Below are 72,089 nucleotides of genomic sequence, written 5' to 3' on the forward strand. Positions count from 1 at the left end.
AACATGACGTCAGATTTCACATGTTCGCTGACGACACCGAGCTCTACCTCACAACCACCTCCCTCAACCCATCCACTTTCTCTCATTTATCACATTGCTTGCCCGATGAGCAAAAATTTCCTCCAACTAAATATTGGGAAGACCGAAGCCATTGTCTTTGGTCCCCGCTGCAAACTCCATTCCCTAACCATCGACTCCATCCCTCTCCCTTGCCACTGAATGAGGCTGAACCAGACCGTTTGCAAATTTGGCGTCCTATTTGACCCTGAGATGAGTTTCCGACCACTTATCCATCCGCTCCATCACCAAGACCGCCTACTTCCACCTCCGTAACATCGCCTGTCTCTGCCCATTTCTCAGCTCATCTGCTGCTGAAACCCTCATCCATGCCTTTGTTACCTCCAATGGTCTCCTGCCTGGCCTCCCATCTTCCACCCTCCATAAACTTGAGCTCATCCAAAACACTGCTGCCCATACCCTAACTCGTACCAAGTCCTGTTCTCCCATCACCCCGTGCTCGCTGACCTACATTGGCCCCCGGTTTTCTCATCCTTGTTTTCAAATCCCTCCATGGCCTCACCCTTCCCTAAATCTGTAACCTCCTCCGGCCCTACAACCCTCCGAGATCTCTGCATTCCTCCAATTCTTGCCTTCTGCTCATCCCCGATTTTAATCGATCCATCATTGGTGGCCGTGCCTTCAGCTGCCTAGGCCCTAAGCTCTGAAATTCCCTCCCTTAACCTTTCCACCTCGCTACCTCTCTCTCCTCCTTTAAGACGCTCCTTAAAACCTACCATTTTGACCAATCTTTTGTCATCTGTCCTAATACCTCCTTATGTAGCTTGGTGTGAAATTTTGTTTGATAACGCTGCTATGAAGCGCCTTGGGACGTTTTACTACTTTAAAGGCGCTATATAAATGCAAGTTGTTGTTCTTGTGTGATATACTGTAGTTAACGCAGGAAAATAACAGTCAGTACATTAGGGATTAATGATGGGGCAGAGAAATGACATGAAAATCCCTTCAAAGGGTTCAGATGATGTCATCAGTAGCGACAGAGAGGCTTGAGCAGTTCCTTGTCATCTGAGCCCTGATATGAGATTATTTTCACGATAATTGCCTGCATCCAATCATTATTGTTTTCTAAAATTCACTCTGACCCCTTGTTGGCATGTGCTTGTTGGCGGTGGAAGGTGTTTTGTTTATTATTTTTGGCAGAAGGTGATGTCACGATGTTCTATTCAGTGAAACAAAAGTAAAACACTGCGGATGCTGGAAATCTGAAATTAAAACAGAAAACGAGCAGAGGAGGTGTGGGCTGGTGCTCGGGGTGGGGGTCACCCATTCGTACACAGCGGACTGGTGAGGGGGGGGGGGGTTCCACTCCTCTTGGAGTCTACCTGCCTTTCTTCCCCCACATTCCCAGGCAATGGGAGCTTTCTCCCCTTTTCCAGATTTTGCATGCTTCCCTCCCCCCCCTGATGATCTGCTGTAACCATTTACATCTCTGGACCCATCTTTTGTTTCTATACTTGTCTCATCACCTCCTTTTGCCTTGCACCATCATCACTTTTGACATTCAATCACTCCAGCCTATCACAGATTTTGTTCTTTCTCTGGCTCTGTATTTGCTTAAAAGCTGCTTATCTCTAACATGGGATTAAAGGGACAATGGGAGTGTGGATACAAAATTGGCTAGGGGACAGAAAGCAGAGAGTAGTGGTGAACAGTTGTTTTTCAGACTGGAGTGGTGTTCCCCAGGGGTCAATATTAGGACCACAGCTCTTTTTGACATATATTAATTAGCTGGACTTGGGTTTAGAGGGTATAATTTCAAAGTTCGCAGATGATACGAAACTCGGAAATGTAGTAAACAATGTGAAAGATAGTAACAGACTTCAGGAGGATATAGACAAACTGGTGAAATGGGCAGACACATGGCAGATGAAATTTAATGCAGAGAAGTATGAAGCGATGCATTTTGGTAGGAAGAATGAGGAGAGGCAATATAAACTAAATGGTACAATTTTAAAGTGGGTGCAGGAACAGGGAGACCTGGGGTGCCAATACACAAATCTTTGAAGGTGGCAGGACAAGTTGAGAAGGCTGTTAAAAAAGCATGTGGGATCCTGGGCTTTATTAATAGAGGCATAGAGTACAAAAGCAAGGAAGTTATACTAAACCTTTATAAAACACTGGTTAGGCCTCTCCAGGAGTTTTGTGTTCAATTCTGGGCACCACACTTTAGGAAGGATGTCAAGGCCTTAGAGAGGGTGCAGAAGAGATTTACTAGAATGGTTCCAGGGATGAGGGACTTCAGTTATGTGGAGAGACTGGAGAAGCTGGGATTGTTCTCCTTAGAGCAGAGAAGGTTAAGGGGAGACTTGATAGAGATGTTCAAAATCATGAATGGTTTTGACAGAGTAAATAAGGAGAAACTGTTTCCAGTGGTAGAAGGGTCGGTAACCAGAGGACACAGATTTAAGGTGATTGGCAAAAGAGCCAGAGGCGGCATGAGGAAACACTTCTTTACGCATTGAATTGTAATGATCTGGAACGCACTGCCTGAAAGCATGATGGAAGCAGATTCAATAGTAACTTTCAAAAGGGAATTAGATGAATACTTGAAGGGATATAAATTACAGGGGTATGGGGAAAGAGCAGGGGAATGAGACTAAATGGATAGCTCTTTCAAAGAGCCGGCATTAAGTCTGATTCACTCTCCATAGATGCTGCCTGACCTGCTGAGTGTTTCCAGCATTTTCTGTGTTCTGTTCTGTTGATGTGTGATACATCTTCACTTAAAGGATAAGGGAAGTATCAGAACAAGTACTTCCCAACATTATTAGTCATGTTGCCTTCAATAAGAACAAATATAAATATTTGCCTTATCTTTGTTTAAGGAACACCTCCCTAGGTGTCATCATTTAATCTATTGACATAGCGATGACATCTATTATGGGAATACAAGTGTGAATATTTCCTGTCTGACACTAAAGTAATTGTAAACAATTTTACAACACCAAGTTATAGTCCAGCAATTTTATTTTAAATTCACAAGCTTTCGGAGGCTACCTCCTTCCTCAGGTGAACGATGTGGAGGAAGGAGGTAGCCTCCAAAAGCTTGTGAATTTAAAATAAAATTGCTGGACTATAACTTGGTGTTGTAAAATTGTTTACAATTGTCAACCCCAGTCCATCACCGGCATCTCCACATCATGACACTAAAGTAGGCAACAGAGGCAGCTGATTTGCTGCCCAATGTGATGACAAAGTGCTTGTATATATCTACAATATCACCTTATCACTGGCAGAACTACCTGCCCACATTTATCTGTAAGGAAATCTTCGCAAGTGCTTTCAGCCTGTCTGGAGTGGCCTGGTGCTGTGCTAGTTTTCTGCCTCGTATGTGGTGGGCCTCAGATGGATTCTCCAGTGAACAAATTCACTGCAATATGAGGTTAATTGTAGACCTGGGCTACAGCAACTCATACAGGGCAGAGAATCAAGAGGCAGGTTTCAGTTCATAAGAAACTGGGTTTGTGAAAGGGAACTGTAGCTATCAACGTGAGAAGCACTTTAGGAGAAAAGTCCCAACAATCAAAATATCTCAAAGTGCTTTCACATAATGGATTAACTTTGAGAGTACAGTTGCTGTTTTTATCAAGGGAAATGTCTACACCAGCAATGTCCCACAAATAACAATGAGGTAAAGGACCAGTTCATCCAATTTTTGGTGGTATCGGACAGCAGCGGTTCAAGAAGGCGGCTCACCACCATCTTCTCAAGGGCAATTAGGGATGGGCAATAAATGCCGGCCTCGCCAGCGACGCCCACATCCCATGAACGAATAAAAAAAAATGTGGGTCACAGCACTGGGAGAACTCACTCCTTTTTTCCAATAGTATCCTAAAATCTCTAAAATCCATCTCAACAGGCACAGAATGGGGCCTCAGTTTGATGTCTCCTTCCTCCTTCCCCCCTCCACACACTATTTTCTTAAGGATTATCTTGCATCTGTAACAAAATGTGAGGCGCACTCTGATGTACCATTTGAAATATTATAAGAAAAACGTGTGTGTGCTTTGACTGTATTTTACTGCCAAGGCATCACAACGAGCGAGTTACAGCAAAATATTCTACAATGGCAGGAGGAAACCATAAGACCATTAGCAAATTCTGGTGATGTTTAACTTGGATCTTGAAAACAAAAAAAAAGGTAGCTTCTCGCCCAGTTTTAATAGTTTACCATCAAGTTACCGTGCCTTCAATATTTGTGAAAAGTAGTATTTATACGTTTTATTTTGATCATTTTTCGCAAAACTCTTGTTAATATTGACTTCCCCTGTCTATTCGTGAATTTCTATTTTATATAAAGTCCCACACAATATAGTGTCAGGCAGTTGGTGGACTGAATAAGCCTCTTCGTTTATGCAACCGCAAATTAAATATGATTTCATAGTGGGCGTGCCACAGATTCTTGGCACTTTAGATCTTGTGAAACTCTTGCGGGTTTTCTTCCAATCCGCGAGTTTCAAAGGAGATAGACTCCGATTCTTCCTCACTTACCCCCTTTTTTTGCTCGCACTGATTTAGAAGGAGTCAGCTTTGCGTGATGATGGTAGATTGACAAAAAAAAAACCAGACACAAGTCTGTTCCTATTTCAGCAGTCGCTTAAATTCAGTTTTCAGGCAAGTTTCGCCTTGAGGTGTCTGGTCAGTTTCAGGGAAGTTTCGCCTTGAGGTGTCTGGTCAGTTTCAGGGAAGTTTCGCCTTGAGGTGTCTGGTCAGTTTTCAGGGAAGTTTCGCCTCGCAGGTCTTTTTGGTTTAGTTTCAGCTGCGTGTGAACGGGAAGGGCTTTCAAACCCGGGTATGGCTTCGTGCTGGCGTTGTTTATCCCGCTGTCGCTGTTTCTGTTGTCTATCGGAGGACGAAAAAGTATCGTTTGATATCAACAAGAAAATCAACCAGGCGTTAAAGCAGCAGAAAAAGAGACGGAAGAAAGAACTCAAACTTCTACTGCTAGGTAAGTGAAGAGAGATGCAACCTCTCTGATTCAATTATTTCATCCCCAGACTTAAAACGCTTCCATCTACCCATTTATTTATTAGTAATGCTGCTTAATATTTTATAAGGACTTCTGAAATGTGTCCACTAAACGTTTTATCTAACAGGGGAAGGAGTTCGATAAAATGTCACTACATTTTAAAAAATCAAATGTAAGATGATTATTTTCAGATTTTAGAATTTCACCTTGTAGTGACAATTTTAAGGATTTTGTGGGAAATTCGGGCGCAGGATATTCTGTCCATTTATGTTAGTAGATGCTGATCCATTGATTCGGTGCCCAAAACTCCGAATATACACCCCCAATAGGCGAAACAAGAGAAAAATTGTAAGGTTATCCTTATACCGAATAAAATTGACGCTAAAAGAACTTGGATTTTTATAGCACCTTTCACGACCTCAGGATATCCCGAAGTGCTTTACAGCAGATGAAGTACTTTAGAAGTGTAACCACTGTTGTAATCATAGCAGGTACAGCACAGGAAGAGGTCATTTGGTCCTTCCTGCCTGTGCCTGCTCTTTGAAAGACTTATCCATTTAGTCCCACTCCTCTGCACTTTCCCCATAGCCCTGTAAATTTTTTCCTTTGAAGTATTTATCCAATTCCCTTTTGAAAGTTACTGTTGAATCTGCTTCCACCACACTTTCAGGCAGTGCATTTCAGATTGTTACAACTCACTGCCTAAAAAAAAAATCCTCCTGTTGCCTCTGGCTCTTTGGCCGATCACCTTAAATCTGAGTCCTTTGGTTATTGACCCTTCTGCCACTGGAAGCAGTTTCTCCTTATTTACTCTATCAAAACCTTTCATGATTTTAAACACCTTTATCAAATCTCCCCTTAACCTTCTCTGTTCTAAGGAGAACAACCCCAGTTTCTCCAGTCTCTCCACATAACTGAAGTCCCTCATCCCTGGCATCATTCTAGTAAATCTCTTCTGCACCCTCTCTAAGGCCTTGACATCCTTCCTAAAGTGTGGTGCCCAGAATTGAACACAGCTGAGGCCTAACCAGTGTTTTATAAAGGTTTAGCATAACTTCCTTGCTTTTGTACTCTGTGCCTCTATTAATAAAGCCCAGGATCCCTTATGCTTTTTTAACAGCCTTCTCAACTTGCCCTGCTACCTTCAAAGATTTGTGCATGTGCACCCCAGGTCTCTCTGTTCCTGCACCCCCTTTAAAATTGTACCATTGAGGTTCATGTTGCCTCTCCTCATTCTTCCTACTTCACACTCCTCTCTGTTAAATTTCATCTGCCATGTGTCTGCCCATTTCACCAGTCTGTCTATGTCCTCCACATTGTTTACTAGATTTCCAAGTTTCGTGTCATCTGCAAACTTTGAAATTATATCCAAGTCCAGGTCATTAATATATATCAAAAAGAGCAGTGGTCCTAACACTGACCCCTGGGGAACACCACTGTATACTTCCCTCCAGTCTGACAAACAACCGTTCACCAACCACAATGTAGGAAACACAGCAGCCAAATTTGCACACAGCAAACTCCCACAAACAGCAATGTGATAATGACCAGATAACCTGTTTAATGGTGTGGTTGAGAGATTAAATATTGGCCAGGACACCAGGGAGAACGCCCTTGCTTTTTTTTTGAAGTAGTGCCATGGGATCTTCCACGTCCACCTGAGAGGGCAGGCGGGATCTCGGTTTAACGTTTCATCTGCAAGGCGGCACCTCTGACAGTGCAGCACTCCCTCAGTACTGCACTGGAGTGTCCACCTGGATTATGTGCTCAACTCTTTGGAGTGGGACTTGGACCCACGACCTTCTGACTCAGAGGCGAGAGTGCTACCCACTGAGCCACGGCTGACACATAATTGAATGAGCGTTGATGTTAAAAGTAGCCTCGTAAACCCAATTGCCAGGTCTTGATCTGAAACCCAACCTTACTAGAATCAAACAGCGTAGATCTTCTCCTAGAGCTTGATTGATTTTGACTGCCTATACTGTAACTCTGGCCTGGCATGAAGCCATATTATAAAGATCCATTGAATAATCTGTGACCTATTAAAACATTGTATGGAATATTTTTTAATGTTTGGACCAAGTGTAGTACACCCACCCCTCTCATCTAATGTCAAAAAAATAAGTCATTGAGGAATGGAAATTCTGATCATATATTAAAGCACACATGCACATCGGTGTTGGTTAGGCTGAGGCCCATTTACCTTACAAGAAAGGCTGGCAGAAACCATTCTCAGCTGAATGGCTGCAGCTTGGTTGCAGCTTTAATTCCCCTTCTCTTTACTTCCTGGAATGTGTCAGGTTGGAACTTTGCAGTCCCTGTACGGTGGAAGCTGCTACTCCACCACCACCTGCTAGGAGGCACAAACACAGCCTGTGGGGTGCCACACAGCTGGGCACAGACACATGCCTGTGGCAGAGTGCAGTGCCACACAGCTGGGCACAGACACATGCCTGTGGCAGAGTGCAGTGCCACACAGCTGGGCACAGACACATGCCTGTGGCAGAGTGCAGTGCCACACAGCTGGGCACAGACACATGCCTGTGGCAGAGTGCAGTGCCACACAGCTGGGCACAGACACATGCCTGTGGCAGAGTGCGGTGCCACACAGCTGGGCACAGAAACATGCCTCTGGCAGAGTGCGGTGCCACACAGCTGGGTACAGACACATGCCTGTGGCAGAGTGAAGTGTCGCACAGCAGGGTACAGACACATGCCTGTGACAGAGTGAAGTGTCGCACAGCTGGGCACAGACACATGCCTGTGGCAGAGTGAGGTGCCACACAGCTGGGCACAGACACATGTCTGTGGCAGAGTTGAGGTGCCACACAGCTAGGCACAGAAACATGCCTGTGGCAGAGCGAGGTGCCACACAGCTGGGTACAGACACATACCTGTGGCAGAGTGCAGTGTCGCACAGCTGTGCACAGACACATGCCTGTGGCAGAGCGAGGTGCCACACAGCTGGGCACAGACACATGCTGTGGCAGAGTGAAGTGTCGCACAGCTGGGCACCTAAGACTGTGGTGAGGGAGCCAGTCAGTAGAGATTTTCTGCTTTCAGTGATTTTTTAGACTCTGTAGTAGACTGGAGTCCTCAATTTAACAGGCATTTTTATTTATTCATTTTGCTCCACCAATCTGTTCAGATTTAAAAAATTCTTATTTCACATCCATACAATAAACCCCTGCCTTTTTAGCCAGAACATCGCATTTACCTTTTAAAATTAACCTTTATATAACTACTAGAAAATACCTGTAACTACTGCAAAAAGACTAATTTTTAAAATTTTTTTTTTTGTGCCTTCTCCCTTCCTCCTACCAGGGCTTTTGACTCAGCCTGGGGTGTGTTTCATCGAGAGCCCTCAGGTACTTCACCCTTCATGTCTGAGTCAAGGCGGTGAATCTTGGCAGCTGTTCGACTGTAGGGAGTCACACAGCAAAGCATAAACCAGCCCTCGCCCATGTGTGTTTCCCAGCAGGGGAGGGGGGAGGGTCATAGATCGCAATGAGAAACATAAGCCTGGACCAGTTTTCTCTCTCCGCCCACCCCCATCCCTCGCCGCCGTCCTAGCTCAGCAAGCTGAAGCCATTTGGGGCACTCCAACAGCTGCTCTTGTTAGGATCAGTTGACTCAGCACAGATAGGGATGAAACCTTTCTAACATTAATAACTCAGTACACACAACGAGGGCTGCCAACCCTTCTGGATTGTCCTGAAATCTCCCAGAATAAAAGATTAATTGCGAGCAACCCGGGAGAAAAGGGTTGCTCCACTTTCTGATTATAATGTAGGCGATTGTGGCGTTTATAGCACCAGAATCACAAAAATAAATTTCACACGAACTTCAGGTCCTTCCATGTTTCCAGCCAGACGCACAACAAAGTTGAACAAACACTCCCAGGGTGCACTGCGGCCCTGGCACAGACGCAGTTTAACCGGTAAATGGATAGAGCTGTTTCTGGAGCGCAAAGGATTGTGGGTATTACAGCCACAATTAATGACTGATTGACACAAGGGTGGACGTGTTGGGCGACCAATGGCGGAAGTGTGCGGTTATGGGGTGGGGGGGTGGCAGTTGAAGGTGGGGAATCGTGTGATGAAACTTCCCGGGATATGTCCGACCAGAGTTGGCAACCCGACACACCACACCTGCATTTAAGAAAGCGTTCTGTCAGTTTTGTAGTCGAGGTGCGTGTCACAACGTGATCAGTAACAAAATATCTCCATGTTGCAAAATGCAGCTGTTCCAAAGACTTTGTTCATTTAAAAATTCAGAGCGAAAGAAAACAGACAAAGACAAGAAAAAAGATTGCTCTTCTGTATGTCTGGAATTTGCAGCAGTCTAGACTTGCTCCAGCAGCCAATGTGGCATTGTTTCAGCTGAGTCTTTACAGGAGGCTGCTCCTCAGCTGCAATCGCCTCAAGACTTTCCTATACAATGATAATGTCCTTTTAAAACTTCTCTGGCTGAGTGCTAACAAATATGTCCAAAACATTTGGTTTTAATAATCAAAAAGAAAGTAATTTATTCTGTCCAATGTTGCTGCAGTTGTTCTCTATTTGTTTAGCTGTACTGTAAAACAACCAGTAAATTGAATTTTCTTCTTAATTTTTTTTACTTTATGATGGTAGGCGCACCAGATCTCCCATTCTCAGCTGCACTCCTTAGTGAGCTACATGTCAGCCTTGGCACAAGGGTGGCTCTCTGACTCAGAAGGTTATGAATTGAAGCCTTACTCAGACTGGTATGAGACAACCTCTTGGATGAGATCTCATGCTGTTTGATTCAAGTAAGATTGGGTTTACAAGGCTACTTGGGTTTCCAAGGCTACTTTTCACATCAACAGTCATACAATTATGTGTCAGCTGTGGCTTAGTTGGTAGCACTCTCGCCCTGAATCAGAAGGTCATGGGTTCAAGCCCTGCTCTAGAGGTTTGAGCACATAATCTAGGCTGACACTTCATTGCAGTACTGAGGGAGTGCTGCAGCGTCAGAGGTGCCATCTTTCGGATGAGACGTTGAACCGAGGTCCTGTCTGCCCTTTCAGGTGGATGTAAAAGATCCTACGGCACAATTTGAAGAAGAGCAGGGGAGTTCTCCTTGGGTTCTGGCCAATGTTCAGCGTTCAACCAGCATCACTAAAACAGGTTATCTGGTCGTTTTGTCTCAATGCTGTTTGTGGAACTTTGCGGCAAATTACCTGCCACATTTTCTTACATTACAGCAGTGATTACACTTCAAAAATACTTCATTGGCAGTGAAATGCTTTGGGATGTCTTGAAAGGTGCTGTATAAATGCAAGGTCATTCTTTCTTTCTAGGTGGAAATGATTGCATCATCAGTGTCTATTAAGCTACCATTGGGCCAAGGCCAGCTGTTACTGTAAATGAAGTGTGGGAGGTGGCCCCCATGTTTACATGCCATTTAAGCAATTAGATATCCACATCACATAACAGAGTTCAGTAACATTGCAGGATGTAGCACCTGATGTGCAAAAGGTCACCCTGAAGAGAGGAGCAATTAGATAGTGTAAAAGTGCCCTTAGAAAGACACTGAGTTGGGGAGAGAGAAACTGGGCCTGTTGGAGAATGGCACTGGGAAGATTGGCAATAGAGATGGGGACACATTCAAAAACTAAAGGGAAAGACGAATAGTGAAACAGAAACTTATGGGGAAAAAAAAAGAACACGGAAAGAACTGGGAGTGCCTGAGAAGGCACAGGGGGAGATAATGCACAAGTAAAATGGTAACTTTTTTAACATTTAATAATCTAGTGGTATGCTTTATAACTGCAGCAAAGCCAATAACTTACTTTGATCTCACAAGGCACTGGGACCTTTTTCTGAACATCACCATTTTCAATCAACCAATGTGAGGAACTGATGAGGCAAAAGTTTGAATTCAATTTTAAAATACAAAATATTTCTGTATTGTATCTTTTCATTTCATTGGTAGTTGGGTCTTGACATTGGGATTTTTAAAATAAGTGATGGCTGCTGTTTCTGATAGAATTTCTTTTGCTCTTGCCCTGAGCACCTGAGGTTAGAGAGACTGCAATGCTGGATAGGGGCAGATGTGAGCTAATTGTCAATGATTGCTTTAGCTTTTAAAGGAGGTATCAGGTCACAAGTTCCATTAGACTATGTTTCAAGTCAGAACTGGTAATTGACTCATCAGTTCAATCTACTGGGCTGATAGAAATAGTTAATATTGATTACCTGCTTGTTGGGAAAGGATCTGGGGTTCTTGAAATATCTTGCTTATTGAGGAAAAGACCCTTTTGATCTGAGGTGTGATAAGCTGCCAGAACCAGATATAATTATAATGCTTTTCTCCATGTCTTTATGTCACTCAGCTAAACTAAGCAACTGTGGTGAGACAGAGTTCTATAATCATAGAGACATACATTTATGTAAAAAAAACTATTCAAAAACTCAGTTTAAAGGACTCTGAGAATTCAAAATGTTTTGTTTCAGAGACAGGTTTAAATTATCAGAGAAAGTTGTGTGTTATGTTGCTATTTTATCTGCTGATTTATTTTGCTTCTATATAAGTTTTCATTTCACAAAAAATGTTACTTGTAGTTTTAGCTTGAACAACCTCATCTGTCAGCACAGTGTTTTTCCACCAATTGAAAAAATCAGGACTGGACAACCTGTAATAATTCTGCTGTACACCCCATCAGTACAAATGTGGATTGCAAACTCTGAGGCTCACCACTCTAAGGTTTAATTTTGAGGCACAGGCTAGTAAACTGTCTTCAAGTCAGTGACCAGGCGTCATCATTGCACTAAGCATTGTGACATCATCACATCACCAATTGTGACTTCATTAAATCACCAATTATGACATCGTTATGTCTCTGATCATGAAATTTCATCACCATTTGTGACATCATTACATCACTGACTTTAAGATTATCACTGATTGTGACATAATTATGATACTGATTGTGATGTCACTATGACACTGATTGTGATGTCACTATGACACAGATTGTGACATTATGATGTCACTGTTCATGACATTACATCTATAATCATGATTGTGACATCATTATAACATTGCCATCATTATATCATCGAGCACATTCCATCTTCGATCGGAGTGTCGTTACGTCCCTGTTTGTGACGTGACATTTATCATGGTAACATTACATCACCAATGCTTCATCATAGATGGTGACAACCTCACCTCATGAATTGTGCCTGACACTAACAATAAGCTCCACTGTTAAGTCTGTGCTTCTGTAAATATAGTGGAGTAGCTTTGGGCGCAATTGGGTACAAATTGCACTGGATAGGTTACAGTTCAAGTTTCCACTAAAATATATTTGCATAATGACAAATGTATTTGCATGATCACAAGCATAAAATCTTCTGTGAACCAATGCAATTGGTCAGCGTAACAGAACATAATTGTTTATTTTTTTTCCCTTGCATTACAAAATAATCATTGATCTATTTGAGAGTGGCAACCTGGTGCAGTTTTATTAATACAGCTGAAAATGAGTTTGTCACAAAAAAATAAGCATTTTTAGTAAATGTCCAGTCCTCCACCTGTGAGTAACCTAATTTTAAATCACTGAAAATGACTTTGAAAAACTATACTGAACCATTTACTAGTTTCATTGGTGTACACTAGTCAGTTTCTTAGTAAGTTATATTTTTTTAATATGTTAAACCATGCCTACTAGTGTCTGTGCGCTTAAGAAAACGAGCTTAATTTGAAGACCCTCCTTGAACGGTCACAAACGGGCACAATCAGCAGAAACTCGCCATCCTCGTTCTTTCAATCTGGGGACATGGCCATTTTTGTGGGCAGGGCCGGCTTCGGGCGCAATGATTTTTGAACCAACGTTAAAGATCGCGGGAACTTGATTTACTCGATAAAACCAGCGCAATCTAGCAGAAACTCTACCCCAGTATCTGTTGCGAGTCAAATATGCTACGTGACTTGGGTGGCAATGACGTCGTTAGAGCAAGCTGATGCTGGCTACTCCAAGACCTGCACTGGTCTGGAAACTCCCAAGTGAATAAAGTCCCTTTGGGTTGTACAGCTGTGAGTAAATCTGGATATCAATGGAATTAAAATCACATTTTACTGGTATGACAACACAATGCCAAAGTTGCATGACAATTTAGTTTCACTTGATTTTTTTATATTTTAACCATTAGACGTTCCAAAAATTTAAGGAATCTCCTTGAGATGACTGGCTCTGTTTGTTTTCTGCTCACGTAATAAAGCAACAGGATCAGCTTCGTTGCTGTAATATTCACCCTAAACTAAAAGCTGAAAACACAGTTCCATGTGAAAAGGGTGTTAACACTTCATCTATACTTGCCCTCTCTCCAGTTCTCCCTTCTCCCTTGTTAGCTCTCTATCTTGTTTTTTCTAACTTAATGTGACTCTTTTCTACAGATTCTGTTTTTGCTATTTAAGTTTAAAATGCTTAACTTGCCTTTCTCCTGCTCTCCATCAACTCCCACTGTTCATTTTAAGAGTTGAATCGACTTTTGTTAAGAATCATTTTAATTGGCTGAAAATCAGCTTTAAAGACCAGTTTCCCTATCACTGAATTTCCTACCAAATTCAAAAGATTGGTATGGCCAAATCATAAGTCACATCCAAGGACAGAAGTAAAGACTAGACAATGTCCAGACAAGTAAACTTATCCATGGGGCTTATTTCATTTCACAAAAACACTTTTTTTTTACCTGAGAGTCCTTTTAAAGTATTTGTAAATGGGATATATTGGGTAAATTAACTGATCCTGCACTCCTAGTGGGAATTTATCATCAAAGGGAACGTGGATTGGAAATAGGGCTAAAGTGCTGCACCTTTGATTCTCTGACCCATACTCTCCTTGAGTGCAAGCTCCTTCTGGGAGTACACAGTTGGTGAAATATATAAATTTATATAAAGCCAACTTTTAGATGATGAGTATTTCTGCTCAAGAGGTCAACACAATCCACTCTTGAATTGGGCACTCATGGATTATCTGATAATCCTTTCTTTTGGAGAAAGGCTATTCCTCTAGCTTTAAAAACTAATCCTGTCATCCCACAATTGTTATTTCTTGGTTTATTTCTTCTTTAAAACTTTTTTGAATTATGGCGTTATCATGCATTATGGGCCGATGGGTTTATGCTCTTTACCTAGATTTCTTAATCTAAATAAAAAGATGGTCCTGAATTGCAATCTAAAATTGAGGTAAAAATCAAAAAAGATGGATGTAATAATATCTTCAAGTACTCAACTGTGGGATTGATGCTAGTCATTAGAGTTAAATAAAGTAAGACTTATATCTATTGCATCTCTCAGAAATGTCCGAAAGCATTTTGTATACAATGAATGACTTTGAATTTCATCCCACAAACAGCGTTAAGATGAACGACCAGTTAATCTGTTTTGGGTGATGTTGGTTGAGGGAGGAATGTTGGCCAGGATATAGGCACAACTTCCTGCTCTTCAAAGGTGTCACAAAATCTTTAATAGAATCATAGAATGGTCACAGCACAGAAGGAGGCCATTGAGGCCATGCCGGCTATTTGTAAGAGCAATCCAGTTAGTCCCATTCCCCCGCTCTTTCCCTGTAGCTCTGTAAATTTTTTCCCTCAAGTATTTATCCAATTTCTTTTTGAAAGCCACGATTGAATCTGCTTCCACCACCCTTGCAGGCAGCGCATTCCACTACTCGCTGCGTAAAAAAGTTTTTCCTCATGTCGCCTTTGATTCTTTTGCCAGTCATCTTAAATCTGTATCCTCTGGTTCTCGACCCTTCCACTATGGAAACAGTTTCTCTTTATTTACTTTATCTAAACCCGTCATGATTTTGAATACCTCTATCAAATCTCCTCTCAACCTTCTCTGCTCTAAGGAGAACAACCCCTGAATTATACAGCCAAATGAATCATTGGAACAGATTGGTGGGGCCTTGGTATAGCATCTCATCTGAAGGACAGCAGCTCTGGGAATGCATCACTTCCTCTGTACTGCACTGGAGTGTCAGCCAAGATTACACGTGTTCAAGTCCTGGTAGGAGGCTTGAATTGAACAATCTTCTGATTGTGAGTCAAGAGGGCTACCAACTGAGCCAAGTTGACACTTGATGTACATGAAACATACAGCAAAATGTTTTTTTTGAGGCCACAGGTTAGTTAGCATTTAGCCCCGCTATTTTAAACACTTACCAGTTCCTGTTACTTTCAGTGCTACGAGGCAATGTTGATCTGATGTGCAGGCTCCTCCAAATTTTCCCACACTTTTCCTCTGTCATTGATGGGAAAGATGTCTGTTGTGTAAATCACACTGTAAGGGATACTAAAGCATTATCATTACTATACAGTGGTATTTTGTACAATGTAGACAGTCCCCAGGAATCAAACACCAGCAGGGTCTGAGAACTGATGGACAACAGAAATGACAATGGAGCTGGATGAATTTTAAGAGGAAGATATTCAATTTTAGGTTCGGAATGAAAAGTATCCATCATATGTATGTATTGGAGCCATACTTCAGGGTTGTTATTCTGAAGTGAAAATGCTGAACTTTGGAGGAATGACGTGAATATGTTATAACACTTTACCCTCACCACTGAGAGTTGGCCAATACCTTTTGTAGTAGGTAAGAGTAGCGCAGTCAAAACGTAAAATGATTACACAAAACCCAACCAAAATAAAATACACTTCCCTGGTGGGTTTCTGAAATTCTACAACAGAAGATGAAACTTGGACTTTGATTTCGCAGCACTATAAACTCTGGCTGTCAAAGTGAAAACCAGCAGCCAAAACAACAGTCAATATCACTAGTCTGCCTGCCTCAAGGCTTCCTACCCTTATATATGCTGCTGTTGAAGCAACTTTAACAGCACTGTGCTATCTAACAGCACAAATTAAAACTTTTTAACAATTCTGCACTTGTATTGGAATGCTGCATGAAGTAGTAGGCACCTGTGGAGTATATCAAACTTCTTAAAACATATTTTTCACTCAGTTACTTTTATACATTAGATAAAGGAACTTTGTTTCACTGACGTCAATTTGGCTGAGTTTGTAATACTTTTTCTTCAGACTTTGAAGGTTGTAGGTTCAAATCCCACTTCAGACCTTCTGGTTTAAGTGCATTCTCCAAGGGACTGTCCTTTGGATGAGATGTTAAACCGAGGCTGACTCTGCTTGTTCGGGTAGATGTCAAAGCTCGCTTGTTCTTATCTCTAGTTGTGCAATGAGCAGATGCTCAGGAAAGCAATCAGATACCCATATTTGTGGCTGCCACTTTAATCTTGAAGAAGAACAAAAATATGTCCTGGTCAAAAGTAAATTAACCTGTCATTCATCTCGTTGCTGTTTGTGGGACCTTGGTGTGTTCCAAATGGCTGTCATTTCCCCAGACATAAAAACAATCACTGCACTTCAAAGCAAAATAATTCACTGTCTGTGAAGTACTTTGGAATGTTTTTGGAATGTGATAAATGTTATACAAATGCAAGTTCTTATCTCTAGTTGTGCAATGAGCAGATGGTCAGGAAAGCAATCAGATACCCATATTTCTTGATGAAGACCACCACATCCAGTATAACAGGATGGTTTTTTTAAGCTCATTGAATCATACAGAATGAGGTCATTCAATCCATCATGCCTGTGCCAGCTCTTTGAAAGAGCTAACCAATTGGTCCCATTCTCCTGCTCTTTACCCATAGCCCTGCAAATTTTTCCTTGTCAAGTCTATTGATAACTGTCCTGTGAACTGCCTTGGGACATTTTACTACTTTAAAGGCACTATATAAAATGCAAGTTGTTATATCCAATTCCCTGGGCTTGAGGCTGAGATTGGTGAGTTAATTCATCTGTTAATGAAAAATGGGAAGAAGACTATTCTCCACAATTAATGTATTGCATTTTCAGAAATTGCATGTTTCGAAGCAGCATGTTTGCATGATTTCATCATGGACTGTTAATTATAGAGAAAAATAAGCATTCTTCCTTTATGATTCAGGGAGGAATTTCACCCTTTTTTATTTCAAATGACATTTCCAAATGTTTACGTGCCTTTGTGTACTTTGATTGCACTGATGGCTTTATCAGCAGAAAGGTGAAACTGCTGAACTGTATTAAAGCAAAATGTTAGATGAATCATTTTCAAGATACCAGAACTTTTTAATTAACAAAATAGATGTGCTCCTTCAAGCAACAGCATGCCTGTTCCAGTTTGCCAGTGCTATGAGTCTGTAACCAAAGTGAAAAACCGTTTTATAACAATGGCCCAGATTTTGCTGGAGCAGGGCATCTTGCGTCGCGCCCGTCAGTTAGACTTTTTCCCTCACCCTTTCAGCTCGAAAAATATTTGCCCTGCAAGTTGCTGGAAGTGCGAGCTGATAACAGATCAGGGACCTTAATGAGCAATGGGACCAACAGTCTAGCTCCTTAACTAATGGGATTTAAGAATTGAGAAAGAAACAGAGGAAGGATGGAGAAAGAAATAGAGTGAAGAAAGACTACATTAAGAGAGAGAGAAAAAAAAGAGACAAAGGAAAAGTGAGAAAAAAATGTAAAAATGAAAAATTAAAGTTTTTTATAATCTCTAACAATTTACAACCTGTAGGAATGAGACTCCACAGTTTCAATTGTTCCCTTTCTGGGCCGAAGTGGTTGAGTGGCATTGCAGGAACATAAATCTCGTCATTAAAAAGGTACTTACGCTGTTAAGTACCAGCCTGAACTTTCTGTGGCGAGTTTAATAGGCAATTAAAGTGCAAATGTAGCAATTTCTTGAAACTCACGGGGAGGTTGAGAGTGAGCTGCTGTTTTCGCAAGGCTAACGGCACGAATCATCCAGCAACTTGTGGCGATTCGCAATTTACGGGGCATTTCATTCTCGCCACAAGTTGCTGGATGATTTACACATTAATAACGCCGAGGGCCATTAATCTCGCCGTTATTTTAGCAGCAAAATCTGGCCCATTGTTTTTTTTTTGCTTTCGTAAAATCAGGTACTAGTACAGAAAATGTTTTTGCAGTAGCCCAAAAGATTCAAAATTGGACCCTAAGGGACTGAATTTCACTGCCTCCGCCAGATAGGAACAAGGCGTTAGCACTCTGAAAATCGCAGGACTGAACTTGCCTCACTGTTCCTGCTCCCAATCCGCCCACTACCATTTCCAACCATTCTGGGAAATTGGCAGCCTGAGCAGCTGCCTGATGTACATAGGACCATGGTGCAATTTTCAGGACCAGTAAGTGGAGTGTGCACCCTGCACACTCCACCCATTGGTATTAGGCAGAGAGCAGCCTAACCAGCTGTCCTTAAAGGGACCGCTGCAGACTGCTCTGGAAACAACACAGCTATGTTTTCAGAATGATTTTTGTAGTGCTCTTCCCACCCCACAGCAATCCTCTAGCCCACTGTCGGTCCTTTCATTCACCACTCTTTTCCCCCGCCTCCCCCCTCCCTTAAGTCTTTTGCTTTTTAGTATACACTGTTTCCACATTATCATTTTAGTAAACATTATGTTTCCTCATTCTTGATTTAGTATACAGCATCTGCTTCTCATTTCAGTACAGAGTTGTCTCTGATCCTTGTCATTTTAATGATTTCTATCTTTTCAAATTGTTTCTGCTTTCTTTTTATAATTGTGCTTTATGGTTTAACCAGCCTGCTCTTTATTTCTCTCTTTTTATCACAAAATTAGAATACAAGAATTTTTAGAAACAGGGCAAAGGTCACTTAGCCTAACTAACTCCATCACTTTGATTAACACCAACTTCACCTAACCATCTTTTCACCGTATCTCTCAACCCATTCTCTCCACAAAACTATCTGGTTGACTCTTGAGCCCATTAATACAACCTCTTCAATTACCTTTCTTTAACTTATTCCATAAGTCTATTATTGTTTGGGTAAAATCAGGCACTGTCTGACTTACGTTTTCACTCCTAACTTTCTAATTTTTAACTATAGTCCCTATTATTTGAACCCTTCACCAAAGTGAACGATTTCCCTGAATTGGCTTTGTCAATCCCAATTGTAATTTTGAAAACGTCAATTGGATCACCTCAAAGTTTTCTCTTTCCAAAAGAGTACCAACCCAACTTCCTTACTTTCAATTCATGACAGTATCTTGGTTGCTTCTCCTCTGTAACCTCCCGAGGGCAATAAAATCCTTCCTGTGATTAGGTGACCAGACTGTACACATGTACTCATACCATTCCTTGACTGAGAAGAAAAGCAGATAGCCCCACTCTATCCATGTTGCGCTTGAACTGTCTGCTGAGAGATTAGCAACAGCAGGCTAGGCAGTCTTGCTCGCTGATTTTCCTTCCATTTCTCGCTGTAGGAAAGTTTCTAGCTTCTGCATATCATGTGACTTGGCTGAATTCAGGAGCTGACCATGTGGGGAATTGCTAGCACAGACTGGCAACATAACACCCTGTGGCACAGCATGTTGGATCATCAGTACATAACACTACCTGAATGCCATCCTAACCTGCTTAACTAGAAATTGTACTGCATAATTGGGAATATTAAGAGGGCTTTGCAGTTCAAATTAAGTATTGAGCCAATGAATTACAAAATAGAACCTATTGTGAACATAGTAGGAAAGTAGTTAATGGAATGAGTGAACCAGTGGGTTGCTTCAATTAAAATAAAACTGACTCCAATCCATCAAACTTAGAATCATAACCAAAAACAATCAATATACACAGAGAAACTTCCAGTGTTAATGGTATCAAAAGGCTTTTAGAAGTTTAAAGGCTTTGTTGCTAATGTCACTGCTACCCTAGAATAAACCAAGAATCTAGCTCACACTATCAACCTTAACATAAATGACCATCTCCACTTCACCTAATGATAATCTGTTAAAGACCTTTGGTTCAGTATTTGATTCACAATCCGTGCAGCAGACTCCAATTTCGATGATTTACTCAACCAGGCCACTTCTTAGATTCCTTTCTTCTCCAGCAAACTATTTGGACCAAATTTTCTCCTCAGCGGCACCCTCAATAAGGCCTTCTTCCTGATGTTTCTTACCCTGAGAGCATCCCTTGAATGGTCATCTGTTAAACTATATCTTGCAAGGCTGCCTACCTGGGCTGTAAATCTGTGAATGTGAACAAAGCAATTGAGATCAATGCATCATTGACTTTGTCTGGGCTCATAGGTTTAGAGCATTAATAAAAATCAATATACCCAAGAAAGAAAGGAAATTCATTGCAAAAGGTTTCGCTATAGGAGATCTAAGCATCCATTGCATAGGAACCTAACCTAATGCAAAGCTACCCTAGACTTCGAACAAAATTCTCAAGGCAAGTTGTTATAAAGACTTGACTTGCTTAAGATTCTAGAGTTCAAATAATGAAAACTGGATCTCCGTTCAGGAATCTTTGGAGAGCTTGATAAATATGAAAACTCATGCAGTAGTCAGACCTCATTGTCACAAATTCATGGGTGGCTGAAAAGTGACTTGTTCTTATCAGAGATTTGTCTTGAGATGTCAGCACCTCAATTGGTTATAATAGGGTTTCATTTTAGACTAGAGAAAATGTAGCAATGAGATTCAACTGGATTCACTTATTTGGTTCAGGAATAAATGCTTCTTTCAAATGGTCCAAACTGAACTTTTTACATACAAGCTTATTGAGTTCTGACCTAGTCTCACCCAACTGACCCTGTTTTGAGCTTACTTTTTGACCCAAACTTGCACTGATCACTAGTGATTAATTGGCTTGTCAGGTTGAACTTCAGAACAGAACGGCGACCAGATGTTACTTTTTTTTGGTGTGGGTAGTGCGTGGCTGATAGGAATGTTGATTGTGATTCAAGTCCCTGTGTTGTTCTGCCAGCCATTTTGGTTGACTGCATAATGTCTGGAACAATCCAATCTGTTACCAATGGAAATACCATTTATATCATATCATCCGCTGTATATCAGATGAGAGGATATAGCCAGAAGCTTAAAATATCTTGGAAATTCACCAAGTGTTTCTCATAGTATACGGTGATTCAGGTGTTCCCTTTCGTTGTGACTGGAAACAAGGTTGTCTGTAGCACATTCACCTTACAGTTTCAGCTGTTCCAAATTCAACAGGAAACTTTTTTTTTCTCAGGATGTGGGCAATGTTGACTGCTACTTTAATTGCCCCTCTCTAGTTGCCCAACAAAGGTGGTGGGCTTTTTGGTCCCAATTGTTTTACAACTGAATGGCTTGCTAGGCCATTCAGAGGCCATTTAGAGTCAACCACGGAGTATAGGACTCGAGACAGGTGGAAGCCAGACTGGGTAGGAGTGGCTGGTTGCCTTCCCTGAAGGACATTAGTGAACCAATTGGGGTCTAAGTCAACTTGGCATCTTTCATGGCCATTTTTGTTTTTTGGTGCCTGCTCACAAATGACCAGATTTAATGAACTCATGACTTCTGTGTTGCTACTCCAGTATCAGATTCCATTACACTATTAAACCCCCTCAAATCCAATCAAGGTGATGCTTGTGCTGTTTAAAACTGCTCGCACTGGGAAATGAGGTATCATTTGAGCCTCCAATGACAGTACTACATCCAACAATAGCATACATGCAAAGCACCTTGTCTTGCTTTTTTGGCCAACAGTGGGCCAGGCATCTGAAGTATTCACCCCATATAGACCAGCAAAATGGTTTTGCTATCACTCACCAGCCAGGGAGGACACTGGCTCCAGCAAAATGTCGAAAAGTGCATTTGACTGCTATACATCACAAAGTTCAGTGAACTTGAACTTTCATCAAAGCCTAGAGATGAGATTGCTGCCTTCAAATCATCGTCATTTTATAATGCTTCCCATGAAGTTGCCCGGGCAATTATGTTTCTGTTTTCAATCTATTTCTGTTTTTTTGCTGGTGGCTGGTTTCATGGGACATATTGAAGTCCAGTATGCTACATTTAGTCTGCATGAATACCTCCATAGTCCTGAAGCAATAATGCCTATGTTGTAATCACTGCAAGTTTATTGAGTGATAATCTACAGCTGTTTTCTGGAAACAGCATAATTGGTATATATTACAAAGCAGTAATTCCGTCAAGGGGTTCAGACAATATAATCAAGGCCACCAATTTACTGCAGTTGCAGAAAATCTACCAGAATCGTGTAAGCAGCATGAATAAATGGAATTTGCGTCGGGCAACCAAAAATCATAGCATGCCAGCAAGCCTGCCTTCCTATAAAACCTCTTTGTAATTGCTGCCTGTTCTATTTTAGCTATAGCTTGCCTGCCATCCTCACCGCTTGCTGTACTTGATGCTCCTGCTGGTATCCCCAGCGGCTGCTGCCTCTAAGATTAAATTCCCTTCTGCCTATTATCTCTTTTGGCTGCTGACCCGTTGAAGTCAGTCAAGACCCACCAACCACTGCCCCTCCTGCTGCCTGCCACCTCTGCCAGAATCGATGTCCTACTGTGTGCTACGACTGCTAGAGTCAATCCCCTACTGCCTGCCATCCCCACTGTGCGAGGCTGGAATGGTTCCGAGATGGGTTTATATATAATATATAAAACCATTATATTTTTTTTGCCATTCCATTAACATATGAAGATGCCACATATATTTGAAGCTGAGATCTTAAAAAATTGTCCTCAGATGTGGACGGTGCTGGCAAGGCTACATTTATTACCTATCCCTAAGAAGTGGTGATTCAAGTTTGTATACTGTAAATAGTGTGAACTAGAGTCCCATGTAGGCCAGACTGGGTAGGGAGAGCAGGTCACCTTCCTTTGAAGGATATTAGTGAACCAATTGAGCTTTTACAAAAAAAAAAGGACAGCATCACGATGGGCTGCTGATCCATAACCACGAGACTTCCATCCTGATCTGAATATGCAATGTATGACCTGCAGTGCTGGGTTTGGCCATGGAGAGCTCTGGTGGTAGTTAGTGGAAATGACCATGGCTGCTCAAAAATACCTCTGGGCAAAGATCTGGGGAGGGGGAAAAGTTATCCCTTTGGCATCAGAAAAAAGCCAAATGTGTTGTACCAGGTTTATCACTGATATTGATAACCCATTAAATAAAGCCTTTGCAGGATTGTTTCCAGAGCTTTTTGAATCAACATTTCTTAGTAAAATAAACATTGTTTGAAGTGGTGCGATACTAAGTCCACAATGGAGTTCCAGTTTAAGTATGGGAGAGACCTTCTCAATATATTATCATTATTATTTTTTAAATCACTAAAATATATTTTAGTTGGAACACATTCTTCTCAATAAATACCACAGATCTGATGATGATCTGATTGTGTACACAAATACACGGTGACCTGCAAAATCCCCTCGGGATTAGTTAAAACGAAATGATTTAAAGTATGCACAAACCATTGATAAAATGCAAACAGTCTTATCTAACATGTCTCTGGTGCTCTTGACTCAATACAAACAAAACATTATCATATGCTAGGCACTTCTTCTCTCAACTCAAATCTGCAACCTCTCTCACAAGCTTTCTTGCTTCTCTATTTTATTGATAATCTGGAATGCACTGCCTGAAGGGGTGGAGGAAGCAGATTCAATAGCAACTTTCAAAAGGGAATTGGATATATAATCGTAAAAGAAAAAAAATTGCAGGGCTGTGGGGAAAGAGCAAGGGAATGGGGCTAATTGGATAACTCTTTCAAAGAGCTGGCACAGGCACATTGGGCCAAATGGCCTCCTTCTGTGCTGTGATAATACTGTAATCATTGTTTATCTGAATGTTTCTCTTTTATTCCTCCTAAGCTCCAAATATGCCAACCTATGTAATCATCCTTCTCTCTATATCTTTACTGTGTTGTGATCATGTGCATTGCACCCTCTCATGTTCTAGATCATTCTTTACCAGGACCTCCCTCAGTCTTCCCTTCCTCTCATAATCTACAGACTATTAAAACCCCTATAGATTATGAGAGGAACTTTATTTATCTCCTCTTCCTGCTAATCTCTAAACCTTAATGCTATCCCACACTTGAGGCTTTGGCTCTTCACTGAGGTTTCTGTACAAAAACTAATAATGCCATGGAATATAATGTATTACAAAATTAGTTTAGGCTTTGAGTTCAATCCTGAGCTAAGTCACTAGTAATTATATTTGGCCTTATCAATAAAGTGAAGATGTTTTTGAGTATCCCTTGTAGCTATTTTATTACATTGCATCCAAACTTTTATGAGGTACTGTGCAGGTTAGGACATTGTCCTTTCACTGTTAGGTCAGAGTTCAGATCCAGCCCAGACTGATTGCCTGATGATGATCAGACTCTGATGGCTGTAATGGTCTTAAGTGAAACCAGTTTGGCCGCTCTCAACCCAAGTTCCAGTGGATGTGACTCCACAGCACCAAATTATTATTGGTGCAAGAAATGAAAATATCCTGTTGGTAGAGTGGAGGTGTTCTTCTGATCCAGGGTAGGGGAGAGGTCAAAGCTCATTGTTGGTTCAGTATAGATTGTAGCTATTCAAGAAGGGAGGGAGAGAGAAAATAGGGAACTACAGGCTTACAGGGAGCGCGGGTTAGAGAATCAGTGCTACAAAGCTATAGTCCCATCTTGGATCAGCACTCCTTGTGAACATAGTTTCCTAGTGTGAGCATTATTGCTGTAATCCTTCCAAACATCCACCAGCTGTATAAGTTTGTATCTACAGACTGGTACTCAGTTCTTTGTTCCTGTGGTTGGAAGCCACGTCCTATTAGTGTTAAAGGAGTTGCTCTAGGCTCCATTCATAAAACGGCTGCAAGGAGTAATAATCATGTCTTTACTAAACACTTATCTTCTGAAGAATACACTGTTTGATGCATTGATCCTTAAGGCAACAAATCCCATTTAACTCATATTCTGGCATTACAATGAAAAACTCCTAACAATATGCAGCAGATAACTGAAAGGAAGGAAGGAAGATTACTTATGTGTGGTACAGTCTTTATTCTTTAAGTGTATTTTATTCTGCACATACTTACTCTCCCATAGTTTATCACTTTGAGCATTTATGACTATTACTTAAGCAAATTGTTTCTTTTGCTTGTGAAGCTGTAACCCAGTAATCTTCGGGTGGGACTATTATATATTTTATGGACCATCTCGGAGGATCCTGGATTAGCTGCAGCAGTATGACAGGTTTGTGTATAAACGATAGATTTGTATAAGCCCATATGTATTTCTGGTTAATTTCCGAAACCCCCTGGGAAATGTGTACAGGCTGGTACAGATTTCCTGCCATATCAGACAAATTTCCCAACTGATTTGCTTTTTGGATGTATTGGGAGATTTGTTAAGGACAGTGTTATAGTATGAGATTGGGGAAAGATCACATGATCCTGTCATAGATTTAGAGTACAGAGCTGCCGAGGAAAGTGCTTGCTCAGCAATTCCACCTTCTCTTTTCCCTAAAGCTAAATAACCTGTCTGTCCTAAAGATATGTAGACAATAGATTGCATTCAAAGAATGAGGGAGAGCATACCTTCTGTGACACTAATAATTTGATTTACGCAAAGAGTAATTGTTTTTGGGTAAATGCCTTTAACTCCATCAGTGTCATATTTGAACTCCCTGCTCCCTTTTGGTGACTGTTGGGAATATAATGAAGTTAAACAGGTTCTCTCTTTGTCACGCACTTGTTTGGAAACACAAAATCTTCAACACAATTGTGACTTCCTGGAAGCTGAAATCAAATGCTGACAACCATTTATTTCCTTGAGGGATCATTTGTTGTGTGAGAATAAATAGTTATTAAGCACTTCACTATGTTAGCAAAATGAACCCCAGTTTGAAAACCTATGTCTTAGATAGTAATTGATGGAAATTGGAGATAACACTTTAAAAACCTAATATTTGGCAGGCAGAGCTAGTAATGTAAAGGATACTTTTGGAATCAGGAAAGTCCATTCAGTCTATTAAGCCTGATCCTTCCTGTCCATGTACAATTTACCCTTTCATGGACTCAATCCCACCCAATATATCTCCTGATGGAAATTTCTGTCAATACCTCCTGATCTACTAAAGCAATCAAATAAGATTTGAGAATATTCAAATAATTCTCAAATCTCCACTACTCAACTGTGCCCTGCTACCTTCTGCAGCCGACATTCTTCCCTCCACCCCCCCCCCCCAACCCCACAGCAGAAAATGAACATTGCATCCAGTGATGTTTTTGATCATCTTAGATTATACTCATCCCTACAGCCTCAAAACCCATTCCCATCCAGCATCTTTCTGAAACAGTTAAACAATACAGCTTTAACTGCTTGTGCAAAGCCATTATTCTGTAGTGGAAGGGGAAGGGTTGTGGTAATTCTTCTAATCTCCTGTTGGCTCAACTTTGTTTCCACAGGAAAAATCCAAATGAGGAAATCAATTCAGGATTCCCTACTTGACAAATCCGCAGTTCCACCATCGTAGCAACCCAACAATCTCTCAAATTACTCCGAGGATCTTTGTCTCTAATAACCCTGCCTGGAAATTCATTTTGTCACTCTGTGCTTTAAGGAAAACCTCCCAGCCATGAATTTGTCTTTCACCAATTTGAACCTGTCATCTGATTCTACTGTCAAGGGTTTTCATTTACCTTTTCTATATTACACCGCGAGGCTCCCTCTCAGTCATCTCCTTTCAAGGCCGAAGAGAATCCAAGTTACTTCAGCATTTCCCAATAACTCAATCTTCTGACACTAAGGATCAGCCTTGTCGCTCATCTCTGCACCATCACCAGAGGCTGAATCTCTCCCTTATGTCTTGGTTGCAAAAGTAGTACAACAGCACTCAAAGGGTGATCTGACGACAATACTGTACAGTTTCAATATCACATCCTCCATGTGGAAGTGGAAGGATAAGAATATATCAAGTGAACAAAGATTGACCACATGCATGCAGAACAGTCACCAGTAGCAATAAAAACCCTAAACCACTTAGCCAGATGATGACGTAGAATTGTGTAAAAGGGGAAAGCAGAATATAAAAAATGGGAAGTGAATTTACATATAAAATTCTCTCTCATTTTTATGTGTGTATATATATATATATATATATACACATATAAAACAGAGTTTTCATTAAATAACATTGGCACATTCTTCAATTTTATTTCATTGCCTGTGCTGAGTTAACTGATTTTGGCCAGAGAAAGAAAGAAAGACTTGCATTTATATAGCGCCTTTCACGACCTCAGGGCATTCCAATGCGCTTTACAGCCAATGAAGTACTTATGAGGTGTAGTCACTGTTGGAAACGTGGTAGTAAGGGAGCTACAATTGACCACAGCGCCCCAGGGATGTATAAGGCACAACTGTACATAATATAATCGTTTTTACCTTAGTGCTCTATTATGGTCTGAGTCTATATATGGGTTAATGAGAGACAAGTATTATATACAATGAAGATGAGTTTTGAATTGGATTTCAAATCTTAATAAATTCATCTTATTTATTAACATCAGAACTTTGATCAGCTGAGACAATTTGGTGTCTCTATACTTTTAGAAAAGAAAAAGACCTTCAGAAATGTCCCAAGGCGCTTCACAAATGTTTGCTATAAGTTACAGTGACTGTTGTTATGTAGACACACACGATACAACAGGATATGGTCAGTGGGACATTTTCCTACTATTCTGCACTTGCATGATATCATGTTACTAATAATGCACTGAGAGTGCATTCATTTCCTTATCCTATTCTATTCTGGTGTCAATCTTTGGAAGTGCTTGTCTAACAGATAAATGGTTTAAATGATTACCTTTTTAATTGTACCTGACCCACCCAATACTTACAGTTGTTATAAGTGTGGTCAATTGTCCAGGATGGTTCTCTGTTTTTATTTTGTGGGGTAGGGGGGAGTTATGCAACAGTGGGGTTTGTTTCCCTTGCCATCTGGTTGGAAGGATTGCCACCCTCCATTCAAAACATCTGTCTCCCTTGCAGTTTGGTGGGCTGGGGCTCATTACCTTGCTCTGCGATCCCTTGCTTGCTGTAGTATACTTTTTTCATGGCTCCCACTTTGAGTTCTTTTTTTTCCCTCAGGTTGGCCCAGAGGAGTTTAGTTGAGGACCAAACCAAAGGCACTACAAAACTTTTAGTATTTCTTGTTGAGAGAATGAAAGAAAGACTTGCATTTATATGGCGCCTTTCACTGCCTCAGGACGTCCAAAAGTGCTTTACAGCCAATGAAGTATTTTTGAAGTGTAGTCACTGTTGTAATGTAGGAAACACGACAGCCAATCTGCGCACAGCAAGGTCCCACTCACAGCAATGTGATATGACCAGATCATTCAATATTAGATGTTGGTTGAAGGATCAATATTGCCCAGGGCAACAGGGTGAACTTCTTCGAAATAGTGCCATGGGATCTTTTACATCCAAAAGGACAGAGAGGGTCTCAGTTTAACATTTCAAAGCAAGACAGCACGTCCAACATTGCAGCACTCCCTCAGAACTGCACTGGAGTGTCAGTCAGGATTTTGTGCTCAAGTCCCTGGAGTGAGACTTGAACCCCAACCATCTGACTCAGAGGCAAGAGTGCTACCAACTGAGCCATTTGACACTTCAGAAGGCTAGGCCTGCATTTATTGCCCATTCATAGTCGCCCTGAGAAGGTGGTGGCGGGCCTATTTTTAGCAATTGTTTTACAATTGAACGGTGGCTAGGTCTCTTCGAACTGGCATCATATGGGGTAGCTAGAATCATAGAAACATAGAATAATACAGCACAGAAGGAGGCCATTCAGCCCATTGTGTTTGTGCCAGCTCTTTGGTAGAGCTATGCAATTAGTCCCACTCCCCTGCTCTTTCCCCATAGCCCTGTAAATTTTTTCCCTTCAAGTATTTATCCAATTCCCTTTTGAAAGTTACTATTGAATCTTCTTCCTTCGCCCTTTCAGGCAGTGCATTCTGGATCATAACAAATCGCTGTGTAAAAAATGTTTTCCTCATGTCACCTCTGGTTCTTTTGCCTTAAATCTGTGTCCTTTGGTCGCTGACCCTTCTGCCACTGGAAACAGTTTCTCCTTATTTACTCTATCAAAACTGTTCATGATTTTGAACACCTCTATCAAATCTCCTCTTAACTTTCTCTGCTCTAAGGAGAACAACCCTAGCTTCTCCAGTCTCTCCACATAACTAAAGTCCCTCATCCATGTTACCATTCTAATAAATCTCTTCTGCACCCTCTCTAAGCCATGACATCCTTCCTAAATTGTAGTGCCCAGAATTGAACACAATACTCCAGCTTTGGCCTAACCAGTGTTTTGTAAAGGTTTAGCATAACTTCCTTGCTTTTGTACTCTATGCCTCTATTTTTAAAGGCTTTTTTAACAGCCTTCTCAACTTGTCCTGCCACCTTCAAAGATTTGTGTACATACGTACCCAGGTCTCCCTGTTCCTGAACCCCCTTTAAAATTGTACCATTTAGTTTATACTGCCTCTCCTCATTCTTCCTACCAAAATGCATCACTTCACACATTTCTGCATTAAATTTCATCTGCCATGTGTCTGCCCATTTCACCAATCTGTCTACGTCCTCCTGAAGTATGTTACTATCCTCCTCCTCGTTGTTTGCTACATTTCCGAGTTTTGTGTCATCTACAAACTTTGCAATTATGCCCTATATACCCAAGTCCCGGTCATTAATATATATCAAAAGGGTCCTAATACCGACCCCTGGGGAACACCACTGTAAACTTCCCTCCAGTCTGAAAAACAACCGTACACCACTACTCTCTGCTTTCTGTCCCTCACCAATTTCATATTCACACTGCCACTCTCCCGTTATTCCCATGGGCTTTAATTTTGCTCACAAGTCGATTACGTATTACTTTATCAAACGTCTTTGTTAATTAAACAAGTTGCTTCGATTGTTTTGGACAATCCAGCAGTTTTTATGGTTATTTTCTCTGGTGCCCACACTCAAATTATAGTTCAATTTCACAACTTGCCATGATGGGAGTTGACCACTTGACCTTTGGATTGCTAGTCTAGTACTATAACCACTCCACTCAAATATACTATTGCAGATCTCAATTTTGATTCTGGTCTGGGTAGCCTGGCATCCCAGAAATAAAGGGCCATGTATTTCAATCCCAGCCGGGACGGCTTAGAAAACAATATCTCCCCTCTCTCCTCACAGAGCATCAACAGACCATGCACCTTTCCTAGTTGAGACAAGAAGCTGGAGACATGCGCCAAGGCCTCTGTCAATGCTAGCCTGAACTTCCCTTCCCTTTTGATGGAGAAAAACCTCCCTTCCACTGGCCATAACTTTCCTATGACAGGACAGCTGAAATCAGTGACTCACCATGTAGTAAATTTGGGTATAAGACAATGCAATAGAACCTAGATGTTCCTCATTGCACCTTTCCTTATCCTGTAATAAGTGAACAATCTAATTTGTGTCTCGGCACCTCTTTTAAACCAGGTACTGGAGAAAGTGGCAAAAGCACATTCATCAAACAGATGAGAATTATTCATGGGTCTGGATACTCAGAGGAAGATAGGAAAGCCTTTGCAAAGCTGGTCTACCAGAACATAATCACTGCAATGCAGTCCATTACAAGAGCTATGGACACCTTGAATATACAATACCAACAGCAGGAAAATAAGGTAAGGTCAAAATGAGTAGTGTTAATAAATGGCCTATGTGAATCTTCTGTTTTTAATTTCTTCCTTCTTTGAACTGGATTGTCTGTCTTACATAATGATGGTTCTGTCTATACTTAAACTACCGTTTCTATGAAACATTCTATATGAGCATCCTAAGAAATAAGGAAGAGGGGGGATGGTCAATTTCTAAATTCAACCTACTGGCTGGGAGCCCTTGCCTGTCAGCCACACTTATCCAGAAACAGCAGGCGGAAGAATATTAACATTGTGCCACAATTAATAGACAGAAGATCACTGGCAACAGGCCCGCAGTTTCTCAATATGTGCAGCCGGTGGGCTGGTAGTGTGAACTTGGAAAATCAGCCCTAACCTTCTGTCTTTTGAAATTGGAAGGGCGAATGTTTAGAACAAAAGAAAAGTCAGTGAGGTAAAATGCCATTGTGGCCATTGAAGTTCATTCTAGTACCCTAACTATCAGAATAGTTGTGTTTATATAACACTTTGTCCTGTCATTGAAACATCTCACGGTGCTTCACATAATGAGTGTTTTAGAGTGCTGTAACTGTTGCATAGGTAAACATGGCAGCCACTTCTTGCTAACAGCATTCCACAAACAGCAATAAGATGAATGGACAGTTAATCTTTTTTTTGGTGCTGTTGTTTGAAGGAGGAATGTTGGCCAGACACCAAGAGAACACTGCTGTTTTTCAAATAGTTACATGAGGTTTTTAACGTTCACCTGAAACAGGCAGCCAGGTCCTCAGCTCATTGTATCATCCAAAGGGCAGGACTCTCCCATTATCGTATCTAGTATGGAGCAGTTTGCTTTATCAATGCCCCTGCCAATGGACTCAATATCCATCCCCATCACCACTGGTGCATTGTGGCTATAGTGTGTATGATCTACTGGATGCACTGCAGCAACCCACCAAGGCTACTTCAACAGCAACTGCCTCCTCTGTGATCTCTACCACCAAGAAGGACAAGAGCAGCAATGTCATGGGAACACCATCACTTCCAGGTTCCTCTCATGCATTATCCTGACTTAAACATGTATTACCATTCCTTCATTGTCGTTGGGTCACTATCCTGGAATTTCCTACCTGACACCATCATGGGATCCTCATCAACAGAAGGATTGCAGCGGTTTATGGAGAAGACCCACCACCATCTTGTCAGGGCAACTAGGGACGGGCAATAAATGAGGTCTTGCCAATATGGCCCACGTGCCAATAACAATTTTTTTTTAAAAGCTGTATTTTGATCCATAAAATTGGTTACATTTTAAGATATCGGAACATTTCCTTGAACTTTGAAAAGAATGATATATAGACGAAGACTGGCATTTCACTACAGAATGTATCAATAAACAAGAGGTATTTGGAAGAAGTAGGAAGATGGGGGCCAGGGACTCTTTATAACTACAGACATTTTTCTTTCCATGTTAAGTTGCATGTGCAACAGGGAACAGAATACTGACAGAAATATTACCTGTTTGGCAGAATGAGGCATTTGCTCAGACTAAATTATTTTCCTGCCAGACAATCTCAAGTGGGTAATCTCACACCATTAATCCTCTATCTGCTTTTGCCAGTAAAGTGTATTAGGTCAGGTAGCCAGCATTTATCAGCTGTGACAACAGGCAACATGGAAAGAGAGATAGAAAGGGAAATATTTTATTTGAACCTTATTAATAATGTATTTCTCTTTTTTAAAAAAAAAAACAAATTCTAAACATTCAAAGCAACAGTAGGGCTATGTGCAAATATCACATTATACCAGGAGAGTGAAAGACATTCTTGCCGCATTTCTGAAATTATTTCATTATGTAAGAAGGATTGTGGTGGGGACTACATAAAGATAAAGCACTTAGCACCTTGAAAGGTTATCGGTGCTCTTTTGTTCTCATTATAGCGAGACTAGACAGTGCTAAAGTATATCTTTCATGTTTGCTTATACCAGGCATCTGGTACATCCAGTCAAAAGCAAGGAATTACTTTTCAAAAAACAACAAAACAGGCTCCCTGGGCCAATGGCCTTTTCCTGGTTCTCTTCTTTTCCCTGCTCATCAAGGTGAGGAATGCTAGTGTTAGCATCATGTTAGCTGAGTCAGTTATAGTACAGTACAGCTAGATGCAGTGTAAAGCTCGCTCTGCACTATCCCAACAATATGCCTCAGACCCAGCTGGAGATAAGCAATGCCTACTGCACCAGCATGGTATTTTTCCATTTCACCGCACTAACCAATCTTAGACCTGTGAGTGACATTGCCAATTAATGCAAATTAGAGTCAGTTTTAAGCTGTAGGCCCATAACCCAACAAGAACTGGATTGAGACTGCCTAAACCCATGTTGCATTGTCTCTTGTAACTAGAAGTCAATAGGGACATTCATCCCATCAATCTAGACTGGATTTAAACCCAAATCTCAGGGTTGAAAAGCCAGTATCTAGCCCATTGCACCAACCAGTTCCCTGAGCAAGATGTTATTACAACTTACATTTATATAGCAGTCGTCACATGAAAGCATCTTCAAGCCCTTCACAAGGTGGAGAGATAGAGAGTGAGCAGGAAAGGGAGGGTGTTTGGAGGGAGATATCTAAATGGTCAAAGACATGGATTTTTAGGAGGCTTTTGACAGCAGGAAGGGAGGTAGGAAAGAAAAGTGATTTTAGAAGAGAACCCCAGAGGTCAAGACTTTAGTGATTGTATAATCAGCCTCTGATGGAGCGGGAGACAAGTAGTCATTTAAATTCAGAGGATTGAATAATAGAGAGCCATGTATACCTGGAGAAGATCAGATTGGGCAGAATGAGGCTGTGGCGGGATTTGAAAAGGAGGATCTCGAAGTAGATTTCTTGTGGTACAAATAGCCAGTGGAGCTTTTAAGCGACAAAGGTGATAGGTGTATGGGACTTCGTACAGGAGAGGACAGGGATCAAGGAGTTTTGGATTTGCCAGAAATTTGTAATGGGTGGAGGCAGTGACACTAGTAAGGAGAGCATTTGATAAGTCAATCCTCGAGGTGATGAAGGCATGGCTTAGGATTTCAGTGGGGCTGGAGGGAACTAAGGGTGTAAGCAGGCATGGTTCTGAAGGTTTTGGTGACAAGCTCAGCCCATGGTTGAACAGGATGCCCAACTTCCGACCGCATATTCCTCCAATACCAAGACCGCCTACTTCCACCTCCATAATGTCGCCCGACTCCACGTCTGCCTCAGCTCATATGCTGCTGAAACCCTCATCCATGCCTTTGTTACCTCTAGATTTGACTATTCCAATGCTCTCCTGGCTGGCCTACTACCTTGCACCCTCTGTAAACTTGAGCTCATCCAAAACTCTGCTGCCCCGTGTCCTAACTCGCAGCAAGTCCCGTTCACCCATCACCCCTGTGCTCGCTGACCTACATTGGCTCCCGATCCGCAACGACCCGATTTTAAAAGTCTCATCCTTGTTTTCAAATCCCTCCGTGGCCTCGCCCCTCCCTATCTCTGTAGCCTTCTCCAGCCCTACAAACCTCTGAGATCTCTGCGCTCCTCCAATTCTTGTCTCTTGCGCATCCCCGATTTTAATCGCTCCACCATTGGTGGCCGTGCCTTCAGCTGTCTAGGTCCTAAGCTCTGGAATTCCCTCCCTAAATCTCTCCACCTCTCTACCTCTCCCCTCCTTTAAAACGTTCCTTAAAGCCTACCTCTTTGACCAAGCTTTTGATCACTTGTCCTAATAGCTCCTTATGTGCTTTGGAGCGTTTCCTACATTACAACAGTGATTACACTTCAAAAGTACTTCATTGGCTGTAAAGTGCTTTGGGATGTCCTGAGGTCATGAAAGGCGCTATATAAATCCAAATTCTTTCTTTCTACATATAAATGCAAGTTGTTGTTCTTGGGGTGGAAGGCTCAGCTCATGGTTGAACAGGATCCCAACTGTGTCTCCTAATCTGTTGTTAGAGCAGTGGGAGTAGTACACCCATTGATAATTTGACTGGAAAAATCAGTGAACACAGGAATTTCCAGTTAATATTCATGCCGACTTTTATAGTAAAATTATTAATAATACTAATTCCTCTGCCCACATTATGTACAGTACACTGCAACATGAAAATTTCTCTTGCAATTTTTGTAAATGTTTTGGTTAATTGTCAAAGAATGTAACTATTTAACCACAAAAAAACATTGAAAAGTTTCTTGTGATTTAGGAAACAAAATCTATTTGTGAAAATAGTAAAATATTAAAAGGAAATTTAGATTGAAGAAATAGAGTCCTTTATTTAAAATGAAACTTTTTTTTGTTTCGACTTCCCATATCTGTTCTTTAACAAATCATTGCTTGCCTGCAAGCAAATGCCAACAAGGTAAGAAAGAAATGTTTATATATATATAATATTTTTTTTTCTTTCAGATTCTCTGCACTTTCAGCATTACTTTTAGCACAAATTCCCTACATTCATAGTTTTCATTTTAGCTGAAACAAACTGATTACAGATCAGCTATAGTTTCTGATGCGAGTGCTGCTTTATGACACTACTAACTGGAAGCAAGTTTCCCATGGGGGGAGACCAATGGAATTTCAGGACCCTCTTCCATGGTTACCTCATATTCCAGCTGTAGGGAGTAACCAGTACCTCATATTCCAGCTGTAGGGAGTAACCAATACCTCATATTCCATCTGTACGGAGTGTCCTAGTTGAAAATTCAATGCCAGACATTTTGTAAACGTTTGGATAAGCCGGATTTCAATTAGGAATATCCATGCAAATCTGCTGCTAATTACATTAGCAGTGTGTAAAAATATGCATGAATACACTTAGCACCCCAAAAATGCACACAGAACATCAGATTCAGAATTGGAATTACTTTACTAATTGGAGGAAAAAAGCTCATGCAATATTAATCACATGTACTGAACTTCCTAAGCTTAATTAATTCTCAGCCTTATTATCAGGTGGTTGGCATGCCCACTCAAATTATGTATGTGAACTTATTTTGCTTTTGAAATTAATTTTTATAGACTCCCTCAATGGCTAAGCAATAAAGGCACACAGAAGCAGGTTTGATCCTCAGTCAGTGCAGGGTTAACTAAACTCAGCTGGTGCCATGGTAAGGGTGCCACAATTGGCCACCATATCCCTTGGGTTATGGAGGGGAAAACTGACCATTTTACAGCAACCTTCAATGGAAGTGCACCTGTAGATGTCAAATGTCGCCAAGACCCGGTTCATTAGTGATATCCTCCACAGTCGGAATAGCCTTCCAATACTCACTGTGCAGGCTCACATGAAGCATGGCCTTTTGGGTGAGAGAGTGGAGAGTGACCAGTGTCCATGCATTCCAGTAAGGGACCCTCTAATGAGGAACATGGGAACACAGGAACAGGACTAGGCCATTCAGCCCCTCTAGCCTGTTCTGGTTTTACTCATGATTTCAGGAAAGGAAGGGAAAAAAAGCACTTAGGTCAGGTGAAGCTTTGATCCCTACAACATGACAATTCCCTATGTTGCCGCAAGTGCTCTGTACTGTGCTAGTACAACTTAGCCCGTTTCCAAACTGACTATCCTCACAACCTATATTACTAACACTGGCAACCTCACAAGATAAACACAGGTGAGGAATGTAGGTGAGTAAGGATGAGATTGATGGGTGAATGGGACTTAGTTTTGGACAGGTTGGAGGGCGAAGGATGGCAGATCAGCGGGCAACACCTTTAAGAAGTTGAGAGTAATTTTCAATGTCGGGGGGGCAGAAAACTGGCAGTAGTGGACCGGCCACCCATTAAACACCCCGCTCAATTTTTCATTCTATGAAAGGCAATATTGAAAATTATTCCCATTGAGTCTCAAGGTGACAAAGGCACATATAAGGATTTCAGCAGCAGAGGCAAAAAGGGGAGCAAAATCATTCCAGGAGTCGTGTTTAAGGGGTGTATTCAGGATTTCGGTACTTTATAATATTGACTGTTACAGTTTCATTGTGAAATTGTTATTTTAGTACATTCAATCTCCCACCGGCAGGAGTGTGTCATTTTATTGTGGCAAGTTTACATAGGAAGTTCCCATTATAAATGTGGAAATAAAAATATATAATGGAGAAAGTTGACAATAACTGTGTACAGACGTAAGATTTTTAATTTATTACGAATTGATATCATTTAACATTTCACACAGGGCGTCAAGAGCAAGTGTAGTCTTTGAATGAATTACGGGTTAGAGGGCAGGATCTGGCTGCGTGGATATAATTCAGTCCCCATTTTCAAGTTATACATTCCATTCTTATTTTTATGTATTTCCATTATAAATTCCTATGTCCACATCTAAAATGGAAATGCCTATGTAAACTTGTTGCATTGTAATTATACCCTCCTACCAGAGGTGGTGCTGCAGCACCTCCCTCAGTTTAACTTCTACTTTAGTAATCATTTAGAATTCATCTAATGTACTTCATAACAAGCCGAGCAACTGAAGTCTGGGAATCGCATTTGTGCTACTTCTACCATTTACATTGTGATTTTAATTCAACAGCAAAATTCTCAGGTAATAAAGGAATTAGAAGCTTATAAAGTCACGACCTTTGAAATACAGCATGCAAATGCGATTAAAAGCTTATGGAATGATCCAGGAGTAAAGACCTGCTATGAACGACGCCGGGAGTACCAGTTGCTTGATTCTACAAATTAGTAAGTCTTATTTTCTTTTCCTTTCAGATGATTATGTTCCGTTGTGTACAGTTCAGTTAAAATTAATGACTACCTCAGTCTTTGCATTTTAATTCCGTTTGTCTATTCTGTATGTTTTTTGATAATGCATGAACATAGGAAATTTGGTCCAGCAATTCCACTGTACTCTTGATTGAGCACAGCATCCAGCAACATCCCTCAATCCCGTAATTCTCCAAGAATGCATCTAGCTGTCTTTTGAACTGACTTGTATTATGTGGTTTAGTGGTCTTCCATAGTAACTATTTCCATGTATCTATTAGTCTTTGTGTGAAATAGTTTCCCCTGAATTCCTTACTTGCCCCTAATTTAAATAATGGGGCTGATTTTCATCTCACTAGCACCCTGTTATTAGGCATAAACAGGGTGATAGCCGATTTAACCATGGGCAGTTAGCCCGTTCCAATTTTCAGCCAGGCCTTGATTTAGGCAATCAGCGCTCCTGCTGGAATCAGGCAATGGCCTCATTAACACATTTAAATAGGGGCCAAATTACACGGTTAGGACCCCTGTGGAATTCTGGTGTCAATCAGCACCGCCACCCCTGCGTACTTAGCCCACCCACGAACCATAGGTGTTACATGTTGGGAGGCGACCATTTGCAGTGCTACTTAAAAGGATCGTAAGCTACAGTCAGGCGAAGCTGGAGGCAGATCTGGAAATGACTTTTCTTCATTCTTTTTGGGACTTTTAAGCCTTGGAGGTACCCAATGTACGGCAGCTACAAACACTGACCCAATGTCTCCATGGAATGTTTAGACATTTTAAATGAGATTCCAACTTTGGCACTCCCCTTTAAAAAATCTCCCCTTTAATTTTTGATAATTACTCTCTTTATAGTGTTATCCTAGCTTACTCTGTTGGCTACTTGCATCAAGAAGAAATAGGGGTTAGTCTATGCATTTTGAGAAGGGCCCATGGCTGTCATCAGATGACAGAAAGCAGAGCTCTTAAAGATACATCTTTCCATTGATTTCCCTTGTTGAGCAATGGGTCCATCTTTTTGTTTATCCATGTTCTATGGTTGAGGAGACTATGCTGCTAATATATCGTTTAAATCCTATTAGTGCCCCAAGAATTTGAACTCAAGTTAGTGTTTTTTTTTGCAGTTACCTGACTGACATTGATCGTATTGCAGCTAGTGATTATATACCAACAGATCAAGATGTACTGAGGGTTCGAGTACCAACGACGGGAATTAACGAATATTCATTTAATATGCATAAAGTATCCTTAAGGTATTCAGAAACCATTTTATGGGGAATGGGAAGAAAAGCCTGCAGTAGTGGGAGGTACATGCTCCTTGCTCACTAACGTTAGCAAAAGAGGTTTAAAAAAAACAGCTTTATAATCTCTCTGATTTGTTTGCTGACAGTAGTGATTGGAGGAAACTGTATCCGGTAGTGCAGAGCTGACCAGTGTTTCAAGAACTGGAAAATGAAATTGTGCACAAATGTGCACCAAACACCAATGTTTTAAATATAGTTTTCCAGTGTGCGCACTGATAACTCTTACAGTAACTAAACTATACCGTGCAAGGATGCTTGAAACCTAGCCCACCAATGTAGCTTTTAACATGCTTTATTTCTATTGACTTGAAGGTTGTATTCCCTCTCTCTTTCATTCTCATTCTTTCTCACTCACTCATTCTTTCTCTCTCCTTGTCACATTTCCCATCTTTCCTCCTTGATACCCTCTCTCTCTCACATACTCTCTCTTACATTTCCTCACTCTTAATACTTGTCATTCCATTCCCCGCATTCCTTCCTTTCTGTCTGTGTGACCTACCCTCTCCCTGTCCCTCATCCCCTCTATTTCCTCTCTTATTCTCTCTCTCCTTCATTCTCTCTCTCATTAACTATATTTCCCATTACCTCTGTTACTTATAACTTCTGTCCGTTTTTTTCTCTCATTCATTGTCTCCTTCTCTGTTCCTCATTCTCTTCCTTTAAGTCTATCTCCACTTGTTTCTCATTCCCTCTTTTTTCCTTTGGCCATTCCATCTTTCCTCCTACCTTTCATTCCCTAGTCTTGTCTTTTGCTTATTATCTCTTTCTGTCTCCTTTATTTCCTCGTTCTTCTTCTCTCATTTCTACCGTCTGTGTTTTTCTCTCTCTCGTTCATTCCATCTCTCCTTCCCCTTTTCTTTCATGCTCTGCATAATCAATAGTACAATTCACAAAAAATTATCATCTGCTCCTTTCACTTCAATGACAGTTACTTGGGTTCCTGCCATTTAACTTCACACGGGGTAGATGTACAAATAAATATGAGTTTATTGGGAAAATAGATGAAAGATTCAATTGCTAAGTAAACTTTTCCCCATTGATGAGTGGTAAGAAGAAAGTAAAGAACTTGCATTGATATAGTGCCTTTCATGTCCCAAAGCACTTCACAGCCAACAAAGTACTTTTAAAGTGTAGTTACTGTTGTAATGTTTGTACACAGTAAGGTCCCACAAACCGCAATGGGATAGATAACCATTGATATGTTTGTAGTCGTTTGAGGAGTAATAAATGTTGGCCAGGACACTTTCCTGCTCTTCTTTGAATTGTGCCATGGGATCTTTTACACCTACCTGAGTAGGGGTCAGTTTAAGATCTCATTTGAAAGACAACACCTCCAACAGTGTAGCACTCCCTCAGTACTGCACTGAAATCTCTCTGGAGTAGGGCTGAAACCTTCAACCTTATGACATGGCGGCAAGAATGCTATCACTGAGCCAAGACTGATACTAATAGACACATTCATTATTGGGTTTAAACGGAGGTTAAAATCCAACACGGCTTTATTGGTGATATTTAAATCTGATCTGCTTTAGAATAGCTGTATGGGATGATGTAAAGTTTCTAGTCTGACATTTGCACTGTGCTCTGTAGTTATAAGCAGATCAGCAGATTATAGAAGTCTGATTAAACAATTTCTCTGGTTTGTGGCAGGGTTTTAAAATCTGGATCAGCTCTCTGATTGCACCAGGAATGTCCCATAGTAGTATCAGCCTTCATGGCTGCTCCTGGGCTATCTGTTACCCGCAATTAAACTTGCATAAAATTAACTGTCCTGGATTTATTTAACTGCATATTGGATAAGGTTCCACTAAATCTGACTAGAGCCGCTAAGTGGAATTTAAGGAATCTTGCAACACCAGGTTATAGTCCAACAATTTTATTTTAAAATCACAAGCTTTCGGAGATTATCCCCTTCGTCAGGTGAGTGAGTCACTCACCTGACGAAGGGGATAATCTCCGAAAGCTTGTGATTTTAAAATAAAATTGTTGGACTATAACCTGGTGTTGCAAGATTCCTTACATTTGTCCACCCCAGTCCATCACCGGCATCTCCACATCATGGAATTTAAGAGGCATTGAACATAGATAGAAATATATTTTAGTTGTTTTTAAAAAAAAATTATCTAATATTTGATAGCCAACCAAGTATTCTATGGATTCGCATTTAATACTATTATTTGTGGCTATGTTTTAAAGGCAATAATAACTTCCATATGTTCTTTTTAAATGACACCTAATGTGTTGGTATGCTGTGGCCAATTGTTATTCCTGATTGAATCAGTGGGTGTCTTCAAGGTTTCTAAGTCCTTCTCTAACTCTTAGAATAGTGGATGTTGGAGGACAGAAGTCCGAAAGGAGGAAATGGATCCACTGCTTTGAGAATGTCACATCCATTATATTCCTGGCGTCCCTCAGTGAATATGATCAAGTCCTAGAAGAGAGTGAGAATGAGGTAAGACCAATGAGAATCCTTCGACTCTGGGAGTTGCTTGTGTGAAGTCAATTTGTCATAGACATCCGCTTCCCTATTGAACTGTCGGGAATGAACCCATGGATGACATATGGGTGATTTTACAAGTCCATGCTGTCAGCGGGGAATCTTGCAACTGGCATCGTGTATTGGAAGTTTGGGTACTTGCTGAGTATGATTTTCTGACCGTTGGTTTTAATGGAAAGTCTTGGGCCAATGCCTGACCAACATGTTCTGCTGGCAAGGGAGACTATGCCACCCGGTGTCAACTTACTCCCGATAGCTTTTAAAGAGGCCGTGGAGTAAAATCCTCATTGAAATGAAATGTGGGAGGGGGGAATAGACATATAAAAAAAGTCAACCAAGTGGGGATTCAGAAGGAAGTTCCTTGCTGTCGCACCCATTTTTGAGCTAATAGCAATAGTTTTCAATGATGAGGGGCTTTGCAATTTATGTTGTCTATTGTGTTTTATAATAGATGGAGCTAAAAACATTGTCAGTTTCACATACTGCTGCTTCAATTTCTGCAGCAGGATTCCTGTCAACAAGATTAGCTCGTGCTGCAATAACTGATCCACCAGCTGATCAGCTAGTTTGCAGCTACCCACTCCACCTACCCCCTACCCGCTCCGCCTACCCCCTACCCGCTCCGCCTACCCCCTACCCGCTCCGCCTACCCCCTACCCGCTCCGCCTACCCCCTACCCACTCCGCCTACCCCCTACCCACTCCGCCTACCCCCTACCCACTCCCCCTACCCGCTCCGCCTACCCCCTACCCACTCCAGCTACCCCCTACCCACTCCCCCTACCCCCCCGCCCGCTCCGCCCACCCCCGCCCGCTCCGCCCACCCCCGCCCGCTCCGCCCACCCCTGCCCGCTCCGCCCACCCCTACCCGCTCCGCCCACCCCCTACCCGCTCCGCCTACCCCCCCACCTTACCCCCTACCCACCCCACCTACCTACCCACCCACCTACCCCACCTACCCCCCTACCCACTCCACCTACCCGCCACTCCATCTAACCCCCCCACCTACCTAACTCACCTACCCCACTTATCTACCCAACCTACCCACCCCATCTACCCCTCCATCTACCGACCCACCTATCCCCCTACCCACCCCACCTACCCACCACCTAACCCCTACCCACTCCACCCACCTACCCACTCCACCCACCTACCCACTCCACCCACCTACCCACTCCACCCACCTCACCCACTCCACCTCACCCACTCCACCCACCTCACCCACTCCACCCACCTCACCCACTCCACCTCACCCACTCCACCTCACCCACTCCACCTCACCCACTCCACCTCACCCACCCTACCCACTCACCCACCCTACCCACTCACCCACCCTACCCACTCACCCACCCTACCCACTCACCCACCCTACCCACTCACCCACCCTACCCACTCACCCACCCTACCCACTCCAGCATCAACCTACCCACCCAACCACTCACCCACCCACTCACTCATCCACCCACCTACCCTGACAAGCAATTCAAATGTTTTAATTCTAAAGCAAATGTAGCAATAGCAAAAAGCGGTAGCTGAAAATATTTACAAGGGCTGAAAAAGACATAGGCAGAGAGTTATAATAAGCTTTAACTGCAGAGGGAAAAAGTAAAAGAAGGTAAATATTAGCTAGAAGTGAGGTTAAGAATCAATACAAGGAGCAGAAGGAATGCAGCAACACCTCCACTGGCTGTAGATTGTAACGACAGCAGGACAAGTTCAAGTGGCCAGTTTCCATTCTGAATGTGGACATAGGAATTTGCAATCTCAAAATTATGATATGCTATATGAACAATGGTGTCACAATATTAAATCATTTTAAAATTTAATGCAACATATATGCATATTGAAAGGATAAATCAAAATTTAATTTGAAAGAATTCTTAATATTTATATTTTGTGATTTTTCTTTGCAGAATCGAATGAGGGAGAGCCTCGCTCTGTTTCATTTTATTTTGAAGTCCAATTGTTTTGAGAATACATCAATGATTCTTTTCTTAAATAAAAAGGATATTTTGGAGGAGAAGGTTCTTAAGTCACATTTAGTGGACTATTTTCATGAATTTGACGGTAAGTAGATAACATAACTCTTCGTCTCTGCTCTTTCGTCCTTCCCTTATAAGGGGCCCTCACCCCTTAATCCTTCTCTTTTATTAAAATAAGTCTTAAATTTGTGCTCATCGAGGTGAAGGTGAGAGATGTTAGTGTTGGGGAATGGAGCACTTTCCATTTTAGGAACTCCGTGTCAGCATCAAGGACTCCCAGGTCAGGTATAGCCCAATTAAATACAGATTAAAAGTCCCTCTACTCTACCTCAACAATGTGTCTCAGCACCAACCTCAGAAAAGCAATCCTACTGCAGCGTAGCAATTCATTTCCATGTCCACCAAGTTAGGGCTAGTTTTGCGCTGTGGGCCCATGCCCGTTGGAACTGGATTGAAAATGCCAGGACTCTTACAGCCAGTGGAGGTTTTCATCACATCAATATGGATTGGATTTGAAGCTAGGTCCCAGAGATGAAAAAGCAGTGTCTAATCCACTGTGCATCCAGTTTCTATGCTCCTCCTTCTTTACTGGGGAGTTGAGACTTAGGCTTTCCATTGGCAGGATTATATTGTTTTTTGATTGGCTTTTTGGTGAAGCAAATGGAGCAGTTTAAACAGGATAATGTCTATTTTTTCTCTCCCCACTCCAGTCTCCACACAATGCTCTTCCTCATGTCTCTGCCCCAACTGAAATATAACTAAGGCACCAAATAGCAGTGCAAATTCTAGAAACCAGTGGAAATCTAGCTGACAAGTGTAGACAATGGTAACTGAAGTGAAAAGTTGGGGCAGCAACTCAGCATTATATTTGATGCAAATGGCCGATTCTCTCCACGATCTCTGCGCTCCTCCAATTCTGGCCTCTTGTGTGTTCCCGATTTTCATCGCCCCACCATTGGCGGCCATGCCTTCAGCTGCCTGGGCCCTAAGCTCTGAAATTCCCCTCCCTAAGTCTCTCTTCTCCTTTAAGATGCTCCTTAAAACCTACCTCTTTGACCAAGCTTTTGGTCACCTAATATCTCCTTATGAGGTTCGGTGTCAAATTAAGTTTGATAACTCTCCTGTGAAGCACCTTGGGATATTTTACTATGTTAAGGGAGCTTTATAAATGGAAGTTGTTATTGTTGATTTGTGAACCCACTCATTCATAAGTCTATGATGCTGCTGTTTCTTGCCGAATAGGTTATTTATGTTGAGATAGGCACCAACAGAGAGACAATCACACAGCTCTTATCAGCGATGCACCTCTAAAAGCTCTTTTAGTGTTTGGTCATAGAATCTTACAGCACAGAAGGAGGCTACTCAGCCCATCGTGCCTGTGCCGGCTCTTTGAAAGAGCTATCCATTGGTCCCACATCCCTGCTCTTTCCCTGTAGTTCTACAATTTTTTCTTTTTCAAGGATATATAGCCAATTCACTTTTGAAAGTTCCTTTTGAATCCGCTTCCACCAGGTACTGCATTCCAGATTATAACAAGTCGCTGTGTTTAAAAAAAAAAATTCTCATTTCCTCCCCACTTCTTTTGCCAATTATCTTAAATCTTTGATCTATTGACTCATTTTCTGAATGCTATGAATAAGTAAAGCCAATGAAAGTCTGGGGCAGTTTCATTTCCCTTGCTTAACTGTGCAAACATTAGCTTGGCTTTATAGGGATGTGCAAGCATATATCAGATAATACGATCTGCTTGTTGTACTGTTCGTCCTCTGCCAGCCTCCTGTAATTGGTGGCAACATGAAGGCAAACATACTGGGCTTTTTTTTAAGGCAGGCAGTCCAGAAGACATGGTTGTTCACTGGGTTTCCCTGACTGCTGCTAGATTTCCTGGGACCCATAAATGTACGGTTCCAGGCTCGATGGGCTGAGTGGCCTACTCCTGTTCGTATGTCCCAGTGGCTGCGACATGATTACCGGCACTGATGTCATCACTTACACGATCGACAATTGTGTCTGTAATGAAACCATGAAACCATGTCATGATGCCAGCACTTTTGGCAGGAAGAATGAGGAGAGGCAATATAAACTAAATGGTACAATTCTAAAGGGGGTGCAGGAACAGAGAGACCAGAGAGAAAGAACAGAGAGACCATCTTTGAAGGTGGCAGGACAGGTTGAGAAAGCAGTTAAAAAAGCAAACGGGATCCTGGGCTTTATAAATAGAGGCATTGAGTGCAAAAGCAAAGAAGTTATGTTGAACTTTTATAAAACACTGATTCAGCCACAACTGGAGTATTGTGTCCAATTCTGGGCACCGCAATTTACGAAGGATGTGCAGGCCTTAGAGATGGTGCAGAAAAGATTTACTAGAATGATTCTAGGGATGAGGGACTTCAGTTACATGGATAGACTGGAGAAGCTGGGGTTGTTCTCCTTAGAGCAGAGAAGGTTGAGAGGAGATTTGATAGAAGTGTTCAAAATCATAACGGGTTTAGATAAAGTAAATAAAGAGAAACTGTTCCCATTGGCGGAAGGGTCGAGAACCAGAGGATACAGATTTACAGTAATTGGCAAAAGAACCAAAGGCAACGTGAGGATAAACTTTCTTTCGCCGCAGGTAGTTAGAATGCGCTGCCTGAAAGGGTGGTGGATGCAGATGAAATCATGGCTTTCAAAAAGGAATTGGATAAATACTTGAAAGGAAAAATTTTGCAGGGCTATGGGGAAAGTGTAGGGGAGTAGGACTAATTGAATATCTCTTTCAAAGAGCCGGCGCAGGCACAGTGGGCTGAATGGCCTCCTTCTGTGCTGTAAGATTCTATGAATTCCCACCAAAGCAGAATAGCTGCACCCTGACATCCAAACATTTGCAACTTCTTCCGTGCTCGAGTCAATTTGAAACCCTGTTCGACAAATACAACTATTTCTTTGTCTTTAGGCTCTAAAAGAAATGCTGCGGAGGCCATGGACTTTATCCTAAGTATGTACCTGAGGGAAAACGGAATGAGGAGAACAATCTATCCACACTTCACCTGTGCCACGGACACAGAAAATATCCGCAAAGTCTTTATGGATGTCAGGGACACGGTCTTGGTGCAGAGTCTGCGAGAACTGGACTTATTGTAGAAAGACATGAGGAAACCACAGCAAGCAATGCACTGAGGGTGTTGTGCCCCTGGCAAAAGTGTTGGCTTTAACCTTCTCTACCCAGCACGGCTGAAAACATAACAGAATTCCTTAAAAACCATGTAGATGCTTCTATCAATGACACGGGTTTCTCCAATTTCTCAGCTATAACTCCACACATTTGAAAAGTACAGATTTTTTTTCAATATATGCTGATCACCAAAATGAAACCTTCCTGGAAATATTTCTTTGATAACTGTAATATGGACCTGCACACGGCTCCCTGTATTTGCTAGCAAAGCCATAATGGAAGATCAACCAGGGAAGTAACGTGGTTTCATGAGTTTGCTAAGGCAGTTGTTCAACTATCGTGACGTTCTGAAATGTGCTTTTAAAAGCAGGGTTGCTTCATTAACTTGCCCATTCAGGTATTAACTTTTGCATTGATAGTGACTGATCCCAGAATTAGCCTTTCAGAGTTAAACTGGCAGTGGTTACAAGGGTGGGGGGGGTCATTATTCTAGTGGATGAGAGCGAAGGGGAACATTGCATGCCAGGAGCAGAGAACATCGCACATAGTTGGCAGGCGGGCAACTTAAGATTTTCTGATAAGTGCTGGCGACAGGCAAGATTCCCCAACATCGTTGTGTCTTCAGAAAACTCCCCCTCCCCATATTGTACTGATACTACACCCTCCAGTTCAGTGGAGGCAAGTGGCTAGGCCCAATCGCATGGCCTGTTTCTCTTGCTGTGGAACGTAGAGCTTTGCGCTTGTACTAGGGTTACCAACTCTGCTTGGACATATTCCTGGAGGTTTTATCACATGACCTCCAACCGCCCTGCCCCTACGCTCCCACCATTGGTGGTCCGACACGTCCAACCTCGCGACGCAAGCCGTCCCCTCGCCAGTTGGAAAGCGAACAGACTCTTTGTTACCTGATGGAGTAATTCTTGACTGTCGGACAAACAGCCTTTTTTCCCCCCTCTCCAATATTTATAGCTAATAAACAAAAGTGTTCAAAGAAAATGAAAAGAGGAACATGTAATTTTTTAATGCCCCTATGATTTTTCTCCTGGGTTGCTTTCAGCAGTGTCCTGGAGATTAATCTTTAATTCCTGGAGACTCCAGGACAATCCTGAAGGGTTGGCGACTCTCGTTTGTCCAGCCAAATTCCCAACTGCTGAGACAGGCCAACATCTTCCTTTGTGAAGAGCTGAAGTGACAGCCAACTCTAACTTCAGTTGGTAGGAAATGAAAAGTGAGGTGTTGTACGGCTAGTGTTTTGAAATATGTTAGTAGGCGAGCTCTGGACCAGTGAAAGGAACCAGGGCCACCTCCCGAGGAAGTTTGAGATTCTTGACTGGCTTTGCTTTATCTATTTCTGGCCCACAATGGCAGCTCGCACTCCATTTTGAGGCTGCAGCAAATGTTAGTGGAATAATCCAGTGTCTGCGCTAAAGGTCGTATATAGAATGTACAGCATAGAAACAGGCCATTTGGCCCATCTGGTCTATGCCGGTGTTTATGCTCCACACGAGCCTCCTCCCTCCTCACTTCATCCAACCCTATCTGGATACCCTTCTATTCCTTTCTCCCTCATGTGCTTATCTAGCTTCCCTTTAAATGCATCTCTGCTATTTGCCTCAACTACTCCTTATGGTAGCACGTTCCACATTCTAACCATTCTTTGGGTAAAGAAGTTTCTCCTGAACTCCCTATTGGATTTATTAGTGACTATTTTATATTTATAACCTCTAGTTTTGGACTCTCCCACAAAAGGGAACATTTTTTCTACATCTACCCTATCAATCCTTTTCATTATCTTAAAGACCTCTATCAGGTCACCCCTCAGCCTTCTGCTTTTTACAGAAAAGAGCCCCGCCTGTTCAGCATTTCCTGATAAGTATATCCTCTCAGTTCTGGTATCATCTTTGTGTATCTTTTTTGCACCTTCTCCAATGCCTCTATATCCTTTTTATAATATGGAGACCAGAACTGTGCACAGTATTCCAAGTGTGGTCTAAACAATGTTCTTTACAGGTTTAAGTAACTTCTTGTTTTTCAATTCTATCTGTTGGATTAAGTCGTTTTTCTGTTTAAACGGGAACTACAGACAATTTGGAACAAATACTCTGATGAGCACCTTTAAGGGATACATCTGAAAAATAATTCTGTTTAAATAGATTCCATAGGTGTCTGTGTGCGACAACACGGGGGGCTATGAACTGGGTCGCGTAGCGCCCATTGTGTAGATGCATTTGTGGCCTCCTAAGGACCCAAAATGGCGTCCGGAATGCGCACGCAGACTTCTAGTGTGATGTGTGCTGAACGCCATCTTGGTAAAGGCATTTGCGCACGCACAGATAACGAATGCTGGCACCATGTAAAGTCGGGAAGATATGCAGTAGATCAGTGTGCAACGCTGATTTACAGGGACAAATGCGATTTTGGAATTCAACACTCCAGCCAACGCACTGTCTTAACCAAGTACAGCTGAACAGGTCGTAGACAGCATGGAGGACCCCCCATAAGCGCTAGTTAAAGGGATCATGCAGGTGTTGGAGGTTAGTTGCTGGATTATTGCTTCTGGTTGCTGGTGCAAATGTACCCATTTGTTGAAGTTTCCTATACTTGGAAAAAGATGCACTATTATATAGACAGTAATCTGGCAGGTCCTGCATTACTGTTGGTGGCATTTAAAACAGTGTGCTGAACAAGGTTTCTGTCAACCACGGGTGGCCTGCTAGGGCTCCAGCTGGGCACTGAACACCACCGGGAACATGCAGAGAGGCCACGCAGAGCAGATCAAGCTGTGAGTAGAGGGAGGATGAAGAGGAGGTGCAGGGCACTGAGCAGGAGGCCATATCCAATGAGGGCCTTCAAGGACCAATTCTTTTACCTCAATCTGGTGGTGATCAGTGTATCCGACAGCTGCAGTTAATGAAAGAGGTCGTGACGGAGATTTGTCAACTGCTGCAGCCACAACTGCAACCTCAGAGCAGGGCAAGGACAGCATTGCCTGTGGCTGTGAAGGTAACCATGGCACTGAACTTTTACGGCTCTATATACATACATACGAATTAAGAGCAGGAGTAGGCCATTCGGTTCCTCGAGCCTGCTCTGCCATTTGATAAAATCATGGCTGATCTGATTGCGACCTCAACCCTACTTTCCCATCTACCTACTATAACCTTTGACTCCTTTGTTAATCATGAATCTATCTAACTCAGCCTTAAAAATATTCATTAACCTTGCCTCCACCATTCTCTGGGGAAGGGAGTTCCACAGACTCACGACCTTCTGAGAGAAAAAATTTCTCCTCATCTCCATCTTAAATGGGAGGCCCCTTAATTTTAAACTGTGGTCCCTAGTTCACGTCTCTTCCACAAGGGGAAACATCCTGTCAGCATCTACTTCTAGTCCCCTCGTGATCTTATTGAAGCATATAAGATCCTCTCTCATTCTTCTGAACTCCAGGTCTACTTGTCCAACCTTTCCTCATAAGATAACCCCCTCAACCCAGGAATCAGTCGAGTGAACCTTCTCTGAACCGCGTCCAAAGCAATTATGTCCTTTCTTAAATAAGGAGACTAAAACTGCACAATGCCCTGTACAACTGTAGCAAAACATGTCTACTTTTATATTCCATTCTTCTTGCAATAAATGACAACATTCCATTTGCCTTCCTAATCACTTGTTGTACCTGCATACTAACTTTGTGTGATTCATGTACTAGGATTCTTTCAGGCTGCAGCTGGCAGTATGTGCAACATCTCGAAGTTTGCAGTGCATTGCTGCATAAGGAAGGTCACTAAGGCACTGTACGAGCTGCACAACAGAATCATAACTTTCCCCCTTGACAGCGAGAAGCAGAATGAGCGAGCATGAGGGTTTGCTCGCATTGCAGGCTTCCCCAAGGTGCCATTGACTGCACGCATATTGCCATGTGTGCTTCACATCTCAACTCGGCCATCTTTGTGAACAGAAAGGGGTTCCATTCCATGTGCAGCTGATGTGTGACCATGTGCAGCGCATCATGCAGGGCAATGCCTGCTACCATGGCAGCAGTCATGATTCCTTAATTCTAGAGCAGTCCAACGTCCCACCTATCTTTCAACCGGCACAGCAAGTCAAAGGCTGACTACTGGGCGATAAGGGCTATCCCCTCATGAGGTGCCTCATGACTCCGGTCAGGAACACACGCACACGTGCAGAGCATGCCTATAATGAGAGCCGTGTGGCCACACGAAATGTCATCGAGCACACCATAGGCATCTAAAGCCACACTTCCGCTGCCTGGACTGTTCTGGAGGAGCCCTGCAGTACTCAGCTGAGAAGGTGTCAAAATTCATCGTTGCAGACTGCATGCTTGTTGGTACGGTAGCATAGTGGTTATGTTACTGGACTAGTAATCTGGAATCATGAGTTCAAATCCCGCCACGGCAGCTGGGGAATTTAAATTCAATTAATTAAATAAAATCTGGAATTAAAATATTAGTATCAGTAATGGTGGCCATGAAACTGCTGGATTGTTGTAAAAACCCATCAGGTTCACTAATGCCCTTTAGGGAAGGAAACCTGCCGTCCTTACCCTGTCTGGCCTATATGTGACTCCAGACCCACAGCAATGTGGTTGATTCTTAATTGCCCTCTGAAATGGCCTAGCAAGCCACTTAGTTGTAAAATCTCGCTTAAAAAAAGTCACAATAAGAATAAAACCAGATGGACCACTAGGCACCGGACACAATAAAGGCAAACCAAGCCCAGTTGACCCTGCAAAGTCCTCCTCACTAACATCTGGGGACTTGTGCCAAAATTGGGAGAGCTGTCCCACAGACTAGTCAAGCAACAGCCATACTCACAGAATCATACCTTTCAGCCAACGTCCCAGACACTTCCATCACCATCCCTGGGTATGTCCTGTCCCACCGGCAGGACAGACCCACCAGAGGTGGTGGTACAGTAATATACAGTCAGGAGGGAGTGGCCCTGGGAGTCCTCAACATTGACTCCAGACCCCATGAAATCTCATGGCATCAGGTCAAACATGGGCAAGGAAACCTCCTGCTGATTACTGCCCTCCCTCAGCTGATGAATCAGTCCTCCTCCATGTTGAACACAACTTGGAGGAAGCACTGAGGGTAGCAAGGGCACAGAATGTACTCTGGGTGGGGGACTTCAATGTCCATCAGCAAGAGTGGCTCGGTAGCACCACTACTGGCCGAGTCCTGAAGGACATAACTGCCAGACTGGGCCTGCGGCAGGTGGTGAACGAACCAACACGAGGGAAAAACTTACTTGACCTCGTCCTCACCAATCTACCTATCACAAATGCATCTGTCCATGACAGTATTGGTAGGAGTGATCACCGCACAGTCCTCGTGGAGACGAAGTCCCATCCTCACACTGAGGACACCATCCAACGTGTTGTGTGGCACTACCACCGTTTGTTCAGAACAGATCTAGCAGCTCAAAACTGGGCATCCCTGAGGTGCTGTGGGCCAGCAGCAGCAGCAGAATTGTATTCCAGCACAATCTGTAATCTTATGGCCCGGCATATTCCTCACTCTACCATTACGAACTGAACACGGTGTCTGAACACGGTGATTGCCTTGGCAACGGGCAGTTGCAGGGGCAGTCTGTAAACACCATGTATTGTTCTGTGATGTATAAATGCGTAGACTTCAAGGAGCTCCTGAACATTTACCTGACGAAGGAGGAAGCCTCCGAAAGCTTGTGAATTTAAAATAAAATTGCTGGACTATAACTTGGTGTTGTAAAATTGTTTACAATTACGAACAAGCCAGGGGATCAATCCTGGCTCAATGAGGAATGTAAAGGAGCAGCACCTAAAAATGAGGTGCCAACCTGGTGAAGCTACACCTCAGGACTACATGCATGCTAAACAGCAGAAGCAACATGCTATAGACAGAGCCAAGCGATTCCACAACCAACGGATCAGATCAAAGCTCTGCAGTCCTGCCACATCCAGTCGTCCAGTCGTGAATGGTGGTGGACAATTAAACAACTAACGGGAGGAGGAGGCTCTGCAAGCATCCCCATTCTCAATGATGGTGGAGTCCAGCACGTGAGTGCAAAAGACAAGGCTGAAGCGTTTGCAACCATCTTCAGCCAGAAGGGCCGAGTGGATGATCCATCTCGGCCTCCTCCCGATAACCCCACCATCACAGAAGCCAGTCTTCAGCCAATTCGATTCACTCCATGTGATATCAAGAAACGGCTGAGTGCACTGGATACAGTAAAGGCTATGGGCTCCGACAACATCCCGGCTGTGGTGTTGAAGACTTGTGCTCCAGAACTAGCTGCACCTCTAGCCAAGCTGTTCCAGTACAGCTACAACACTGGCATCTACCCGACAATGTGGAAAATTGCCCAGGTATGTCCTGTCCACAAAAAGCAGGACAAATCCAATCCGGCCAATTACCGCCCCATCAGTCTACTCTCAATCATCAGCAAAGTGATGGAAGGTGTCGTCGACAGTGCTATCAAGCGGCACTTACTCACCAATAACCTGCTCACCGATGCTCAGTTTGGGTTCCGCCAGGACCACTCGGCTCCAGACCTCATTGCAGCCTTGGTCCAAACATGGACAAAAGAGCTGAATTCCAGAGGTGAGGTGAGAGTGACTGCCCTTGACATCAAGGCAGCATTTGACCGATTGTGGCACCAAGGAGCCCTAGTAAAATTGAAGTCAATGGGAAAACTCTCCAGTGGCTGGAGTCATACCTAGCACAAAGGAAGATATAGTGGTTGTTGGAGGCCAATCATCTCAGCCCCAGGACATTGCTGCAGGAGTTCCTCAGGGCAGTGTCCTAGGCCCAACCATCTTCAGCTGCTTCATCAATGACCTTCCCTCCAGCATAAGGTAAGAAATGGGGATGTTCGCTGATGATTGCAGTGTTCAGTTCCATTCGCAACCCCTCAAATAATGAAGCAGTCCGAGCCTGCATGCAGCAAGACCTGGACAACATCCAGGCTTGGGCTGATAAGTGGCAAGTAACATTCGTGCCAGGCAATGACCATCTCCAACAAGAGACCGTCTAACCACCATCCCCTTGACATTCAACGGCATTACCATTGCCAAATCCCCCACCATCAACATCTTGGGGTCACCATTGACCAGAAACTTAACTGGACCAGCCACACAAATACTGTGGCTACAAGAGCAGGTCAGAGGCTGGTTGTTCTGCGGCGAGTGACTCACCTCCTGACTCCCCAAAGCCTTTCCACCATCTACAAGGCACAAGTCAGGAGTGTAAAGGAATACTCTCCACTTGCCTGGATGAGTGCAGCTCCAACAACACTCAAGAAGCTCGACACCATCCAGGACAAAGCAGCCCGCTTGATTGGCACCCCATCCACCACCCTAAACATTCACTACCTTCACCACCGGCGCACTGTGGCTGCAGTGTGTACCATCCACAGGATGCACTGCAGCAACTCGCCAAGGCTTCTTCGACAGCACCTCCCAAACCCGCGACCTCTACCACCTAGAAGGACAAGAGCAGCAGGTACATGGGAACACCACCACCTGCACGTTCCCCTCCAAGTCACACACCATCCCGACTTGGAAATATATCCATGATGTGGAGATGCCGGTGATGGACTGGGGTTGACAATTGTAAACAATTTTACAACACCAAGTTATAGTCCAACAATTTTATTTGAAATTCACAAGCTTTTGGAGGCTTCCTCCTTCCTCAGGCGAATGTGGAAAAAAAAAAATATCGCCATTCCTTCATCATCGCTGGGTCAAAATCCTGGAACTCCCTTCCTAACAGCACTGTGGGAAAACCTTCACCACATGGACTGCAGCGGTTAAAGAAGGCGGCTCACCACCACCTTCTCAAGGCCAATTTGGGATGGGCAATAAATGCTGGCCTCGCCAGCGACGCCCACATCCCATGAACAAATTTTAAAAAATGCTGCACAACCTCGCCCTTATGAGAGGACAGCCCTTGCCACCGCCTATATGGCAAGACCCTGAGGCAGAGGAAGAGGAGGAGGAGAAGGAAGAGGCTGAGGAGGAGATGGAAGAAGAGGTTGAGGAGGAGGAGGAGGTAGAGGCTGAGGAGGAGATGGATACAGGATGACCATCCATGAGTTCACCTCGTCCACCAAGGCCTCTAGTGCATCATCTGAGAACCTTGGTACATGCTCTCTCGCAGGTCCAGCCATTAGATTTTCCTTCCACCCACCGATTGAATTGACAGTGCACCTCCCCTTTAAGAGGAGCAGGCTGCCTTTGTGTAGTGCTGGCTATGCCCCATATCGGGCGTGGCCAGCACTACGGAATCTCACGTGCTGCCTGCATCTCAACGACTGGGCGCAGGTTAATCGCGCACCGCGACCCCCACGCCCGGTTTCGGGGGTTATTCAATTTAACCCCCAAGGTATTACAAAGAGCAGATTTGTCTTCTTTCAACCTACAAGACAGATATGATGCCAGCTGGATCTATCTATCAATTTATCTAATGATATCTTAAATACAAAGAATTTACTGAACTTTTTTAAAAGTACCGAGATAGAAATGTTCTAAAGAGAACCCAGTTTTCAAACTAATTTACAAAGGCAAGCAGTATTAAAGAACTGGTAAACTTGAACGTCATTATTTAAAGAGGAAATGTATGCTTTTAAAGACACTTTCTTCCAGAAATATGATCAGCTCTTATTTGAAGTTTGAGACCTTCCTGAAAGTCTTACAACGTTACATGTACTTCATAAAATTAAACAGGAATTAACTTTGATAGATTGAAGGGAGCAATTGATGTGACATTGCAAAATCTGCACAATCTCGGTTTAATGGGATAATTAATACAGCATGTGGCATTTGAGCTAAGTGCATACGTCCTCACCATGTCATCTCTGAAACTTCTTACTGACAAAATACTAAGGAGTAGCATGATTTCAGCTTTTCAACGACAGGTAACTCCATACACTTTAATACATTTTTATTGTTTAGTTACATTTGAATTTGCCTTTTGTTCATTCATTTCATCACCAATTTTCCACCTCCGCCACCCTCGCCTGCAAGTGTTGACACCCTCCTGAGCTATGGTTCAATGGTTGCCAGCTGTCCTTGAGGTACCTGGTCCAATTTGTTCATTTGTCAGCCTTGACAGTCAGTGGTCACCGGCTATTCGACTGCAGGGGCATCGCACGCCAGTCAGGTTCCTGTCCATACACATGTACTTCCAGTAGGAAAATCAATGATCAGTGATCAGGAACAGGAAATGGTGCTCATTTTCCTCTCCCTAACCCAATGGGGCATTAAAAAATGAGATGGTTAGTATAAGCGGCTGCCAATCTGCAATGCCAGTTTTATGCCCAGGTGGCAAGTTGAAAATTTACCCAGTCTCCAACAGTTTGTGATAATGGTATTTGACTGGTAGTGTACTGCAGAGCATTTTCAAAATGAAAAAAAAACTGACCGATTAACTTTACTACATTAAAGTCACTATATGAATGCAAATTGTCATTGTTATTAACAACTGATAGAGGAATAAGATCAAGGAATCTAACGTTAAGTGATCATGAATATTAAAATATTGAGGCTACTGCCACTCCTCCATCTTGTATCACCTAGCAAGACATTCCTCCATGGTGGTACGCTAAAAATCGACCTGATTGGTGCAAGCACGTTTTTATTTTTAATCTTGCAGAACAGATTGTAAAAGTTTCAATGCAGCAAATAAAGTATTTGGTGTGACATGTACTCACCCTAGGAGTCAACAGAGAGCTGGGATTTTGAAATAGCCTATTTGTGGCTATCCCAAACTCCTCAGTGTGGGGACCAGTTCCTTTAATCAGATCTGTACCTTCGACAATAGAATTTTAAACAGCTTGTCTTGCAGTGGAACGAATAGAAACAGTTTGGTGCAGGGAAAAGACTGTGATTTTTATAACTTACAGTACACTGTACCAATGTCATTAATCTGTAAACAATAGCAGTTTCAATAATTTGTGCATTATATATAAGTATGATTAAATATAAAAGTAACATTTTGTGAAATTCTGTTTTGTACCTATTTTCTTCACTGTATTCATGGATTAAAATATATTTCTGTGTAACTCGATAAAACAATTGTATCTTTGAAAAATACTATTGCTTGTGAACTGTGAAACATGTATTGGAGACCAGGATTACTTGATATAAATGCATGTAATAATGTCGTGATATATTTAAGGGTAGTGACATTTTTTTTTAAATGTTAAGCTCAGATAGTTCACAAATATTTTACCTTTTAAACTATTTTAGCTCATTCTTTCCCAGGCCTTCATAAATGTGGAAATCCTTACCTACCTCAGTCCTCTCTTCCTCTTATGAACTTCAGGCTTTTCAAACCCAAGGTTGGAGTTACCTAATCACTGGTACCTGATTTGTCTTCTTTTCCTATTCTTTTTATCCTTGAGTTTTGTGCTGATAGCTCACCAATTTAATTCAAATAAGGCCCAACCATGGAAATGGCACGGGCCCTGCACCAAATCCTTTGGGGAGAGGGGGTGGGGGGAGCAGCGCATGACCTCACGCCCGATTAACGCTGTATTCAGAAATTGCCCCCATTAAATTGAGGCCCCTCTACCTGTTTAGGTGGATCTAAAAGATCCCATGGCACTTTTCAGAGAAGAGCAGGGAGTTCTCTCACTGATCTGGCCAATATCCATCCCTCAACTAAAAGCGGATTAACTCATCATTCTTCTCACTTACTGTTTGTGGGATCTTGCTGTGTGCAAATTAGCTGCCTACATAACAATAGTGACTGCACTTCAAAAGGAATTCAATGCATGTGAAGAACTTTGGGATGACCTGAGGATGTGATCAACTGCAATATATAAATGCAATTTTTTTCTTAGTATTACAAACAGTTGGCCTCCCAATGGTTGGATCCTTGATCTGTTATAGGAGGATTCGGGAAGGGAGCTAAAAGGACAGATACAGACATCTTGTACCTTCTGCAATTTTGTGCCTCGAGTAAGATTGGCAATGGTTACAATAAATAGTGCCTCTTAAGATCCAATGGAATTTTCTTATCGGTAAGTTTATATTTCCTCCAACTGTTAAAATAAGCCAGCGTTTTGTACTGGAATCTCAAATGCGCTTAAGATATTTTCTTGTAAAAAGGATAATCTCTAGAATCCAGTACACATTAAAAACTTTAAAGTAAACTTCAAAAATATTCTCCAACTCATCTGCAGACTTTAGACACAATCTAAAAGTTATTTAACATCATTGTAATGCACTGCAGTTTTCAGAAAGAAGCACGTTTGTTCTTAACAGGCATTTAGTGCAAAAATGCCCAAAGTGCACATCGACAAATGGTGTGAGGTCACCTCTAGGAGACATTTTCACATTGCTTGTGCTGCACAGTATAATTGCACCCTCTGTGAAGTCAAGTTTTGAAAGACCCCAGGCTGGCTACTGGCAACTTTTTAAGGTTCATTTTGAATCTTTTTGACACTAAGAATCCTGTCAGTCTACTGCTAACATTGGAAAATAACCAGCATTCAGATGCCAGTGAGTGGAGCTCTGCACAAGCGTGCAAATTCAGAGCTCTGCTTTCCCTGGTCAGAGATTGGCACAGGGACCAACAGTGTTACCTGGGTCTCCGGTCCCTGCAGTTCTGAACCATATAGGTAGCAGTCTGTACCATAATGGCATCCTTAGATACCTGTTTGGCATTTTGCATCTCAAAATCTCATGTTAGAAGAAGAGATGATCAGGATGAGGAACTTTAATCACCTTCTTCAATAATCTGTATTATATTGAGCATATCGTATAAAACATTTATAGATGTTCCATAGAATCATAGAAGTTTACAACATGGAAACAGGCCCTTCGGCCCAACATGTCCATGTCACCCAGTTTATACCACTAAGCTAGTCCCAATTGCCTGTACTTGGCCCATATCCCTCTAACATTTACCTGAGGAAGGAGGAAGTCTCCGAAAGCTTGTGAATTTAAAATAAAATTGCTGGACTATAACTTGGTGTTGTAAAATTGTTTACATATCCCTCTATACCCATCTTACCCATGTAACTGTCCAAATGCTTTTTAAAAGACAAAATTGTACCCGCCTCTACTACTGCCTCTGGCAGCTCGTTCCAGACACTCACCACCCATTGAGTGAAAATATTGCCCCTCTGGACCCTTTTGTATCTCTCCCCTCTCACCGTAAATCTATGCCCCCTCGTTATAGACTTCCCTACCTTTGGGAAAAGATTTTGACTATCTACCTTATCTATGCCCCTCATTATTTTATAGACTTCTATAAGATCACCCCTAAACCTCCTACTCTCCAGGGAAAAAAGTCTCAGTCTATCCAACCTCTCCCTATAAGTCAAACCATCAAGTCCCGGTAGCATCCTAGTAAATCTTTTCTGCACTCTTTCTAGTTTAATAATATCCTTTCTATAATAGGGTGACCAGAACTGTACACAGTATTCCAAGTGTGGCCTTACTAATGTCTTGTACAACTTCAACAAGACATCCCAACTCCTGTATTCAATGTTCTGACCAATGAAACCAAGCATGCTGAATGCCTTCTTCACCACCCTATCCACCTGTGACTCCACTTTCAAGGAGCTATGAACCTGTACTCCTAGATCTCTTTGTTCTATAACTCTCCCCAACGCCCTACCATTAACGGAGTAGGTCCTGGCCCGATTCGATCTACCAAAATGCATCACCTCACATTTATCTAAATTAAACTCCATCTGCCATTCATCGGCCCACTGGCCCAATTTATCAAGATCCCGTTGCAATCCTAGATAACCTTCTTCACTGTCCACAATGCCACCAATCTTGGTGTCATCTGCAAACTTACTAACCATGCCTCCTAAATTCTCATCCAAATCATTAATATAAATATCAAATAACAGCGGACCCAGCACCGATCCCTGAGGCACACCGCTGGTCACAGGCCTCCAATTTGAAAAACAACCCTCTACAACCACCCTCTGTCTTCTGTCGTCAATCCAATTTTGTATCCAATTGGCTACCTCACCTTGGGTCCCGTGAGATCTAACCTTATGTAACAACGTACCATGCGGTACCTTGTCAAAGGCTTTGCTAAAGTCCATGTAGACCACGTCTACTGCACAGCCCTCATCTATCTTCTTGGTCACCCCTTCAAAAAACTCAATCAAATTTGTGAGACATGATTTTCCTCTCACAAAACCAAAAAATTTTAACCCCCAAGAATGTGTGGGTTGGGGGCGGGTGGGAAGTTAAAATAATAGCTTTAACCAGCGCGACCGCAACACGGTCCCGACGCGGCCACTTCCGGGTTTAACAGAGGCAACGTTTGGATACGTGCGAGTAAGCTACTCACCAGAGGTGGCTCCATAATTAGTCCAGGCAGGCGGGTACTTATGGGAGCACTTTACCTCATTATAAGACGTTAAGCAGGTGTTCTTAAATTGAATTTAAGAGACCTTCGAATTTAGCGCCTCCAGCACGGGTTTCCCGGGGCTCGTGAATCTCACCAGTGAAACAGAGGTGAGGAGGGAAGGATCCATGACTCATTGCACTGCTTGTGGGTCAGGAGGAGCAGGAGTGCTTCCCCATGGCTCACCAAGCTTACCTTTTAAACACCCCACGATCGGCCAAACCCCCTCCTCCCACCGCGATGTCTGACTTCCCACAACCCCCACCAACCATGATCGCCTTCCCATACAAACCCCGAAGACTCTGATCTCTCCCCGACTGCTTTCCCGCCCGACAGGCAGCCAGCCTGTCAATCTATCTGGCAGCTGGGCGGGAAACCAGTTGAAAAATTTTTAAAGACGTCCTAACGTCAAAATCATCATGACATGTGGGAAACCCTTACTTCTGGGTTTCCCGTCCGAAAATCCTCACCACCCCCCTCTTCCCGGCTCCAAGTTAATATCCAGGCTTATTTCAGTAAATGTCAATGTTTCATACCTGTTTGTGTACATATTTACAGATGTTCTTTTTAATCACTATCTGACAATGTATCAGTTCGGCAACTAGTTCAGTCCAGGCTGCACAAGCTAAGAGTCTGCAAGATGGGATTTGTAAGTTACGCCTTTTTTCATTCAGTCGTAGATTACAGTGAATCCTAAGACAAGTTCAAACAAGAACCATACTTTGGCAAGACTTAATTTCAATCCTGGAAGCCTAAATACACTTCATCATTTTGTTCTCTAGGCTCAACATATAGGACAGAATGTCTCGGTGACATTAACTGGCACACCAGTCCCTATCCTATAATATTTCAGTGTAAAGCACCTGCTGCACTTAAAGTTGAATTTTGTTGAAGCATGAGATTAAAACCTGGATGGGGCAAAACCTCCTCCAACCAAATATGGGCAAAACTGAAGCCATCCTCTACAGCTCCCACAAACAACTATGTACCACTAGTCTCGACTTCATCCACTTGCCAGGGCATCACCTCAGGCTAACACACACAATGCAGAACCTTGGTGTACCACTTAATCATGAGGTCAGCTCCACTGCCACTCCCATGTTCAATTTGCTTTCTTTCACCTCTGTAATGCTGCCTGCCTCTACCCCCCCCCCCCCCCCTTTCCACCCTCTGCTGATGAAACCCTTTTATTACTTCAAAGCTTGACTTCTCCAATGCTCTATTTGCTGGGGCCTGGCCTTGCTTGCCGCAAACTGCAACTCATTGCAGACCGTGTCCTTGCCCGCCCAAAGGGTCTACCTCCATCAGCCCCGCCCTCGCCAAACTTCACTGGCCACCCCCTGCCCCAACAAATGATCCTTTCCCTCACCTTGAAATCTCTCCATGGTCTCACCATAACTTACCTCAACAGTTTTCTCTAGCTGTACATCCTTGCACACAAATACCACTTCCCTTGACGTCAGCCTATTCCTTGTTCCCGCTGTTCCTTCAGTGGCGATATCTGAATGTCTCTAGCACGTTCACCTTGCCACCTCACTCTCTGCCTTCAAAAGAACCTTTTTAAGACGCTTGTCTTTCACCATCCTTTCACTCCCATCCCTCCTTTCCCTTTTCCCCTCTACTGCTTGGTGTCTACTCTTCGTTCATTGTCCTACAAAGCACTCTAAGACATTTCTCTGCACATGAGGAGTGCTACAGAAATGCAAATTGTTGTTGATACCTTGATTTAGATGAATTATACAGGAGTTTGCTCGGATAATCATGGATTATTCTTAACAGAAGAAACCTTGAGGGTGTACAGGCACAAATGCAGATTAACAGAGGAGCTTACACGTGTCAGTTAGACCTCCACACCATAACAGAGTTATCATATTTTTGTTTTCCTTTAATCCACTCATTGTATTCTTCATGACCTGCTGACTATTGAATTTATGACCCAAAACAAAATTGCCTGTCATTTAAAGATTAATTTCTGATTAGTTTAAAATATCTTTTTCTAATACTGGCTAACTGGTGAATTGTTTTTTTTCTCTCAATTTGCTTGTGGCTGGTTGATAAATGGTATTTTCTAAATGTTGCTATGGATCGTCCTATACTGCTGTAAGTTCAGGTCTTACTGAATGTATTCAATGACTCAGCCTCCACAGCTTTTTGGGGTAAAGAATTCCAAAGATTCATGACCCTCTGGGAGAAGAAATTCCTCCTCATTTCCATCTTAAACGGGCGACCCCTTATTCTAAGACTATGCCCCCTAGTTTTAGATTCCCCCATGAGGGGGAATCTTCTCAGCATTAATACTCTAGATTATGGCCATTTTCAGCTGTTTGTGCAATTTATCGGTAGGTTCATCCAATCTCCCATCCCCCATTCCCCCCCCCCTAGAATTTCCGGGTCATTATGTCATTTTGCCTTGACCTTAACACCATTGGTTCAATATGTGTATCTAAAAACATGCATCATATATCATAACAAATACCAGGAAATGAACTGAAGGCTGTAATTTGGCGAGCAGATAAGATTAAGGTCTCGTAATTTTCAAAACCACCTGAATCCTTCAATTGAATTTCAACTTTCTGATTGTGTTCTATAAGTAAAGAATAAAAAACTTGCCATTATATAGAGCCTTTCACACTTTCAGGAAATCCCAAAGTACAACGCAGCCAAATAATTATTTTAACTGCAGACATTGTTGTTTTGTAGGCAAACACAACACCCAGTCTGCGCACAGAAAGCTTCCACAGCAACAATGAGATGATTGGCCAGTTAACCTATTGGTTGAGAGATGAATGTGGTCCAGTGCACTGAGAGAACTACCTGCACTTTTCCAAAAGAAGATCTTTTATGTTCAACCGGACAGGTAGACAGGGCCTTGGTTCAGTGTCTCATTCGAAAGACAGCATTCCAACATTGCAACACTCGTTCAAGTGCTGCTGTGAAGTGCTAGTCTAGATTATGCGTTCCAGACTTTAACCTTGGGGTATGTTTTAGTTGGCTAGCTAGTTGAGGCAGAGAGTTTGCACAGTGTTCAAGTCAAAACTATTCTGACTGAAATTGCTCAAGTGCATAGAGGTGACTTGATTGTGTAAATCATTTTCCACTTGTTGATATTATCCCGAATCCTGATAAATACAAGGCTAAATGCCCAGGAAGTGTTATGGTTTGAGAGGTCTATCAATGGCTCAGTTGATAATTCACTTCCCAATGAGGAATCAAACCATATAGACCACTAAAACCCCAGGTTTGCCATCCGATCTGCGCTGGGTATGGTTGCCAACTCTGGTTGGACGTATTCCTGGAGATATCGTCAAATGACCCTCCCGCCTCCAGCCACCCTGCCCCCACGCTCCTGCCGTTGTTCGCCCAACACAACCATCCTCACGGTACACTGCCTTCCCAGGCCAATTGGAAAGCGAACAGACTCCTCGTTTTCCGATTGGATGATTCTTGACTGTCAGTCAAACAGCCCTTCTCCCCATCGCTAATATTTTTATCACTAATAAATGAAATTGTTCAAAGTGCCCTTATAATTTTTCTCCAGGGTTGCTGGAAGTAGTGTCCTGGAGATTAATCTTTAATTCCTGGAGACTCCAAGACACTCCTGGAGGGTTGGCGACCCTAGTGCTGGGTTAGCTGAGCTCAGCAGGGGGCAGGAGGTCGAGGTGTGAGGGTGGTAAGAGTGCTACCATTGGCCTTGGAGCTCCGAGCTAAGGAACCGTACAGACCAAGATGTCTCCGATTCAATCTCCAGTCTGTGATGAGCTAGCTGATTTCAGCCAGGGCAGTAAAATTGTCATAGAAACATGGAGATTTCAGTACCTGTGCCTGTTCCAATGCTAACTGTTATGTTCATTGCTGCTTTTATATCCAGACCCTCTAGAATATTCCCGTCGAAGCAAAACAAGAGAAGTGTAATTGTTACAAAGTGCTCAGTCCAAATAGGTGGCCATCTAGTGTTCAGTTAACAATACCTATCACTAGCTTCCCGGCTGAAGGGGGCCAAAATTGCTCAGAGTGGTGCACCTACAGTGCTCGCCGCTCCATCGATTTATACTAACCCACTAGCTCACCGCGGTCTTCACTTCAGGCACTTCCTGGAATCGGAAGCGGAGAAGAGCCCGCCGTCAGTTCAAGCAAAGCGACGACCTATGGGAGAAGCGATTGGATCACATGCTCCTCTCAACCAATCAGATTGCAGCATTTTTGACGAGCTGTGAAACTGTCTCTGCAGGCCGCCAACATTAAAACCAGGCAGTGAAAGGTACAACGTTAAAATCACTGTAAAAACAATTCTAGACAGCAAAAAAAAGAGAGGGTAAGAAATAATTGAATTAAATAAGGAGAAGGGAAAAGTAGAAAATAAAGTTTTTAATTTTTTAATTTTAATTTTTTTTTAATGACTAAAAACGATTAAAATAAGGAGTAATGAGACTCCTCATTTTTAAAAGTTAATTTTTAGTCATTTGGCAGTCATTAAGATTTAGAACTAAAACTTAGTTTAGGCCTGGCATTTTTAAGCGTACTTGTTTTGTGGCGATATTACTTACTTTACAGCTGGGCAGATGAGCAAGTTGGCGCTTTTTCAATGATTTCACTGATTGCAGCCGATGATATGCCTTTAATTCGAAGGGGTCATATCGCCGGCGAACCTGGAGGAGCAAGTTCCGGATTTCCGAGTTTCACAGAGCAGGTGTGAATGCCAGAACTTGCTCCTCGATTTCGCCACTAACAACGGTGAGCACTGTTGAGCTCACCGTTCTTTACCGAGCAATTTCTGCCTCAATGTATTTAATCTCATTCTATGTTCCTGCTCTTTCCCCGTACAGCTTAATATTTATCTTTTGCAAGTGTTTATCTAATTCTGTCTTAAATGTTATGATTGATTTTAATAACCCTCTGTAATAAAACATTTCAGGCCCGATACCAGGCGGGCCAGTGATCCTGGCAGTTACATTGGGATCATGCCTACCCCTGACCTCCCTCCACCACTGACCTGACCGGATTATGCGGGGTCGGAGGGGCGGAACGTCACCCAACTTAAACATTGGCAGCGGGAGCCCACACCACTAGAGGGACACCTTGGGCACTTGCCTGTCGCAGGATGCTGCAAAATATGGCATTGGTAGCCAGGCCACGGAGATTGTCAGGGCTCCCCCAGAAACCTCCAGACTGTGCCACCGGTGACCTCTTTGCTAAGGGGGCCACTCGAAACTGACTTATAACCATACAAGTGGGTGTTATCAGGAAAGTGTGACACTTAACAGGAAGCGTGCACTATGGGAAAATTAATAATATATTACGGATATAGTAATTTGTCCAACTTGCTATCTATGAAGCTAAACCTATTTGCACCATTTATGTTGCAGCTGAAGCTTTATTAGAACAACACAACATATAGCCCAGGAGTTACTATTTGTGATATTAAAGACAGTATTGGCTCATTTGTTTGAAATTGGAGAATGCCTCTACTAAGGTAGCAGACAAAGGAATGTTTTACAATGGTGTTAAACATACACACAATGAAATTGCAAACAGGAATTTCCAGGACATTTTGTTTTGCACAAAGCTGTGAAAACGGTAATATTCACACTTGGATCAGGACGATTTCTACACACTGGAGAACAGCTTGTCTGGATTATAATAACTTATTTATCTGTAGTGATTAAAAAGAGACAAGTGGAAGAGGCCAAACCACACAAGAGTACTGTCTGTATTGGTGCAACGTGACAGAAGTGGCAACATATGGCTCAAGGGTAAGGTTCCCCCCCCCACCTCCCCAGTCCCTCGTCCAACCTAAACACTAATTAGAACAGAGCCAATGTGTAGGGTAGGACTGCATGTCAAAGTACACATATCAGCAATTAATGGCTTGGCTGGAGGCAGAGAAAAGTCTGTACTTACGACCCAGAGAAAATCATAACCTTGCAAACAAGAGTATCAGCAAACATAACATGGAACGTGGGAATTTATTTTTCCAGTTTCCATTCCTCGTCTTCTCAAAATGCAGGCGTTTGCTGGGACAAATTTCAATACACAATAGGGTTGCCAACTTTGGTTGAGTGTATTCCTGGAGGTTTCATCAAATGACCTCCAGCCTCGAACACCCCGCCCCCACACTCCTGACATTGGTCCATCCTTCGGCTGCACTGCCTTCCCACCGCCAATTGGAAAGCAAACAGCCTTGCTTTTCCATCTCCAATATTTTTTACAACTAATAAATGAAAATGTTCAAAGAAAATGAAAGAAACACGCCATTTTTTTTGACGCCTCTTATGATTTTTCTCCCGGGTTGTTTGCGGCAGTATCCTGGAGATTAATCTTCAATTCCTGGAGCCTAGCAGCGCCTGGGGGATCTTTGCGCTTTAAATTTCCCGCCGCATTAGCGCCCAGCCCTGCTCTGTGACGTCACCGTAGCACAGAACCGGGACCAGCTGGTGTACCGCGGATCATCGACAGTCAGTGGTGGGCTCGGGAGTTAGAGTTAGGAGTCTGAATCGGTGGGATGCAGGGGAGTCAGAGGGAAGAGAAACTGGGGAATAGGGGTTGGCAGATGAGGCGTTTGGGGAGAGAGGGAGAATAGGAGATGGGGGGGGCGTTGGAGAGAGAGGGCGAATGGGAGATTGGAGAGAGAGGAAAAGTGGGGAATGAGGCTCAGGGAGAGAAAGAAACTAGGGTATGGGGGTCAGGGCGAGAGGGGGGACAGGAATGGAAGTTGGGAGATGGGGAGCGAGAGAGACTGGGGACTGGAGGTCGGGAGGATTGGAGTTCGGGCGGGGGAGAGAGGGTGACTGGGGGGCAGGGGGATTGGGGCTCGAGCGGTTGGAGAGAGGGAGACTGGGGAATGGGGTGGGTGTGGAGACCCAGCGTTTTCCGCAGAGTCAACAGCAGCAGCAGCAACATGGTGAGTGGGAGCGGTGCCGAGAGAAGAGCAGCCAGTAAAGGAGTGAATGAAACTTGGGGACATTACTGTGAGTAAATAGTGAAAGATTGTTTCCACTGGTGGGAAAATGGGGATCAAGGGGACGGAGACCGAGGATTCTCATTGGAAGAACCAAGGTGGAAGAGAGAAGGAAGACTTTTGAACTGAGGCTCATTATATTATGGGATGCTTCACCACAAATGACTTGAGGTAGAGGCATAATCACCATTTAAAAGGGAATGGGATAAATATCTGAAAAGGAGGAATATAAAATGATTTGGGGGGAATGGGGTTACAGGAGAGAGTGCCAGTACCGGGAGTTGAATGGTCTCCTCTTGTGATGTAATTTCTATAATTCTATGAAAACTATTCTTTATCCAGTCTGAGCCCAGGAAGTGCTTCAGAAATTGGTGCTGAGTGGAGTTTCGGACAGTGTACCCTGTGAGAAGTGCCCCAAGCCCCAATCCCGCTGCCCTTTGCGCGATCTCTGGTTAGGTTCAGGTCGGTCTGTGCCAACTAGTTTTGACGTGGGAAGTCCAAGTACATATCAGCTCTGACTGAGTCTCCCCATTCAGAGTTGTTACGTTCACACAGAAACTGAATCCAAACCAGAGTCCAAGGAAATAGGGAAAGAGATGCAATAACATTCCAGATGCCATATGATCAGACATCATGTGATCAGACACCATGTGATCAGATGTCACATGGTCATATATCATGTGCTTAGAATGTCATGTGATCAAACCTCCAGGAATGCCTCCAACCAGAGTTGGCAACCTTACTTACGTGTAGCAAGCTTATTTCACCAAGAAACTGAAAATCCTTGTCGCACAAGCTTTAATTTTTAACTGTAATAGAACTAAAGTGTAACCAAGAGATGGCAGTGTCGGCTCACTGAGCAATTGATGACAATTTAAACATGCTCATGAAAATAAAAACTTATATTTATAGCTTGGTTTTCCAATAAATGTTTAATTTTTAATGTGTCTTTGGGCACATTAAGGTGCTGGGGAATGGAACACTTTACTGCTTTGGGCAATGAGTGTCAGCATCAAGCACTCTTAGGTTAGATGTAGTGTGATGATGCAGAGTAAAGCAACGATTGTACCCCATCAATGTAACTTAGCCCTAATGTCAGAAGAGCATCCCCTCTGCTCAGTAATCTTGCTGTCTCTATGGCCTAAATTTTCCAATCTGCATTATTTTAATGTATTAATGCCAGAATCCAAATAATGCCAATTGGAAAATTTAGGCTTACATGAGTGAGACAGGCAACTTGTGACAAATTATAGGCAGTTTTTGTATTGTGAAGCCACAGACAGGAGTTGAATTGAGGTCAACCCAAACTTGCTGACAGTAAAGACAGAGATGATTCCTATTATTCTGGGCAGGATTCAAACACAGAGTGAAAAATCGAGTCCAGTGCAGATACAGCTACTTTAAAAGTTATTTTTCATCCGATAGCTGATATAAAAAGAATGGCGCATGTATATAACGCCTTTCAAGGTACCTGAGGACATCCCAAAACATTTTACAGCCAATTATGTACTTTTGAAGTGTAGCCACGGTGTAATGTCAGAAACGTGGCAGCCAATTTGCACACAGCAAGGTCCCACAAACAGAAATGTGATGATGACCAGATCATCTGTTCTTTTTTTAGTGATATTGGTTGAGGGATAAATAATGGCCAGGACAACGGGGAGAACATAAGAACATAAGAAACAGGAGCAGGAGTAGGCCATACAGCCCCTTGAGCCTGCTCCACCATTCAATAAGATCATGGCTGATCTTCGACCTCAATTCCACTTTCCCGCCTGATCCCCATATCCCTTGATTTCCTTAGAGTCCAAAAATCTATCCATCTCAGCCTCTTCTGCTGCTCCTCTTCGAAATAGTGCATGGGATCTTTCATGACCACCTGAGAGGGCAGTCGGGGCCTCAGTTTAATGTCTCATCCGAAAGATGGTACCACCAACAGCACAGCATTCCCTCAGTACTGCACTGGAATGTCAGCCTAGAATTTGTGCTCAAGTCTCTGGGGTGGGACTCTGAACCCACCACCTTCTGAATCAGAGGCGAGAGTGCTACCACTGAGCCATGGCTGACAACTAACATATTTAATTTGGGACATTGGCCTGCATTTGTAAAAGAAGAAATATTGCAGTTCTATGTATGGTAACATCTTGTATTTGATGATAAGATTTGTTAACTAGTGATGTAATGAATATTCTTGTATCTGTCTAAAGTTCTTGAATGTTAAATCACGTAAGTCAGATAACCAAGCTTCATACAATAAAATTTACATAACCATTATGATCTGTGTAGAAGACAGCACACATCTAAATTCTAGTCAAAATCTGCATGATTGAAATGAGGTCAACTACCTTTGAATAATGTTTCTGATGAAATTGAAAGCTAATTAATGTAGAATCTGATTGGAAAATTAATTAACTCTTCATTAGAGATCAGACAGCCAGCTCTAGTCCAGCTGCTTTTACTTGTAAAGTCCAGAGAATACTGAAGGATGTTGGGAAGGAGATAGCAGAGGCATTAATTATGATTTGCATTGGAAATAGGACTGACCAATGTATCAAATGATTGGAGGTTGGTACAGCTCTGTTCAAAAAGGGGAAATGACAAACCAGGAAGTTATAGGCCAATTAGGCGATAATACATTTTTAAAAGGTTGGAGTGCACATAGTAAAGGCCATAAAAGGGCTAAGGGATTCCAAGTTTTATACAAAGGGACATTGAATATAAAAGCAAGGAAACAATGTAAAATTTGTATAAGATGTTGGTTTGGCCACACTTGGAGTATTGCATGCATTTCTAAGCACCCCATCATAGGAAGGACGTTAAAGGGTTGATTGAAAATATACTAGAATGATACCAGGAATGAACCATTATAGTAGGAAGAAAGGGTCAAGAAATTGGAGCTATTTTTCACCAGAATAGAGAAGATTAAGGGGAGGATTCAATCGAGCTTTTCAGAGAGTAAATAGTGAAAAGATGTTTCCATTGTTTGGCAAATTGGTAACAAGAAGGCATTGACTCAAGGTTATCACGAGAAGAACAAAGGTGGAAATTAGAAGAAATATTTTCACTAAATGTTACTGCACTAAAAGTGATTATTGAGGCAGTGACTATATCATTTAACAAAGCAACTAGATAAGTGTATGATGTCCTGGTGAATACTGCAATAGCTCACTGAGAACTGGGGTAGAGCCAGATGATTTATCTGCATTTTGTTGTGTTTAGGCTTAATACTTTTTGCAATGCCTGGCTATTAGTTACCACTCCCTTTCCTACAACAGCATTGCCTCCAGCTGCTATTTCATTTACAGCAAGCAAAAGTGGATAGGTTTGCAATTACTTTGGGGGCTCCAATGGTACCTGCAGATTTGGAGGAAGAAGATCAGTTCATGAGGGGAGAAGAAAGGTAGATGCCACCCTTTCTCACCCCAGGACCAGTATTTACAGACCTAGACAGTCCTAACTGAGTATCTAACTGAGGTGAGCATGCTACCACTGAGCCACGGTGTCAGCCTCTGAGTCAGAAGGTTGTGGGTTCAAGTCCACTAGGGACTTGAGGCTGACACCTCAGTGCAGTACTGAGGGAGTGCTGCACTGACAGAGCTGCCGTCTTTCAGGTGAGATGTTAAACCGAGGCCCTGTCTGCCCCCTCAGGTGGATGTAAAAGATCCCACGACACTATTTTGAAGAAGAGCAGGAGAATTCTCTCGGGTGTTCTGCTCAATAGTTATATCTCAACGAACATCCACAACAGATTATCACCTTGTTGTGCGCAAATTAGCTGCCACGTTTCCTATATTAGAACAGTGACTGCACTCATTGGATGTAAAGCGCTTTGGGACGTCCTGAGGTCATGAAAGGCACCAAATAAATGAAAGTATTTCTTTATCTCAGAGGAGACCAGATTTCACTACCTCTGCTCCACCATGGAGATTACCACAGACCTATTGCATCACCTTCAGGCTGGCCTGCAGACAACTTCTACCACAGGATGTTTCTTCCTGTAGCTGTGAAGGTCACCACTGTGTTAAACTTTTACATTCCACATCCTTCCAAGTCACCACTGGCCCATATGCCAAATCAGTTAGTCAGCTATCCACAGAACCACAATGCAACTGACAGAGGCCTGATTTACAAGGGGCATTACAGTCATTATTTTCGCTGTAGAAATGTGGCACCAGCATGTTAGGGCACAGGAGTTTTATCAGATGGCAGGGTTTGCAAGAGTGCAGGACTTTGTAGGTGGCACTCCTGTGGTAATTTGGCGAGCCAGTTTCTGCTCCTCCGCTGCCACCACGACTTGTGCTCCTCACTCGTGTACTAACTGCATCCTCTAGGATATGCATAGCTGTGTCGTGCTTGCAAACTTCAGCGAGAGGGATGCAGGGTGCTGTGTGATGCTGCCTTGTTCTAGGCATACTGGCCGTGCTGACAAACTGCCCTTCTAGATCTATGGTGTCAGAAAAGGAATAAATGTTAGAACGCTGGCTCACTGACACAAATTCAAACAGAGCTTGCATTGTCAGATTGTGTGCCTGTATGGAAGTGAGTGAGAAGGGGGACAAGACATAAGAGTAGGGTGGTACTAGTCCTGAGCTTAGGGTAGCCATGCTGCTTCATCTATCCCCACTCTCTCCATCTCTGATATGCCAGAATGTCCAGTGAGGTTTAGAGCCTGTTCCTTTGTATTTTGTGCAAGCAGAAAGTCCTGAAATACTTTAAGTTGAAGAACTTCAGACAGAATGACAAACACATGCTCAACTTTGCAGGTCAACTGTGTCAATAAGTAACCATGCATGGTCACTTATTGACACAGTTGTGTTACAGTTATTTGATGTATAAAGCCCTTAGAAGATGCAAGTGTGGCAAGTCCTTCAATTGTAGGTTGCATCTTGAATTTGTGCCCTGTTGTAGTACAAGTATGCATGAGATGCTATGGAAGAGCTGTACAGTTGTGCGAAAGCTTAGTATGGGAGAGCATTAAATGTGGAATAAGTTGACAGGCAACACTTTGTGACATGCAATCTTGGTATAAGATATTATTAGATAGTCTTACCATCCCTTAAGATGTGTTATATTCTCCCGTATCCATTCCCATGTCTGCAGATACTGTAGATATCATTGAGTATGGCCGCCACCTTCGCCAGGCATGATGTAATGCAACCCTCTGGGAGACTGTCCCAGAGAGGGTACCCATCTCATGAAGTAGCTTGTCATACATCAAACTGGGGTTTGGGGGGGTGTTTGAGGGTGCTACTTGGCCACAGACTCTGGTTTGTACATCCACGTTGAGTTTTCCGTCCTTTTGTTCTTGGCCCCCGTACAAAGGCCGAACATTTACCAGAAGCCCTTTTGTGTCTTGAAAAGGCTGCAATATTTTTTTATCTCCATACGTTGTCACTGCCCTTCAAGTGGCTGCATTCAATAATTTTCAGTGAGACCTTGAGCCAACTGCAGTGCTGAGCTACCCACTACATCCATTTCAGAAGGTCCCCATAGGTTTTCAA

General features: G+C 42.6%; 1 protein-coding gene across 1 annotated transcript; it reads left to right on the forward strand.

The window, feature by feature from the left end:
• Nucleotides 1–4,515: 4,515 nt before the first annotated feature.
• Nucleotides 4,516–49,914, forward strand: LOC137299557 (guanine nucleotide-binding protein subunit alpha-11-like). The gene is made up of 7 exons (XM_067968384.1): nt 4,516–5,026; nt 30,439–30,623; nt 37,140–37,294; nt 38,443–38,571; nt 40,945–41,074; nt 43,032–43,185; nt 46,036–49,914. The coding sequence occupies exons 1-7, from the start codon at nt 4,873–4,875 to the stop codon at nt 46,221–46,223; spliced, it is 1,095 nt and encodes a 364-aa protein (XP_067824485.1). The 5' UTR covers nt 4,516–4,872; the 3' UTR covers nt 46,224–49,914.
• The last annotated feature ends 22,175 nt before the right edge of the window (nt 49,915–72,089 follow it).

The sequence above is a fragment of the Heptranchias perlo genome, chromosome 29 (assembly GCF_035084215.1).
Source record: "Heptranchias perlo isolate sHepPer1 chromosome 29, sHepPer1.hap1, whole genome shotgun sequence".
In the NCBI taxonomy this organism is placed as follows: Eukaryota; Metazoa; Chordata; class Chondrichthyes; order Hexanchiformes; family Hexanchidae; genus Heptranchias; species Heptranchias perlo.

Bases quoted from the DNA above. Each gene is read 5' to 3' on its own strand.
- LOC137299557 (XM_067968384.1), top strand. From the start codon at position 4,873: ATGGCTTCGTGCTGGCGTTGTTTATCCCGCTGTCGCTGTTTCTGTTGT. The intron at 5,027-30,438 runs GTAAGTGAAGAG...CTTTTAAACCAG, and splicing joins ACTCAAACTTCTACTGCTAG to GTACTGGAGAAAGTGGCAAA. The intron at 41,075-43,031 runs GTAAGACCAATG...TTTTCTTTGCAG, and splicing joins TAGAAGAGAGTGAGAATGAG to AATCGAATGAGGGAGAGCCT.